Raw genomic sequence first — 50,473 nt, forward strand, 5'->3', positions numbered from 1 at the left:
AAATTCTTAGAAAAATGTGCAGGGTTTTATTATACCCACATCACAGTGCAACGTTTCGGCTCTGAATGAGCCTTTCTGTGTGCTTATCTCTATGCCGACTGCTGCCAAGTCTTAAGGCCCCTTCACATTTAGCGACGCTGCAGCGATACCGACAACGATCCGAATCGCTGCAGCGTCGCTGTTTGGTCGCTGGAGAGCTGTCACACAGACCGCTCTCCAGCGACCAACGATGCCGGTAACCAGGGTAAACATCGGGTAACTAAGCGCAGGGCCGCGCTTAGTAACCCGATGTTTACCCTGGTTACCATGCTAAAAGTAAAAAAAAACAAACAGTACATACTTACCTACAGCCGTCTGTCCTCCAGCGCTGCGCTCTGCTTCTCTGCTCTCCTCCTGTACTGTCTGGGAGCCGGAAAGCAGAGCGGTGACGTCACCGCTCTGCTTTCCGGCTCACAGCCAGTACAGGAGGAGTGCAGAGCGCAGCGCTGGAGGACAGACGGCTGTAGGTAAGTATGTACTGTTTGTTTTTTTTTACTTTTAGCATGGTAACCAGGGTAAACATCGGGTTACTAAGCGCGGCCCTGCGCTTAGTTACCCGATGTTTACCCTGGTTACCAGTGAAGACATCGCTGGATCGGTGTCACACACGCCGATCCAGCGATGTCTCCAGGGAGTCCAGCGACCAAATAAAGTTCTGGACTTTATTCAGCGACCAACGATCTCCCAGCAGGGGCCTGATCGTTGGTCGCTGTCACACATAACGATTTCATTAACGATATCGTTGCTACGTCACAAATAGCAACGATATCGTTAACAATATCGTTATGTGTGAAGGTACCTTTACTTTTGGGATTCCAGACTTTTCATTCCTGTGTTCTGAATTTTGGCCCTCCCATCAACTTTGTTAAAGGAACTCTGTCAGCACAGAATGACTGTTCAAACCAAGGCACTTGCTGCACCCTTGGCATGGATAATCATTTCAAGGGGTTTTCCCACAAATAAAATACATTTAATTAGTGATAAGCGAGTGTTCTCGTTACTCGGGTTTTCCGAGCATTCTCGGGTGTTCTCCCAGTATCTTAGGCGTGCTCGTGTTTTATGATTTGTAGCTATTAGACAACCTGAACACTTGTAGGGATTGCATGTTTGTTAGGGAATCCCCATATGTATTCAGGCTGTCTGGCAGCCACAAATCATGCAGCTGCGGGGACTCAAAATAATATACGAGCATACCCAAGACACCCGAGCATGCTCGGAAAACTCGATTAATGAGCACACTCGCTCATCACTAATTTTAATCAATAGATCTAGTAATAAAAATAAGTTCCACAATTGGAACTTGTGTGCTTTGTCTTGCAGGTAGAATCCGATGAAAATGTTGAGACAGGTGAAAAATAATTAAACCTAGCTAATTGATAGCATCTTAACAACTGATCATAGCAGGATTTAGTATATAAAGCTGACAAGAAACAAATGCGTCAAGCAATGAATAAGAGCCCCAAGGCTGGAAACGCGTCTGCTTATTGATCCCTGGAAGGGCTGGTGACACTTATGCTGTATGCTAATATGCTGTTTTTAAATAAATACTTCAATAAACAATTAATTTTAAGGAACAAAAGAGCTGGAATATATCTTGATAGACCACAATTGGATGGGTTTACAAAAAAAAAATCACAGAAGAAAATCCAGCTCACCACCTTCGATTCCACACTTCTGGAGCACGGATAGTACCTGGGCAGGGTGCAACATCCAATGGAGAAAGCAGAAAAATCCATCTCACTGATGAAATCCAAAAATGTGCATTTTATCATCCAAGGTACATGAAGCAAAGATTAAAATTGTGTGTTCCCTAAAAAGAGAACGCAGGCATCTTTTGCCGCGTTTCGAGTGACCTGCGCTCTTTGTCTTTGTTTTTCTTTTCTCCCCTACATCCCTTCAGCTCCCACCTGATTGTCCATCACGCGCTGTACTTCTTTCATGATATACTTCCATCTAGATCTGTTTTCTTCTCTTCAGCCTCATTTTTTTTATTCCCAGGTTTCATCCTGCATTTCTATACCTCTGTATTCCATTATCGATCCCATGAAGCATGGGCAGTAAGATGTCACTCCTATCTCTGCCTGCTGTGGGGACATTATGATGCCGTTCTGTCTATAATCTCCTAAATATACTAATATAAGAACAGTCAGGAGGGTGACCTGTGATCCTTCATCATCATCGTGTGACAGGCGCTGGGAGGTCTTCATCGGTAAGGGCTCGCTCCCACTTGCAATTAAATCGGAGCAATGCAATCCAATAAGAAAAAGGATTGCATTCGTACCAATTTAATCCTATGCTTGTGTTCTCAGTGTCGTTTTTTTTTTCCTGCTCCGATCTGATCGCGATCAGAAATAAAATGGCAGCATGCTGGGTGAGTGTGAAACATTGCACTGCACTCTGATATCACCCGAGTGCAGTGCAATTCCCGCCGGCAGCAGAGGAGATGGGGAAATGACTTTCTCAGTCTCCTCCGCAGCTGTGCTGCGATCCTCTCGTACGAGAGCATCGGGGCTCAGAGACTCGGCTCCTGCTCGCAGCAGAGCATGAGCCGAGGGTCATTAGCATCTTACATCCGATGTGGGAGCCCGGCCTCACTGGAGATTGTTTTTCTGTGGAGACCTCGGTGGTACAGTCTGCAGTTTTATTGTACATGTAAGTTGGTGTTCAGATGAGCATATAAAAAAAATTGTCTGATTTTCATCTAGAAGAAAATGATAATTTTCTTTCGTATGGCATCAGTTTTTTTTACAGCTGCTTTTTGCAGTTATTAACATTTACAAGACCAAACAGTAAAAAAAAAAGCCGGTTTGTATGCGGTTCATTTTATATTTTTTGTGCACACCCATAGACTGGAAATATTTCCACCCAACATATTGAAGAAATTAGTTCATGCTGCAACTTTTTTAAAATTATTATTTGTTTTGTTTTTTCCATGTGCAGATTCAACCGGTGGGAGAAAAAAAGCTCGTAGTGTCCATTAACTAACATTAGTCTGACTGCTGGCTGTTCTTTCATGGACAGCACTCAGTCCAAAAATATTATTGTGTGAACATGGCCTCATTGGTAGCGGAGATAACTCGCCCCATCCGAGACAATAAAGGCCTGTAATTCACAGGGGGACGCGCCATACGATGACATGCTCCGACTGACGAGGATAAAAGGATGCTCGGCACTCCCGCTTTGTGGGTGTACAAGGTTCAAACCCCAAATCAATAAACTGAGAACTCGGCGCTCCTTGATGCATATTTCTTACTTCATCCACAGTAAATCATCTGACCGCTCCGTCTATGTAGAATCAGACCATCATCAGAAACTGAAAGAATGCAAACAATAGGGTGTAAGAAATTAATCCAGGGGGTCAGAAAATCGGAAATACACAATGTACAGTGTTAGCCCACGTCCACACAGTATTTGGTGAGTTTTACCTCAGTATTTGTAAGCCAAAACCAGGAGTGGAACAATGGGAGGAAAAGTATAATAGAAACATATGCACCACTTCTGTATTTATCACCCACTCCTGGTTTCGGCTTATAAATACTGAGGTCAAATACTGAACGTGTGAACATGGCCTGTCTGTGTAAGCCTACAGAGCATCTGAACGAAGTTCCATAGACTTGTATTGTAAAAGTGACTTCCGGCTCACACATACTGCGTAGAATGAGCCAATTGGTCACAGTTGCGGTGACGTCACTGAGAAGAGGAGATGAACGACACTGGACAGCGGAGAGAGTAGTGGTAGGCGAGTAAATTAATACTTTCACGCTACATTACATGCATATACACACATTTAATGGATAAAAAACTACTTGCTTTAAGGAGGAAAAATCTGCTCCATCCACTGCCCACAGACTGGTGAATTTTGTGTTCCACCTCAACAAGTGGTCTGATACTAATTATCATCTGTGTTACCCCTTTATATACAGGTGCTTCTCACAAAATTAGAATATCAAAAAGTTAATTTATTTCAGTTCTTCAATACAAAAAGTGAAACTCATATATAGTCATTACAAACAGAGTGATCGATTTCAAGTGTTTATTTCTGTTAATGTTGATGATTATGGCTAACAGCCAATGAAAACCCAAAAGTCATTATCTTAGTAAATTAAAATACTTTATAGCACCAGCTTGAAAAATTATTTTAAAATCCGAAATGTTGGCCTACTGAAATGTATGTTCAGTAAAAGCACTCAATACCTGATCGGGGCTCCTTTTGCATCAATTACTGCTTCAATGCAGCATGGTATGGAGGCGATCAGCCTGTGACACTGCTGAGGTGTTGTGGAAGCCCAGGTTGCTTTGATAGCAGCCTTTAGCTCGTCTGCATTGTTGGGTCTGGTATCTCTCGTCTACCTCTTGACAATACCCCATAGATTCTCTCCAAAAAGCTTGTTGGCAGAGAGAAGCATGAAGTGCTTTGAAATTTCCTGGTAGATGGCTGTGCTGACTTTGATCTTGCTAAAACACAGAGGACCTACACCAGCAGATGACATGGCTCCCCAAACCATCACTGATTGTGGAAAATTCACACTAGACCTCAAGCAACTTGGATTGTGGCCTCTCCACTCTTCCTCCAGACTCCGGGACCTTGATTTCCAAATGAAATGCAAAATTTACTTTCATCTAAAAACAACACCTTGTACCACTGAGCAACAGTCCAGTCTTTTTCTCCTTGGCCCAGGTAAGACGCTTCAGGCGTTGTCTATTGGTCAATAGTGGCTTGACACAAGGAATGCAACACTTGTAGCCCATGTCCTGGATACATCTATGTGTTGGCTCTTGAAGCAATGACTCCAGCAGCAGTCCACTCCTTGTGAATCTCCCCCAAAGTTTTGAATGGCCTTTTCTTAACAATCATTTCAAGGCTACGGTTATTCCAGTTGCTTGTACACCTTTTTCTACCACACTTTTTCCTTCCACTCAACTTTCCATTAATATGCATGGATACAGCACTCTGTGAACAGCCAGCTTCTTTAGCAATGACCTTTTGTGGTTTACCCTCCTTGTGGAGTGTGTCAATGACTGCCTTCTGGAAATCTGTCGTCAGCAGTCTGTAGGAGAAGGAGGTCTTGGGAGGACCAAAGATCACGTGAGGGAAGATATCTGGACATTAGATCAGAGATATATGGAGAAGACAGGTTATGGATGGCTTTGTACGTCAGTACTAGTAATTTGAACTGGATACGCTGAGGGAATGGGAGCCGGTGAAGAGATTTGCGGAGGAGTAGTGAGGAGAGAGATGAATTAGTCTGGCAGCAGAGTTAAGGATGGACTGGAGAGGTGCAAGAGTGTTAGCAGGGAGGCCACAAAAAAGGATGTTGCAGTAGTCGAGGCGGGAGATGATGAATGCATGCACAAGCATTTTAGTAGATTAAGGGTTGAGGAAAGGACGGATTCTGGAAATATTTTGGAGCTGGAGGTGGAAGGAGCTTGGATGTGCAGTTTGAAGGACTGGGCAGAGTCAAGGGTTACTCCAAGGCAGCGGACTTCCGGTACAGGGAAAAGCGTGATGCCATTTATTGTGATAGATCAGGTAAGGAAGATCTGTGAAATGGATGAAAGATGATGACCGCTTGAAGTTTTTTGTGGTAATTGTGGATGAGGTTCTTTATTTTCTCAGATGCTAAAGCTGCCCACTCTTCTTGGCAAAAAACCTCCAGTTCCTGTAAATTCCTGGGCTGTCTAGCATGAACTGCGCACTTGACATCTCCCCAGAGTGGCTCAAAGATATTGAGGTCAGGAAACTGAGATGGCCACTCCAGAGCCTTCACTTTGTCCTGCTGTAGCCAATGACAGGTCGACTTGACTTTATGTTTTGGATCATTGTCATGTTGGATCGTCCAAGTACATCAGCTTCCGAGCTGATGAGTGCAAATTTGCCTTCAGTATTTGCTGATAACGTGCTGCATTCATCCTTACTTTGACCAAGTTTCCTGTGCCTTTGTAGCTCACACATCCCCAAAACATCAGCGATCCACCTCCTTGCTTTACAGTAGGAATGGTGTTCCTTTCATCATAGGCCTTGTTGATGTTTATGGTTGTGGCCAAAAAGTTCAATTTTGGTCTCATCACTCCAAATTACCTTGTTCCAGAAGCTTTGCGGCTTTTCTCTGTGGTGTTTTGCATATTGTAAGTAAGATACTTTGTGGCATTTGCATAGTCATGGCTTTGTTCTGGCGACTCGACCATGCAACCCGTTTTTCTTCAAATGCCTCTTTATTTTGCATCTTGAAATAGCCACACCGCTAGTTTTCAGAGAGTCCAGTATTTCAGCTGATGTTATTTGTGGGTTTTTGTTTGCATCCCGAACAATTTTCCTGGCAGTTGTGGACGACATTTTTGTCTGGATCCCAGAAACTCACTCGGCTTTTATGCACACACACTGATTACAAGCAAACAGGTCACAGGAGAGGATGTTACCTTTAGAAGCCATTCAAACCCATTTGTGTCAAATTCTGTGCATGTTATCAGGCCAAAATCACCAGGGTATGTAAACTTTTGATCAGGGTCATTTGGATGTTTTGGGTTGTCATTATGATTAAGAGAAGACTCAACAGTTTGACAATAAATGGCTTCACCCAACCACTAACCATGAGTGGTGAAAACGTTTTGGTGTTATCATTCACATTCACATTCACATAGAAAAAAGACGACTGAGGGGCGATCTAATAACCATGTATAAGTATATAAGGGGACAATACAAATATCTCGCTGAGGATCTGTTTATACCAAGGAAGGTGACGGGCACAAGGGGGCATTCTTTGCGTCTGGAGGAGAGAAGGTTTTTCCACCAACATAGAAGAGGATTCTTTACTGTTAGGGCAGTGAGAATCTGGAATTGCTTGCCTGAGGAGGTGGTGATGGCGAACTCAGTCGAGGGGTTCAAGAGAGGCCTGGATGTCTTCCTGGAGCAGAACAATATTGTATCATACAATTATTAGGTTCTGTAGAAGGACGTAGATCTGGGGATTTATTATGATGGAATATAGGCTGAACTGGATGGACAAATGTCTTTTTTCGGCCTTACTAACTATGTATGTTACTATGTATGTATTCTCTGAAAAAAAGGCCAAGAAAGCAAAAATTCTGTAAGGTATGTAAACTTTTGAGCACAACTGTAGATCACTCTGTTTGTAATAGTTCTATATCAGGGGTTGGCAATTACTTTTCCCGAGGGGCCACGTGAGAGACCGTGACTGTTGCGGAGGGCCGAACCAATAGGCTGAAATTACCGTAATTAAGCTCAATATTAATTTCAACATATAATTATTAATATGATAATTATAATTAATGTTAATTATCACTCAATATTGAGCGGAATTAAGTATGCCAACATTACCGTATATTGAACCTGAATCAAGCCTCTTCTATAACTTCATTAACCCTTCACGTGCTTTTCAGGAATTAATGAAAAGTGACATGACAGGCATGAAAACGTCTATTTTTACAACCAAAATGATTATAACTTCTGAACAGGTTGCTATAGCTGGAAGACTCTAAGGCCACTATATGGTCGTGAACTGCCATGACAAACATCAAGACAACACAATCAATATCTTGGGGTGCCGATGGGGTTAAAGTGGAAGCCCCCACACTGTTAACCATCTAGATGCTGTATTCACTATTGTCAGCAGCATTTAATCGGTTAAACGACCATAGTCAGTACCCACACTGATCGTGGCTGATGCAGCAAGTTGTCAGCTATAGTGGACAGCCGACAGCTGCTGGATTGTTACCTCTATGGGGATGCTAGACTCTTGTATCTCAGGTCAGTAAAAAAGACGTATTGCTGGTCAATAAAAGGGGTTAAAAGGATCCGGGTGGCTCTTGAGCTATGTGTATTTTACAGTTCCAGCAGTGGATGGCATTTATAGAAATTTCATGCCTGCTGTGCTTTTTTTTTTACACTGCCAGATCTGACCTGTGGTGCGTTTTTTAAGTCCGCTATATGTCAGTTTCTCCTGCAGGTACACTGAGTTTTATGTGCAAATTCTCTCCAAAGAATTGTAGTAGAAACGGAAAATCTGTAGATAAAAATGCATTTTACTGTGATTCCACTACAGAAACACATGTAATCCACACATGATTTGTCAAAGCCAAAATACCAGGAAGTGTAAAAAACAAAGCAGCTTTACTTATAATGTGAAAAACCGCAGCGTCAAATACGCAATAAAAACACAGTGAAAAAAATGCAAGTCACCAGCTTCTCCGCCATTACCAAAGATAAACTTCATCATCTCCCACTCTCAAACCACCTCATGTCGCCCCCTATCTGTTGGTGTCCCCCAAAGTTCAGTTCTAGGACCCCTGCACTTCTCCATCTAAACCTTCAGCCTGGGATAGCTCATAGAGTCCCAAAGCTTTCAGTATCATCTATATGCTGATGACACACAGATCTATCACCCCTTACTAACCAAAATCCCACAATGTCTGTCCGCAACTTCATCCTTCTCTGCTCAGTTTTTAAAACTTAGCATGGACAAAACCAAATTCATCATCTTTCCCCAATCTCACTCGACCTCCCCTAACAGACCAATCCATCAGTCATTCTCCCCAAGCTCGGTGAATCGGGGTAACTCTGGACTCTGCTCTCTCCTTGAAACCACATATGCAAACCCTTTACACTTCCTACTTATTCCAACTCAAAAATATTTCCCAGATCTGAACATTCCTTAACCAAGAATCTGCAAAAAAAAAAAAACCTAGTCCATGCCCTCATGGTCTTCCTGTCATGACTCTGGATGGGCTGGTTCTGGCTCCGGTTAGATGGTCTGCTTTTCTCCCGGTTCCAGTTTTCAATTACTTTTCGTCCTGGATCAAAAAAAGGCCATGCCTTGTCCCGGAGCCTGAATCTGGTTTCTCCTCCCGAACCTCCATCCTCAATTCTTTATCCTGGGGTGGTGGTGGCTGATGTGTTGTCTGGGTCGGAATGGGAGATTCGGGAGGCCCAATCTCATGCCCCCACCCCCTCTAAACCGGTTGAAAAGCTGTTTGTCCCAATTCAATTTTGTCTCAGGGTTCTCCAGGAGTTTCATGACTCGGCGTTGGGTGGACATCCTGGGATCTCGGCTACTCGTGGGGCCATCGCAATGGTTTTCTGGTAGTCCCCGCTTTCGTCTGATGTGAAGAAGTTTGTGTCTGCATGTGAAGTTTGTGCCTGCGCTAAGAGCTCTCATAATCGGCCGGCCGAAGAATTGGTGCCTTTGCCAGTTCCTGATAGACCCTGGACACATTTGTCCATGGATTTTATCTCCAATCTTCCCTCTTCTAAGGGTAATATTGTCATATGGGTAGTGGTGGATAGGTTTTCTAAACAAGCACACTTTATACCCTTCGTGGCTTTACCTTCTGCAGAAACCCTATCTAGGTTGTTTGTACAACATGTGGATTGTTTGCAAGGTGTGCCCTTGAGTGTGGTGTCTGATCGTGGAGTGCAGTTTGTGTCCAGGTTTTGGAGGGCATTTTGCAAAAAATTTGGTATTGTGTTGTCTTTTTCGTCCGTATACCATCCAGAGACCAACGGTCAGACGGAACGGACCAACCAGTCGTTGGAGCAAATTTTGCGTTGTCTTTCCACTTCCAGACAGGAGGATTGTTGTGATGCCTTGTCCTTAGCGGAGATCGCTTTTAATAACTCTGTGAATCATTCCACAGGCATCTCCCCTTTCTTCTGCAATTATAGGGAGTTCTCTCGTTTGGACTCCGGGTGCCCTGTGGCTGATATTGCTGTACAGCGGTTGAGGGATTTATGGCGAGAGGTCCAAAGGAACATTGAGGAGGCTCAGAGGAAGTTTAAGGTTTTTGCAGACAGGAGACGGGTTGTGGGACCTTCTCTCTGGGTTGGGGATAAAATGTGGTTGTCCACCTGGTACATTAAGCTTAGGGTTCCTTTGGCGAAATTGGGACCTAAGTTTAGTGGCCCTATGAAATCATGGAAGTGGTCAACCCTGTGGATTTCCGTTTGCGCCTCCCATCATCCTTTAAGATCTCTGTGTTCCATAAGTCCCTGCTGAAACCATTGGGGTCTGTGGATGAGGGGTTATTGGGTCCTGCACCACCCATGTTGGTCGATGGTCAGGAGTACAAGGTGGAGCGCATCGTGGTTTCTCGGATGGTCTGTCATACTTTCCAGTATCTGGTGCACTGGAAAGGGTATGGTCCTGAGGATCGTTCTTGGGTTCCTGCCGGATCGGTTCATGCCAACCATCTGGTTGTCTTTTCATGCTCCGTTTCCTGAGAAACCTGGGGGTCCGGTGGCCCCACATTGAGAGGGGGGTACTGTCATGACTGTGGATGGGCTGGTTCTGGCTCCGTCCTAGTCAGGTCTGGGTTAAATTATTTTGCCTCTCTTTGGTTTTGGGGCGGCAATTTAATGCTGGTGGTTCCTGGGTTCTAAGTCGGTTATACTTCTGTCTACCCGGTTTGAGATAGCTGACCCAGGTTATTCATCTGTAATCATTGTGCCTCTGTGCGTGTGTGCCTTGCTGTGTATGACCCGGTTTGCTCCCTGACTACTTCCCCTCTCTTCTGCTTGGTACGTCTGTCTGTCCTTGCTTTCTGACCCCTTGGCTTGTCTCTAATTTGCTGTTTTGCCCCTTGGTACCTCACTCCTGTCTGGCTCCCGACCCTGATCTTGTCCTTTGACTACGCCTCTGTCTTAATACTCTGTGTGTAGACCCTCCATCTTCCCTGCAGTGATCACGTGACCTGCCTAGCTCAGGTACTGTGTGCACTGCGTTCCGTCATTCCTCCCTGCGCTCCCTCTAGCACCCCCTTAGGCTGCCTCTCTACAACACCTGGAGTGTCATTACAATCCCGCCTCCTGCACTGTGGACTCCCTTCTAACACTCTCGTAACCCTCCGATCTATCCTAAACTCTGCAGCCTGACTAATCCGCCTGTCTCCTCACTTTGCCCCTGCTTCTCCTCTCCACCAATCCCTTCACTGACTCCCATTGCCCAAAGACTCCAGTTCAAAACCCTAACCATGGCATAGAAAGCCATCCACAGCCTGTGTCCTCCATCCTCCGATCCTCACAAGATCTCCTTTTCTATTCCCCTCTTCCCACAATCGCATATGTTTTCTCCCATGCATCCCCCCTCCTCTGGAATTCTCTACTCCAAGATATCAGACTCCCAACTACCGTGGAACCTGAAGACCTACCTCTTCCAATAAGCCTACAACATACCATAACCCAAGTTCCGCTGCACGACCAGCTCTGCCCTCATCTACTGTATCCTCGCTCATCCCTTGTAGACTGTGAGCCCTCGCGGGCAGGGTCCTCTCTCCTCCTGTATCGGCCAGTCACTTGTTTTGTTCATGTTTATTGTACTTGTTTTTGTTATGCGTACCCCTACTCACATGTAAAGCAGTATGGAATAAATGGCGCTATAATAATAAATAATAATAATATCTAAAAGCAGCAGAAATGCTGCAGTAAATCTGCAAAGTCAAAAGCTCCATGAGAACTGAAGTCTTCCACTTTAGGTTTTGAAAACGTCTGGTGGGAAAAAAGAAAGTGCATGTTTCTATGCAGCGTCTCCTAATGGAAAATGCTCCAAACTAGGCCCTGTCCAATTAAAAGGCAGCCTAAAAAGAGGTTTCAGAAAAAACAATGCAAAAATGCTTCAAAAATTGTTCGAAAGCGCTTCAGTAAATTAAGAACTTTTCCCCAAAATTATAATAATAATCTTTATTTATTTTTTTATATAGCGCTAACATATTCTGCAGCGCTTTACTGTTTGCACACATTATCATCACTGTCCCCGATGGGGCTCACAATCTAAATTCCCTATCAGTATGTCTTTGGAATGTGGGAGGAAACCGGAGTACCCAGAAGAAACCCCGGAAACACGGGGAGAACATAACAAGCTCTTTACAGATGTTGTCCTGGGTGGGATTGGAACCCAGGATTCCAGCGCTGCAAAGCTACAGTGCTAACCACTGCGCCACCGTGCTGCCCCTAAAAATTGGATTCATGGACTTTTTTTTTGGATAACATAAAGCAATAAATTGTGTACAAAATGCTCAAAAAGACGCCCAGACGTTTTCTAGATATTTTTTTGCCTTCCTATTGACTTCTATTGTAAAGTATGTAGCGACTTCACAGCAGTAAAACTCTGAAAAACGCTCCGCTCTCTTCTTTTATCCGACTGGCAGAATGAAAACCTGAAGCATTAACAAGCCGGAACACGTCTTTAGGAATGGACCCAAAACCGCCTGAAAAATAGGTCACATGAACGAACCCTACAGGTGCCGGCGGCTACAGATCAGTAGCGTTACGGTGACACAAAACTCGTAGTTTATATTTCAAGTGGTAAGAAAAACATTGTAAGAAATAAAAATGTAGCTCGGGTCACGAAATTTCTGATACCTGCAAGGCCTCGTTCACACGGTCAGTATTTGTAGCCAAAACCAGGAGTGGGTGATAAATACAGAAGTGGTGCATATGTTTCTATTATACTTTTCTTCTGATTGTTCCACTCCTGGTTTTGGCTACAAATACTGAGGTAAAATCCTGACCAAATACTGCGAGTGTGCATGAGGCCTTAGCAGTTCTCCAAGAGATGCTGGCATTGACGGACAGGCAGCAGCAGCACATATCTGACTGAGGACACCAGAGGATCGGCCACCTACATTGCTCCTCTGGAGATTACTTTCCTCTGTGTGATAATGAGATTTATGAAATCTTTACTACTGTAAACCACTGATTACGTTCTGACTAGGAAACAGCCGGAAAGTCCCCCGTGTATCCGCACGCCCGCACACTACACGCTGTGCCTGGAAAGATGGAAACACTGTGTAGAGTCACGGCATCTTGTTCTAGAACGCAGACGTTTGTAACCATAGAAACCGCCTCAGCACCACACACGGGCACGCACGTGGCCCAGTAACCGGACGTGAGATCTAGTGGCAGTTACCAGAGACGCTTACGTCACCGCTAGAGGCAGCACTCACAGAACAGGATTCCTCGTTTGTACAGCGGCGTCCTCTGTGTTCTCTATGCAGAGTATCACACAGGTATCACCACAAAGATGGCGCCGTCCGTGCGACCTCTAGTGTTTGGCTGTGTGGCACGTCAGGGCGGCGCTGCAGCCGCGGCCGGAAGTAGAGGGTGGGCGGGGCTAATGTTAAATGCCGGTGTTGTTAGGAAGGTGGAGGTGACCCAGGGATAATGGAGGCTCCCGGGGCTGGAGGCATAGAGGTCCGCTCCCGGGCTAAGCAGTACGAGAAGCTGGAGTTCTTAGGGGAGGGACAGGTGAGTGATGGCGGCCCCGGACCCTGCTTTTCTGGTATCTGTAGTTCTCCACCTGTGCTGATAGAATGGTCAGGTAATGGTTACATCTTTATGGAGCTGGTTGTCATAGTTACAGTCTTGGAAGGTGAATTATTTTTTTTACACTTTTATTCTTTCCGTATTTCACAATCCATGACCTGTTCTTTCCTCGTCCGCGGCCGTATGAGGCTTGTGCTGTGGGAGACGACACGTAAGTCTGACTGCCGGGATAAAATGAGGTGGAAGAAAGAGCACACCCGCCATTGTCTGTGGGATGTTGTTTCTGCAGCGTCCCCGTGCCGCCCTCGCCCGTCCCCGTGCCGCCCTCGCCCGTGCCGCCCTCGCCCGTCCCCGTGCCGCCCTCGCCCGTCCCCGTGACCCCGCGTCGGTACGATTGTGCTGGTACCAAACTTCGTGTCGTTTTTTATTATTATGTTTGTGTCTAAAACAAATTTAGAACTTTGTAAATGTAAAAACATTTGTCGCGCCCAATAAACGTCATGTTTTCCATCAGGGGGGCTGTTCGAGGGCTTGTTTTTCCCGTGATGAGCTGCAGGTTATTGGTCCCATGTTCAGTGTTTTGAGCATTGTTTTGGGTGGAGGAGTAACCAGAAAAGAGTTTATTTTACTCCTTTATACAGCGCCATTAATTCCACGGCACTCTACACACATTATCATCGCTGTCCCCATTGGGGCTCACAATCTAGATTCCCTATCAGTATGTCTTTGGAATGTGGGGGGAAACCGGAGAACCCGGAGGAAACCACGCAAACACAGAGAGAACATACAAACTCCTTGATGATGTTGTCCTTGGTGGGATTTGAACCCAGGACTCCAGCGCTGCAAAGCAACAGTGTTAACCACTGCGCCGCCGTGCTGCCCCTAAGTGCTAATGTATGTATTTTAAAAAAACAAAAGTTTTCTAGTCCTCCTTTGGGACTATAACCTGATCGCTTGTTCTATATACTGCAGTGCTACATTATTGCTGTGTATAGCAACAGTGATAATCTCCTATGTAGGCACACTAAGATTGTGGCACTGAGGTTTTACAGCAGACCCCGGCTGCCATGGCAACACATCAGTACCTATTAATCACATTGGGGCTGGTGAGCGCGATCGGTCTTACACGCCATTTTAATGTCTCTTTCAGAGATTTGTAGTTGTTATAGTGCAGCGATAGGAGCGAGCTCCAGTCGCTGCTGTTAGAGGCAGGTGCTGGCTGTATAACACAGCTGGTTTTTGCCTTTTGAGAAGTTGGCTCAGCTTGTGAAACTGCCCCATAGCAGATATACAAGTCATGGAGCAAGAAGGAGTTGTCCATTACTGAACGATCTCGGCCTACCTCACTTCAGGACCCCATAGAAATGATACAATCTCGGCTCCTGCAGCGGCGCTGTCATTCTTGGTGGGTCATGTGACATTGTTGTCTTATGTGGTCACTGATCTTATTCTGATTTTTTTTTTTTTTCTCCCAGCTGCTGCGGTGTCCGTCATATCTGTATGTGGCGTGTAACATGTGTTCCCCAGATTAAGAATATTTTCTTTGCTTCTTTCTAGTTTGCCACAGTCTACAAAGCGAGGGATAAGAACACGGATAAAATAGTGGCCATTAAGAAGGTGCGTTACACTCTGACGGTTTTAAGACTTTTCTACCCATTTTTTTTTTTCTTTTTCTTTAAATTGATCCATTGTTTTTAAAATCCGAATTTGGGTGTAGTGTTGCTCTGCCTTTCAGATGGCTTGGTTAAAGTGACTGATTCTCTGCAGCTGCTTTGGTTTTTGGTCAGTATTTCTCATCAGTATTTGTAGCCAAGACCAGGAGTGGGTGATAAATGCAGAAGTGGTGCATATGTTTCTATTATACTTTTCCTCTAATTGTTCCACTCCTGGTTTTGGCTACAAATACTGAGGTAAAATACTGACCAAATACTGCTAGTGTGACGGCAGCCTAACTGTGCAAGCTGATGATAAACTTAGCTTGTGAATCCCAGCCCCGCAGTGTGTTATGCATTATGCACAGTGCGGGGCTGGGTGGCCGCACAGGCGCAGTCTGCGATACTACATCTGAGGTCAGACGGGCAGCGCTCACTGCGCCTGCCCCAGGCAGAATAAAACAGCGCAGGCGCCGGATTTGATTTGAAAACAGTGCGCAGGGGGCGGCACCCGGCGCCGAAGAAGCCTTGAGTGACGGCAGTGTGGTGTGTGCAGCAGGGGGTTAAGACCTGCCTCCAGGACTAAAGACAAATATTTTTGCGAAATTATAAAACGCTTTATTTCTGCTTTGACTGCACCAATAACTAAAAGAGCCACCTTGTCAGAATGCAGCATTACTGCTGCACAAGGTGGCTCTTTTAGTTTCTCATGGCTGGAGGGGGTGACAGTCCCTTTAATCGGGCTGTCTAAATAGGCTGGCAATCGACTGACTAACGAGCAATGTTTTGGGGACGGTGTTTTTGTTTTGTTTTTTTAAAGCCAGGGAAAAAAATCATCACTCTCGGCAGCACACCTTCCAGGATGTGCTGTATAGAACAATGATATTCTAATATTCTATGTGCACTGAACAATCATTCTGCGCACATGGCTGTGCGGTTGGCCTGTATAAACAAGATATTAAGGAGAACCTGTCAGCAGGATTTTGCTTACTAAAGTACACAAATGGCCGTGTTAAGGTTTTTTGTTGTTTTTTGTGTAATGAGTGATTGCATGAAGCTATGATTACAATAAAACTTAAAAAAATAAAAGGAAGAAATATCAGCACTGCTAACACTCCCTGCAGGTAAGCATTCAGACAAATATTAATTAATTGCGGATTGCCAGATATACCATATTTTTCGGACTATAAGGTGCACCTACGTTTTAGAGGAGGTAAATGGGGGGGGGGGGTTTAAAAGCAAAAAAATGTGGTAAAATATTTAATAAATATGCCTACTGACTCTGTTATGGGAAAGATCTGCTGTTGGAGGGCCACACGTTGGACAGCAGTTTTGCACAACCCTGTGTGGCTCTGCCACTGTTACCAAACTACAGCTCCCGTCATTGTCCAACCAAGATGGGAGTTGTAGTTTGCAACAGCTACAGAGCCACATTGAAAGGTTTCCTTGCAGTGGAATATAAAAAAGGAGGCATATACAAATCGTGATGGCAGAACCTATCAATCTCCTTTTTAAAAAAAAAAAAAAAAAAAAAGAAATCACGCTAGCAGCGCCTTTACCGCGGGGAGCACTTGCGCACGTTCATGTCCTGGTGTTCTCCAGCAAAATGAGGGCGGCGCATGCTCAGATTAACTTCCGCCAGTCTCCAGCAAAATGGCGGCTGCGCTTGCGCAGATTGGGGTCTCTGCTCCATGACAAGCGAAGATCTCGATCTGTACATGTGGCACCAGTTTGTTAGCCACCCCGCTCCTTTGACGCCGCCCATTTTCCCCCCTCCCACAGCGAGCCGCGTAAGCTTCATTCAGACTATAAGATGCACCCCCATATTCCTCCCAAATTTGAGGAAGGGGCTCTCTGTGTCTTATAGTCTGAAAAACACGGTAGTGGTGCTCAGCGATAAAGCAGTACAAAACTGTGAGCAAAAAAAGCCTGAAAAGCTAATTGATAGCAGCACTCCCCACTGTGCGTCAAAAAGCAGCATTTATTGTGGTCGTCGCATGAGGAGAGGAGACATTCAGAGGTGAGTGACAGCAGTTTCGTGTAAACTACGCTTCTTCCGGATTTGCATTTTTCACATACTGTTGGTGAGTGCCGCTCTCAATTAACTTCTCATGCTTTTTTCCTTGCAAGAAATATTCAACCACTCATTACACAAAAAGGATTTCCTCACCGCATGTATCATTTTTAATCAGTGTAACGGCGCCAAAATGGCCATGTCTGTACTTTGCTTAGCAAAATCCTGTGGACTGGTTCCCTTTAAAGGAACAAATGCTATTAGGCCTCCTTCACGCGTCCTAGTTATTCCTGTACTGGGGAGATCCATGGTCAGTATCCGCGTGCCATCCGTATGTATGTGACATGTGTGTATCCGTCTGCTGTCCTTGTCGCATCCTTGTGACACGTACTGGCGCCTTGGGAAAGCAGTACAGTTAGCTCTTCCTGGGTGCTGAAGCGTTCTCTCACCATTGTCGCCTGGTCTCCCTGAGATTGGTGAAGTGAGCGTGGGAACAGCTGGCAGTAACATTACTGCTCGTCATTGAAGCTGCGCCCCAAGCTCAGCTCAGTGTCCCTGTATACTCACCAGTAAAGGCTAAGCAAACAGCTGTGAGCTGTTATTAATATCCTTTGTACCTTTTGGAATATTGTCATGTTTCCGACATTATTAACATCAGCCCCCAGCCGGCTTTCCCTCTGCTGGTTATGGGTGAAAAATAGTAGTTTTATATTAATTCTATTGTCTTTTTTGTTTTATTATAATATAGATTAAGCTGGGTCACAGAGCAGAAGCCAATGATGGTGAGTTCTTTTTATGCTCTCTATATTGCCAACATAATGTATAGCGTTGTACATTTCAGGGCAGTAGCAGGCATACACGTGTGGGCCTCATTTACCCTCGTCTTCTGTAACACGTCCGCCCCTGCGATTGTACTGGGATCCAGCACCAGGTGACTCTGGGGTTCAGTACTGCTGCATATGACGGAATGTTACACCCAGAATACAGGCTCGTAGACTTGCGTATTAGTGAATAATGCCTTTTAGTTTTTAACTACTATGTTTTACTACTAGAAACTAAAAGGTAATTATCACTTAATTGCGGGACACAGGTAACCATGGGTGTATGTTGCGGTCGCTAGAAGGCTGACACTATGCAAAAAAATGTTAACTCCTCAACAGCGTACAACCACCGACTGGCACAAAGCTCGCTAGTTTTAGCTTGGTGTCAGTAGGAGGCAGACCTGGTTCTGACTCCAGATCCGTCCTTTCTCCTTAGGTCACCTTGAGTGTTAACGTTTCCCTTTATTTTTCAGATTCTTCTTTTTAAGGTAACACGGTGTAATTTCTCACCCTGTTTTCCCAAAATGTAAGCGACCGAGAGAACAGTGTGGTGCCGTCCACATCCTACCCTCCCAGGTCTGAGGCAAGACCTTACCCCAAGCATGTCTTAGGGTGGTTCGTGGTGGCTGGTCCTTGCCTGTTCCCCAGCCCAGCAGTCCCCTCAAAGCGGGCCAGGGGGAAGACTGTCACTTCTCAGTGACTTTTCCCACCTTAGAGTCGACACAAGTCTTCTGCACCGTGTGTGACCACGACTGTGTGGGAAGGAGGATACCACCCCCTCAAATGGGAGCTTCTGATCCTCGGGATGGTGTAGGAATCGGGACCTTGACAGACAGGTACTTTCTCTCCCTTTCCATAGTCCCCCTTTATGGCGGCAGGAGGCATCAGTATAGATCCAGCTCCTCTCCTTCCGGTGCAACAAATTTATATTTAAAAAATGTTGACCCAGGCTTTCTGGTCCTCCATTCCTTTTTACGTCCCTCTTGTGTGCCAGACAGTCAGCGCTCCAGGGCTCTCGTTTGTTTTTCCTCCTATGAGAGCTTCTGTTTTGTCTCGGTGGGCTTGGTCATGCCCCACCCTCGTGCGCGCCGGACAATTAGGAGCGCCAGGACTCTCAAGCGCACTTCCCTCCTACAGGAGCATTTATCTCTCAGCGCAGGCTTTCAGCGCACCTTCCCTGGGCCCAGCCTTCTTCCTTCTTTGCTTCTTCAGCTCCCCATGGTGCTACATCACCGACTGTAGCTCGACAGCATTGTCTTTTTTCGGTAGGACCTGCCTCTTTCCACATGCAGTTCCTTGCATTCAGGACCATGTAAGCTCTGTCCAGGCTTTATATAGAATATATATTTATATATTACTTTTTTGTTGTCTTTCTTCTGAGGCTTAGCTGTCCTCAGCAGACCTGGGGTGCTTCTGTCACTCCCCCACTTTTATCCACTACGCTTGTGTCTTCTGTAAAAGAAGAAGAGCAAGGAAAAAAAAAAAAGAATAAGGGTCCTACTGATCAGACCTTGGGTTTCTGCCCAGATTGTTGTCCTTCCAGCATACAAGCCTCAGGAGCTGCCTGTGACGAAAGCACAAATCCCTACCCTGGAGTGGGCTGTAGCTGTTTCTCAACCAATCTAACCAAGGTATCCAAGTCCTTGGTACAGGTCCTTGAATGTGTACGTAACCTGTCAGCCACCACCAGTGCTCTGATCGCTCCTCAGGATGAATTGCAGGCACCCACCCATTTCTCTCAGCATGGTAGATCAAGGATATGGTCTAAGAAACAGGCACACTCCAGTTTCTCCGCTGGTTCCACTTCTCCCTCCATAACCTCCAGGATGCCCTTGGTTTCCCCCTCCTCTTCCACTGAGGTTGCCCTGAGGTCTGACCTTAATTCTCAGTCAGAATCTGATACTGACACAGACCGAACTTCCAAACTCCAGGATATTGTCGACCGCCTCAAATCTGTCCTCGATCAGACTCTTAATAATCATTTGGAGGAGTGTCATACCTCGGATCACTCATTCAAAAGGCAAAACGCCCTTCCCGGGTGTTTTCCAATCACAAGGAATTTGAGGAAATCTTTACAAAGCAGTAGGAGCATCTGGAAAAGCACTTCCAGGTAGAAAGTTGGATATCTTATATCCCTTTGCCCTTAATCTTCTCAGATAATGGGCATAATCCCTGGTCTTGGACCCTCCTGTCTCATGCCTCTCTGCTAAAACTGTTCTGTCTCTACCTGATGGCTCCTCTCTCAAGGAATCAACTGATAGACAGATCAAGACCCTAAACAAGTCTGCATTTGCCGCTGCTGGCGCCTCTTTGTCCCACCTTTGCCTCAACTTAGGTAGCCAAGTAGCTTTCCGCCTGGGAAAAACTTCTTCATAAGGGCATCTTATCAATGGTCTCGCCGGACGACCTGGCTGATCTTGTGGACCAGACTGCCCACATAGAAATATTCTAGAGATATTGTAGCCTTATGCAGAATTCTCTGGCTCAGGCCTGGAATGCATACCAGACAGCCATAAAGTCCCTTACCAATCTTCCTTTCCAAGGATCTCAACCTTTCCAAGGATCTCAACCTTTCCAAGGATCTCAACCTTTCCAAGGATCTCAACCTTTCCAAGGATCTCAACCTTTCCAAGGATCTCAACCTTTCCAAGGATCTCTAAACTCGGATACTTGGCTTCCCCAGCTTAAGTACCCTACTAAGGGTACTTGGCTTACCCAGCTTAAGCCTAAATGTTCATTCACCAGGAGACGTTCTCTTCAGTTTCGCCCCTTTCGTCACTTCTCATCCTCTGGGACTTTCTCCCAGCGAGATTGGCTCCTGGCCCAGCGGGAAAGGAGGAAGTTGCCTTCAAACCCGCCCCATCTTGGTGCTCTAAGGGTTGCCCTTCTAAAGGTACCTTCACACATAACGATTTTGTTAACGATATCGTTGCAACGTCACGCTTTTTGTGACGTAGCAACGATCCCGCTAACGATCTCATTATGTGTGACAGCGACCAACGATCAGGCCCCTGCTGGGAGGTCGTTGGGGAGTGATCAGGACCTTTTTTTGGTCGCTGATCACACGCTGTCATCGCTGGATCTGCGTGTGTGACGCCGATCCAGCGATGTGTTCACTTGTAACCATGATAAATATTGGGTTACTAAGTGCAGGGCCGCGCTTAGTAACCCGAAATTTATCCTGGTTACCATTGTAAAAGTAAAAAAACAAAAAACAAACAGTGACATCACCGCTGTGCTCTGCTTTACGGCCGGCGCTGACAGTTAGTGCGGGAAGCTGACGGCGGGGGGGGACGTGGCAGACATCGGAATGTGAGTATGTACTTTTTGTTTTTTGTTTTTTTACTTTTACAATGGTAACCAGGATAAATTTCGGGTTACTAAGCGTGGCCCTGCACTTAGTAACCCGATGTTTACCCTGGTTACCCGGGGACTTCGGCATCGTTGAAGACAGGTTCAACTATGCCAAAGTCGTTCCCCTGATTGTTGGTCGTTGGAGAGAGCTGTCTGTGTGACAGCTCCCCAGCGACCACACAACGACTTACCAACGATCACGGCCAGGTCGTATCGTTGGTCGTGATCGTTGGTAAGTCGTTTAGTGTAACGGTACCTTAAGCCTTCTAGTTCCTGATCCAATAGATTATCTTCTGCATGACTGGAAACCCCCACCCCCAACTGGGAATCCTCTCGTGGTAGGCTGCCATCTTCTGCTTTTCTGGGACGTGGTTCTCTATAGACGTCAACGCCTAGGTCAGGGAGAGCTTTACCACAAGTTACAAGATATAATTATCTTCTCTGCCATGCAGACATTTTTTCATGCCCCGCCCTCCAAGGGTCACAGCTAAAGTCTCTGGTTTCTTTCAAGCCATCGACTCTCTCTCCTCCGGGCAGTGGTCATCGTATCCATTCGCCCTGAGGAACTCTTCTTGGGTTTCTATTTCAACCTCTTCGTGGTCACAAAGATGGATGGCTCACGCCGCCCAATCCTGGATCTTAAGCTACTAAACCGGCGGGTGTGTCTCCATTTCCGAACGGAATCACTCCTCTCGGTAGTTGCCTCTATGGAGCCCGTGGAGTTTCTCTGCTCAGTGGACATTCTGCATGCTTACCTCGACATTCTAAATTGCTTGGTGCATCAAAGGTTTCTCCTGTACGCAGTCCAAAGAGAACACTTATTAGTTCACAGCTCTTTCCTTCAGTCTGGTCTCTGCTTCCAGAGTGTTCACTAAGGCCATGATTGCGGTCATGGCCATTCTTTATTCCAAGGGGATTGTAGTCATTCCCTACCTGGACAACCTCCTGAACAAGGACCCGTCCTTCCGAGAATGTTCCAAAAGTCTTCAGATCACTGTAGACACTCTTACCCATTTAGGTTGTTAGTGAATAGGGTGAAATTGTCTTTGATCCCGGCCCGGCACCTAGTTTTCCTAGGCATGCTGTTCAATACCGATCGTGCAAGATTCCTTTTTCCTGAGGGAAAAAAATCTGTTTTCGCCTGGGAGTTAATTCGCTTAAGTCACCCTTAGTTCCCTAGTTGCGCCTTCCAGGTGGCCCTCCTTTCAGCTTGGGACAAAAGAATCTCTTCCCTGAATCTCCCCATAATTCTGCGCCTCTGACTGAAGCCAGTCGGCATAGGAGATGGTTCCTTCCTCTCCGCTGGAAAGTCGTAACGACGGATTGCTAGTCTCCTCAGTTGGGGAGCGGTCTTCCTTCATCACACAGTCCAGAATTGCTGAAATCTCTCCTCGATTGAGTAATCTCATCCCCCCTCTGTGTTCGGTCAAATCTGTCAAAGGTGAGGCACTCCCGACGTCAATCTGATGGCGTCTCTGATGAATCCCAATGTCCCTCGTTTCGTAGCCAGGTCTCGCAATATGGAGAATATGGACTTATTGTACGTCCTAGCCACACACCGGTTACATCTTTGAGATCTGTGGAACGGCTGACTGGCTCCCAGGGTCTCGATCTGTTCTAGTACCTTAGGGTGTGGAGATGCCTAAAATGGCTAGTAGGAGCCGGGTAGCAATGCTGTGTTTGGTGTCAATGTGTAGCATGGGTCCTGCCGGATCTGAAAAAAATGCCTCCCTAGTGCTGGGTGTTAGTTGTTATGACTCCTCTTACGTTTTGGAGTTTTTAGCTGCTAGATGAGAGGGTAGAGAATTTAGGTCCAACCCACGGGGCAGGAGGGGAGTGATCCCCAAGGAGTTAAATACTCGTGTACAGCATGGCCTATTGCTTTACTCTGGGGAGGTTGTGACGACGTATCGTGTGGGTAGAAGTTAGGGAACAGAGGGCACCACCAGCCTCCCATGTGGCAGCCCCTTACCCACAAGCCAGGCCGTTTATCTGACTGGTAACTGACAATATTTTGCATACTTCTGTACTACAGCTATTGTATTTGCATATCTGACCATTGTATATATAAAACCATTGTGTTATATAGTGTTTTGTCTATTGTGCCCTTAAAGGGAACCTGTGTGTGTATATGTATATATATATATATATATATATATATATATCTCAATGCTGTTAACAGACTGGGCTTATAGCTAACTAGGTACTGGTGGCAGTGCTACCGGCTCATCAGTTGCTGTTTCACTGGTGCTATTCAAGAGAGCCTCTCGGCCTGTCATGGTTGTGAGTGAGTGTGGTGCCACGTCAGTGACTGCGAGGACCACATCTTCTCACTCCCTGTGCCTTTGTGGGCAGGAGGTGTCTGGATAAAACTGTGTCAAGCTGTCCTTGCATGTCCCCAGAGGGTGCGGAACATCACATTTGGACAAGTAAGGGGAGCATACCACGTGATCCCGTGGGCATAATAGTGATATCAGGCGGGGTGGTGAGGTGCAGGTTTATCACATGTGGCAGTGGTGGGATTCTGCTTGATCTCTCTGGTGCCATCCTTCACACTGACCATGATTAGAGCAAGGAAACGTGTCCTCACACCCTTATCACTGGACCTGGAAGGCCTTCTTTCATTGGTGTGAGGATTGTTGCACAGCACTTATGTTCCTTTCCCTTCCTTCCATACTGGCATTCTTACAATCATGGCTGGAGTTCGGTTTGTCCCTTAATCTTAAGAGTCAGGTATCCACGCTCTCCATTCTGTTTCAGCGGAATGTGGGGTCGTGTTCCCTATTTAAGACCTTCATTCAGGGCATTGCCCGCATAGCGCCACCATATTGTCCCCCTATGGACCCATGGGAAATTTAACCTAATTTTGAGGGTTTTTCAGGGACCCCCTTCGAGCCCATTTAGGACATCGCGTCTTCTCTACTATCCTGGAAGGTGGCTTTTTTGGTTGCAATTACATCTATCAGACATGTCTCTGAATTAGCAGCTCTCTTGCCGCTCTCCTTTCCTTGTCTTACACCAGGACAAGGTGGTCTTGCAACCAGTTCCTTTATTCCTTACTAAGATAGTCTCTCCGTTCCACATCAATGAGGATATTGTCCTTTCTCCTGCATGTCCACTGTCCATCCCCTTGGGAAGGCTTGTACACAAGCTGTCTGAAAGATGGCATCCATCAGGCGTTCGGATGCTTTGTTTCTTTCCTGAGGGTCGTTGTAAGGGACATCCTGCCTCCAAGTCTTAGTGCCCCTGGATCCTTTCGGTTATACTGCAGGCTTATTGTGTTGTTGTTATTATTATTATTATTATTATTATTTATTGTTCTAGCGCCATTTATTCCATGGCGCTTTTACATGTGAGGAGGGGTATACATAATAAAAACAAGTACAATAATCTTAAACAATACAAGTCACAACTGGTACAGGAGGAGAGAGGACCCTGCCCGCGAGGGCTCACAATCTACAAGGGATGGGTGAGAATAGGGAGGTGAGGATAGAGCTGGTCGTGCAGCGGTTTGGTCGATTGGTGGTTACTGCAGGTTATAGGCTTGCTGGAAGAGGTGGGTCTTCAGGCTCTTTTTGAAGGTTTCGATGGTAGGCGAGAGTCTGTGTTGTGGTAGAGGGTTCCAGAGTAGGGGTGATGCACTACAGAAATCTTGTATACGATTGTGGGAAGAGGAGATAAGAGGGGAGTGGAGAAGGAGATCTTGTGAGGATCGGAGGTTGCGTGTAGGTAAGTACCGGGAGACGAGGTCACAGATGTATGGAGGAGACAGGTTGTGGATGGCTTTGTATGTCATGGTTAGGGTTTTGTAGTGGAGTCTCTGGGCAATGGGGAGCCAGTGAAGGGATTGACAGAGGGGAGAAGCCGGGGAATAGCGGGGGGACAGGTGGATTAAAAGCAGCTGAAGAGAAAAGCAGGATGCACTCACCAATCTTCAAGATAGCAATTTTATTAAGTCTTCACAAGTAAAACTTCATGGCCGGGGGAAGAGGGAAGGGGCTCGTGCGAGCAGGAGGAGACGACAGCCGTTTCGCGCGATCCTTGCGCTTCAACGGGTCTGCATGAGTGAGGGCCAGGTTTTTGTTTTTTTTTTAATACCGGCTTCTTTGAAGATTATGGACTTGTTTAGGGCAGTGCCGTCCATATGCTATTTTTTTTCTTCCTTATTCAGGACAGGTGGATTAGTCGGGCAGCAGAGTTTAGAATAGATTAAAGGGGTGCGAGAGTGTTAGGGTATGTGCACACGATGCAGATTTAGTGCAGAACTGCAGCAGATTTTTCTGCAGCAGAAACGCTGCAGAACTGCACTGTGATCACAGTACAATGTAAATCAATGTGAAAAAAAAAAAGCTGTGCACATGGTGCAGAAAAATCTGCGCAGAAACGCTGCAGATTTCAAAGAAGTGCCTGTCACTTCTTTTGTGCAGTTCTGCAGCGTTTCTGCACCCCTCCATAATGGAAATATGCAGGTGCGTTTTTGATGCGTTTTTTACGCGTTTTTTGTGCAGATTTGTGCTCAAAAAACGCATCAAAAATGGATTAAAAATGCACCTGCAGATTCTGCCAGGAGATGCAGATTTTGTGCAGAACTGCAGCAGATTTTTCTGCACCAAATCTGCATCGTGTGCACACAGCCTAGGTACCGTCACATTAAGCGACGCTGCAGCGATATAGACAACGATGCCGATCGCTGCAGCGTCGCTGGAGAGCTGTCACACAGACAGCTCTCCAGCGACCAACAATGCCGACGTCCCCAGGTAACCAGGGTAAACATCGGGCTACTAAGCGCAGGGCCGCGCTTAGTAACCCGATGTTTACCCTGGTTACCATTGTAAATGTAAAAAAAAACACACTACATACTTACATTCCGGTGTCTGGTCACGTCCCTCGCCTTCAGCTTCCCGCACTGACTGAGCGGCGCGCCGGCCGTAAAGCAGAGCGGTGACGTCACTGCTGTGCTCTGCTTTACGGCCGGCCGGCGCTCGGTCAGGGCGGGAAGCTGAAGGCGAGGGACGTGACCAGACACCGGAATGTAAGTATGTAGTGTGTTGTGTTTTTTTGTTTTTTTTTTTTTTTACATTTACAATGGTAACCAGGGTAAACATCGGGTTACTAAGCGCGGCCCTGCGCTTAGTAACCCGATATTTACCCTGGTTACCAGTGAAGACATCGCTGAATCGGCATCACACGCCAATTCAGCGGGAGATCAGCGACCAATATAAAGTTCTGATCATTCCCCAGCGACCAACGATCTCCCAGCAGGGGTCTGATCGTTGGTCGCTGTCACGCATAATGATTTTGGTAACGATATCGTTGCTACGTCACAAAAAGCAACGATATCGTTATGTGTGACGGTACCTTTAGAGGGGAGGCCACAGAGCAGGAGGTTGCAGTAGTCAAGGCGAGAGATGATGAGGGCATGGACTAGGGTTTTTGCAGATTCTTGGTTGAGGAATGTACAGATTCGTGAAATATTTTTGAGGTGAAGTCGGCAGGAAGTGGAAAGGGCTTGGATATGCGGTTTGAAGGAGAGATCAGCATCAAGGATTACCCCGAGGCAGCGAGCTTGTGGGACTGGGGAGAGTGGGCAGCCATTTACTGTAAGGGATAGAGTTAAGTATAAACTACCTACTCCGTGTGATGGGGCCTCCTGGGCTGTCTGTCACTAGGCCTCTACGACCCAGATTTGCAAGGCCGCTACCTGGTCATCTCTTCGTACTTTTGTCAGATTCTACAGGGTACATACCTACACCTCAGCTGATGCCGGCCTAGGTAGGAAGGTTTTGCAAGCGGCGGTTGCCCATCATCTGACCTGATTTGAGTGTTAGTTTGTTCCCTCCCTTGGGACTGCTTTAGGGGGACACAGGACGCACTCTTGTTTTTTTTTTCTGACCTATATTGGGCCTGTGGGCCTCAGTTTGGCCTGTATATAGTAATTTGTTGCTTTTTTTTAATGACAAGCTTTGTGCTAGTCTGTGGGTGTACCATGCTGAGTAGGAGGGATCTTCTTTTTTTTTTTTTCTTTTTTTTTTTTGCCTAGTGTTGACCTCCAAGCAACTACAGCATACACCCATTTTTTTATTTATTTTTTTTACCTGTGTTCCTCAATGAAGGCTCAAAGAGAGATTTTACATTTAGTACCAAAATCCTTCTTTTTACTCCTTAGTGAATAATGAGTTAAAGAGTGTCTGTCAGCCCAAGATATAATCTAAGCATGTAGCCTTGAAGCGGATACAGCCCACTAGAAGTCCCACCTTTTTTAGTTTCCTATTTGTCACCTTAGTTCTGCATAATTAGTCTAATAAAATATATGCTAATTGGGGTGATTGGTGCACTTGTGATGTGGCCAATGGGCTCTGTTCAGGTTATGCCCAGTGGTTTGGCGTGTCCTCCTCCTCCCTCCCTGGTGATTAGCAGCGCTTCTTTGTCTGCAGAGACAGGTCAGACAATCCAGGCTGTCAATCACCAGTGAGGGAGGCGGCACGGACAATCCCAACAGGCAGAACAGTGCACAGAGCGCCAGGATTAGCAGCTTTGTTTAGACATCAGTTAGATAGAACTGAGGCAGCGATTAGAAGATAAAGGTACGATATTTATAGTTGCTGTGTCCCCTAAAAGGCCAAGTACGAACACTTTTGGTTTACACACTCCCTTTAACCTCTTAGGTAAACTGATCAAATTTGATGACGATTCAAAGCTCGCCCCAGGAATGCAAGTGCACAAACCACTGGAATAACTGCACCAAGGGAGGGGACTATAGGTGGTTTTTATTAAGGGCAAACATTCAGATTGAGAAGGGGTGGACAACCCCTTTAAAGCCTATATTTCGTCCTGCAAAAACAAGCACTCATACAGCTATGTTGATGAAATTATTAAAAACCTATAGCTCTTCAAAGAATGGAGTGCCCAAAAGCGCAAAAAAAAGGTGTTCGCAAAACTATGCAATCATTTTTCTAAAAAATATGGACGTAACTACCGTATATTTTTCTGGTTGTAATGTAATACTTTGGCCCCTAGATGGCCTCCTACGACACGATGTGACTACTACATAGGCAGCCTACAAGAAGTTCACCCTGAAAACTGTTGTAAAATTAGTTGGAAATCTAGAAAAAAAAAAACTTGCATCGACTCCATGTGCAAGAAGACTGTGGAGGATATTATTAGTTACTGTGTGTTGTACTGATCTGTATTGTTTCATTCTGATGCTCTCGTGGTTTGTGTAGGTTTCCTCCAACACTACAAAGACCTACTGATAGGAAATGTAACATAGTAACATAGTAACATAGTTAGTGAGGCCGAAAAAAGACATTTGTCCATCCAGTTCAGCCTATATTCCATCATAATAAATCCCCAGATCTACGTCCTTCTACAGAACCTAATAATTGTATGATACAATATTGTTCTGCTCCAGGAAGACATCCAGGCCTCTCTTGAACCCCTCGACTGAGTTCGCCATCACCACCTCCTCAGGCAAGCAATTCCAGATTCTCACTGCCCTAACAGTAAAGAATCCTCTTCTATGTTGGTGGAAAAACCTTCTCTCCTCCAGACGCAAAGAATGCCCCCTTGTGCCCGTCACCTTCCTTGGTATAAACAGATCCTCAGCGAGATATTTGTATTGTCCCCTTATATACTTATACATGGTTATTAGATCGCCCCTCAGTCGTCTTTTTTCTAGACTAAATAATCCTAATTTCGCTAATCTATCTGGGTATTGTAGTTCTCCCATCCCCTTTATTAATTTTGTTGCTCTCCTTTGTACTCTCTCTAGTTCCATTATATCCTTCATGAGCACCGGTGCCCAAAACTGGACACAGTACTCCATGTGCGGTCTAACTAGGGATTTGTACAGAGGCAGTATAATGCTCTCATCATGTGTATCCAGACCTCTTTTAATGCACCCCATGATCCTGTTTGCCTTGGCAGCTGCTGCCTGGCACTGGCTGCTCCAGGTAAGTTTATCATTAACTAGGATCCCCAAGTCCTTCTCCCTGTCAGATTTACCCAGTGGTTTCCCATTCAGTGTGTAATGGTGATATTGATTCCTTCTTCCCATGTGTATAACCTTACATTTATCATTGTTAAACCTCATCTGCCACCTTTCAGCCCAAGTTTCCAACTTATTCAGATCCATCTGTAGCAGAATACTATCTTCTCTTGTATTAACTGCTTTACATAGTTTTGTATCATCTGCAAATATCGATATTTTACTGTGTAAACCTTCTACCAGATCATTAATGAATATGTTGAAGAGAACAGGTCCCAATACCGACCCCTGCGGAACCCCACTGGTCACAGCGACCCAGTTAGAGACTATACCATTTATAACCACCCTCTGCTTTCTATCACTAAGCCAGTTACTAACCCATTTACACACATTTTCCCCCAGACCAAGCATTCTCATTTTGTGTACCAACCTCTTGTGCGGCACGGTATCAAACGCTTTGGAAAAATCGAGATATACCACGTCCAATGACTCACCGTGGTCCAGTCTATAGCTTACCTCTTCATAAAAACTGATTAGATTACTTTGACAGGAGCGATTTCTCATGTACAGTGGGTAAGGAAAGTATTCAGACCTCTTTAAATGTTTCACTCGGTCTTTCATTGCAGCCATTTTGTAAATTAAAAAAGTTAATTTTTTTTCTCATTAATGTGCACTCGGCACCCCATCTTGACTGAAAAAAAAAAAAAAAAAAAATGTAGACATTTTTGCAAATGTATTTAAAGAAAAACCTGAAATATCACATGGTCATAACTTAGTATTCCGACCCTTTGCTCAGACACTCGTATTTAAGTCACATGCTGTCTATTTCCTTGTGATCCTCCCTGTGATGGTTCTACTCCTTCATTGGAGTCCTGATAGGATAGGACTTGATTTGGAAAGGCACACACCTGTCTATATAAGACCTCACAGCTCACAGTGCATGTCAGACCAAATGAGAATCATGAGCTCAAAGGAACTGGCCAAGGAGCTCAGAGACAGAATTGTGGCAAGGCACAGATCTGGCCAAGGTTACAAAAGAATTTCTGCAGTACTCAAGGTTCTAAGAGCACAGTGGCCTCCATAATCCCTAAATGGAAGAAGTTTGTTACCACCAGAAGTCTTCCCAGACCTGGCCGTCCAGCCAAACTGAGCAATCGTGGGAGAAGAGCCTTGGTGAGAGAGGTAAAGAAGGTCCCCAAGATCACTGTGGGAGATGGGAGAAAGTTCCACAAAGTCAACTATCACTGCAGCCTCCACCAGTCAAGCCTTTATGGCACAGTGGCCCGAAGGAAGCCTCTCCTCAGTGCAAGACATATGAAAGCCTGAACAGAGTTTGCTAAAAAACACATGAAGGACTCTGACTATGAGAAATAAGATTCTCTGGTCTGATGAGAGGAAGATAGACCTTTTTGGTTATAATTCTAAGCAGTATGTGTGGGGAAACCAAAGCACTGCTCCTCACCTGCCCAATACAATCCCAACAGTGAAACATGGTGGCAGCATCATGCTATGGGGGTGTTTTTCAGCTGCAGGGACAGGATGACTGGTTGTCATTGAAGGAAACATGAATGCGGCCAAGTACAGAGGTATCCTGGATGAAAACCTCTTCCAGAGTGCTCTGGACCTCAGACTTGGACCAAGGTCCACCTTCCATGAAGACAATGACCCTAAGCACACAGCTAAAATAGCAAAGGAGTGGCTTCAGAACAACTCTGTGACCATTCTTGACTGGCCCTGCCAGAGCCCTGACCTAAACCCAATAGAGAATCTCTGCAGAGACCTGAAAATGGCTGTTCGCCAACCAACCTGTCATAACTGGTGAGGATCTGCAAGGAAGAATGGCAGAGGATCCCCAAATCCAGGTGTGAAAAACTTGCTGCATCATTCCCAAGAAGACTCATGGCTGTACTAGCTCAAAGGGGGCTTCTACTCAATACTGAGCAAAGGGTCTGAATACTTATCAACATGTAATTTTTCAGATTTTCTTTTTTAATTTGCAAAAATTTCTACATTTGTTTTTTTTTTTTTTTTTCAGTCAAGATGGGGTGCAGAGTGTAGATTAATGTGAAAAAATGAACTTTTTTTGAATTTACCAAATGGCTGCAATGAAAAACTTAAAGGGGTCTGAATACTTTCCGCACCCACTGTAGATTGAGCCCCAGTGGGGACAGCGATATCGGTACAGCTCTGTCTAATATGTTGGTGCTCTATAAGCAAAGCATAATTCCTATATTGGTTAATACTGTTATTGGTGTTACACAATTCTACAATGGGGCTTTTTTTTAGGCCTAAACCATTTCCTGAGCAGCTCAAGAAATATGACAAATTCCATACTGTCAATATCTAGTTTTATTAGAGATGTTTTATTTGCATATTTCTTAAAATTAAAAATCCCCCTTCATTTGCCTGATCTGGTGACATTCCCACCCTTCATCTGCCGATGTTGTCCTCCGCTCGCTCTCCTGCTGTGGGAGCTTCATAATGAAGGTTTATGTGGCTACTGAGCAGCAGTCTGGGAATGTGCCGGTCGCTGACCCCACCGCGGTGACTCCTCGCTCACCACAGGCGTGTGTCACCTTCCTTTCTCTGGCCGGGTTACAGGAGCTGCTTAGTTGTGGCTTATAGATGGTTAGGTCTTGTGTTACTGTTTGTACAATGGTTTCCATAGGACGCAGCAAAGTTATTCAGTACATGACTGGTGAACCGATCAGAATCACATGTCGGGTTATTGGCTTTTTGAGTTTTTAAAGATAAATTATCAAATTATCATAAATTTGAGATACATTTCTGCCAATATGTTGTAGAGATATTGAGAGTTGAGTTCTCAACTTTTTAAAGGGAATATGTCACCAGGTGTTTGCTACCTTATCTGAGAGCAGCATAATGTACAGAGACCCTGATTCCAGCAATATCCCTTACTCAGCTGCTTAGTGTATAAATTTATTTTTTTTTTTTTTATAAAATCAGTGTTTTTATCAGCAGGAGATTATCACTAAACGACAAGTAAACCTGCTACCAAGTAGTCCAACCAAAGACCCACCACTGATTGTCAGCTTTCTGTGTACACTGTGCATAGGCAGAAAGCCTATTAGTGGTGTGGGCGGGGTTATACAGAGCTCAGCATTCAGAGAACTACCAGATGTGCAGCAGAGAACTGATTTTATCAAAACTGCAGCAACAAGCAAAGTAAGTGATACATTGCTGGAATCTGGGTCTCTGCCCCCACCTTATGCTTATCTCAGATGGGGGAGCAAAAACCTGGTGACAGATTGCCTTTAAAGTGGGGATCCGGGGATTGAGGTGAATTGGGGAAAATCTATTTTGGGTACGTTCACTCACCAGTAATCTGTACAAGACCATCATCATGCAGTATCAGATATCGTCAAACTTATTTTCTAACACATGATCTTATTGTTTGCAGGTATAAACAGAACTGCATTAAGAGAAATCAAACTTCTGCAAGAGTTAAGTCACCCGAATATTATAGGTGTAAGTATGGTGTTCTCCACCAGAACGTGTCCTAATTCCTCCTATACCGATACTTCTCTGCTCCACAGTTAAGAGCTGAGCTGTTGGGCTGGGTTCACATTGCGTTAATGGCAATCTGCTGACGGCATCCGTTACATAGCAGCACTAGCATTATGTAACGGATGCGTTAGCACACCCATTGACTGCCATTAATGTAACGACATGCATTAGTGATGTGCTGCCATTCTGTGACAGACCCTCGGACGCGGTCTGCAGCGTTTTGGGGTCCGTCACCGCTAGCACAGATGGAGCATCTGCGCTAGTGCGATCTCATAACGCGATCTTTAAAAGGCACTTGTGTTGCGCAGTCCGTTTAACGCATGCGCTGAATGGACTGCACTAACGCAATGTGAACCTGGCCTTACTCGTCAGAGGTAAATAAAAAAACACAGACACAGAAGCAGACAAGGATTCCTGTTTTGTTTTTGTTTAAGACTCCAAATGGGGTTAAGGTACCAAAAGTAGCAACACTTGCCCCACTGGCGCTTCAGTCCCCTCCGGTCTGTACTTCTGCTTCAAACAAAATTACGATGTTAGCCTGATGTTGCCAATCAGTACAGTACTGGCGGTGGGGGCTCTTCCCTTATTTTATTGCTCCTCTTTTCCAGCATTGATGCGTTATGGTCTCCTGACTGTCTTTGTTCAGATGCTAGGAGTTGGGCCTCTTCCACAATTCTGTATAGAACACGCGGGATGGCACTGTTTCTATCAGTTGGGTGCCGTCTGCATTGTCCCGTCGGCTGGGTGCCGTCCCGTCCCGTCGGCTGGGTGCCGTCCCGTCCCGTCGGCTGGGTGCCGTCCCGTCCCGTCGGCTGGGTGCCGTCCCGTCCCGTCGGCTGGGTGCCGTCCCGTCCCGTCGGCTGGGTGCCGTCCCGTCGGCTGGGTGCCGTCCCGTCCCGTCGGCTGGGTGCCGTCCCGTCCCGTCGGCTGGGTGCCGTCCCGTCCCGTCGGCTGGGTGCCGTCCCGTCCCGTCGGCTGGGTGCCGTCCCGTCCCGTCGGCTGGGTGCCGTCCCGTCCCGTCGGCTGGGTGCCGTCCCGTCCCGTCGGCTGGGTGCCGTCCCGTCCCGTCGGCTGGGTGCCGTCCCGTCCCGTCGGCTGGGTGCCGTCCCGTCCCGTCGGCTGGGTGCCGTCCCGTCCCGTCGGCTGGGTGCCGTCCCGTCCCGTCGGCTGGGTGCCGTCCCGTCCCGTCGGCTGGGTGCCGTCCCGTCCCGTCGGCTGGGTGCCGTCCCGTCCCGTCGGCTGGGTGCCGTCCCGTCCCGTCGGCTGGGTGCCGTCCCGTCCCGTCGGCTGGGTGCCGTCCCGTCCCGTCGGCTGGGTGCCGTCCCGTCCCGTCGGCTGGGTGCCGTCCCGTCCCGTCGGCTGGGTGCCGTCCCGTCCCGTCGGCTGGGTGCCGTCCCGTCCCGTCGGCTGGGTGCCGTCCCGTCCCGTCGGCTGGGTGCCGTCCCGTCCCGTCGGCTGGGTGCCGTCCCGTCCCGTCGGCTGGGTGCCGTCCCGTCCCGTCGGCTGGGTGCCGTCCCGTCCCGTCGGCTGGGTGCCGTCCCGTCCCGTCGGCTGGGTGCCGTCCCGTCCCGTCGGCTGGGTGCCGTCCCGTCCCGTCGGCTGGGTGCCGTCCCGTCCCGTCGGCTGGGTGCCGTCCCGTCCCGTCGGCTGGGTGCCGTCCCGTCCCGTCGGCTGGGTGCCGTCCCGTCCCGTCGGCTGGGTGCCGTCCCGTCCCGTCGGCTGGGTGCCGTCCCGTCCCGTCGGCTGGGTGCCGTCCCGTCCCGTCGGCTGGGTGCCGTCCCGTCCCGTCGGCTGGGTGCCGTCCCGTCCCGTCGGCTGGGTGCCGTCCCGTCCCGTCGGCTGGGTGCCGTCCCGTCCCGTCGGCTGGGTGCCGTCCCGTCCCGTCGGCTGGGTGCCGTCCCGTCCCGTCGGCTGGGTGCCGTCCCGTCCCGTCGGCTGGGTGCCGTCCCGTCCCGTCGGCTGGGTGCCGTCCCGTCCCGTCGGCTGGGTGCCGTCCCGTCCCGTCGGCTGGGTGCCGTCCCGTCCCGTCGGCTGGGTGCCGTCCCGTCCCGTCGGCTGGGTGCCGTCCCGTCCCGTCGGCTGGGTGCCGTCCCGTCCCGTCGGCTGGGTGCCGTCCCGTCCCGTCGGCTGGGTGCCGTCCCGTCCCGTCGGCTGGGTGCCGTCCCGTCCCGTCGGCTGGGTGCCGTCCCGTCCCGTCGGCTGGGTGCCGTCCCGTCCCGTCGGCTGGGTGCCGTCCCGTCCCGTCGGCTGGGTGCCGTCCCGTCCCGTCGGCTGGGTGCCGTCCCGTCCCGTCGGCTGGGTGCCGTCCCGTCCCGTCGGCTGGGTGCCGTCCCGTCCCGTCGGCTGGGTGCCGTCCCGTCGGCTGGGTGCCGTCCCGTCGGCTGGGTGCCGTCCCGTCCCGTCGGCTGGGTGCCGTCCCGTCCCGTCGGCTGGGTGCCGTCCCGTCCCGTCGGCTGGGTGCCGTCCCGTCCCGTCGGCTGGGTGCCGTCCCGTCCCGTCGGCTGGGTGCCGTCCCGTCCCGTCGGCTGGGTGCCGTCCCGTCCCGTCGGCTGGGTGCCGTCCCGTCCCGTCGGCTGGGTGCCGTCCCGTCCCGTCGGCTGGGTGCCGTCCCGTCCCGTCGGCTGGGTGCCGTCCCGTCCCGTCGGCTGGGTGCCGTCCCGTCCCGTCGGCTGGGTGCCGTCCCGTCCCGTCGGCTGGGTGCCGTCCCGTCCCGTCGGCTGGGTGCCGTCCCGTCCCGTCGGCTGGGTGCCGTCCCGTCCCGTCGGCTGGGTGCCGTCCCGTCCCGTCGGCTGGGTGCCGTCCCGTCCCGTCGGCTGGGTCCCGTCCCGTCCCGTCGGCTGGGTCCCGTCCCGTCGGCTGGGTCCCGTCCCGTCGGCTGGGTCCCGTCCCGTCGGCTGGGTCCCGTCCCGTCGGCTGGGTCCCGTCCCGTCGGCTGGGTCCCGTCCCGTCGGCTGGGTCCCGTCCCGTCGGCTGGGTGCCGTCCCGTCGGCTGGGTGCCGTCCCGTCCCGTCCCGTCGGCTGGGTGCCGTCCCGTCCCGTCGGCTGGGTGCCGTCCCGTCGGCTGGGTGCCGTCCCGTCCCGTCCCGTCGGCTGGGTGCCGTCCCGTCCCGTCCCGTCGGCTGGGTGCCGTCCCGTGTTTTTCTGATATAAAGCATGGATGAAATTACAATTCTCCTCCTATACTTTGCAGTGTTAATCACATACAGCACACGGCTGTACACGGATGCCATCTGTGTGCTGTACGTGTTTTTCATGGACCCATAGACTTGTCATTTGTGTGCCCAGAAAAAAAAAAAAACACGGACATGTCTCCATGTGGTTCACATGATCTGTGTGAAAACATGGACATGAGAAGATAGGTTATAATGGGGGTACATGTGGTATTCGTGGGGGAAAAAAGGGTGCTACACGTACATGTGACAGGGAGCCTTACGATGCTATAACTAGTTTACCTAAAGAAAGGCCAGTGTGGGGGACCACCAGCGCATTAGTGTGGGGGACCACCAGCGCATTAGTGTGGGGGACCACCAGCGCATTAGTGTGGGGGACCACCAGCGCATTAGTGTGGGGGACCACCAGCGCATTAGTGTGGGGGACCACCAGCGCATTAGTGTGGGGGACCACCAGCGCATTAGTGTGGGGGACCACCAGTGCATTGGTGCTGGAGCTGTTGGTGGGTTTAGACGTAGCACCGTTTTATTTTATTGTGTTTGCTGCTACCTTGTGTTCAAGGAGATGGGTAACCTGACAAAATGTATCTGCGTCGCCAGTTCAGCTGCAAACTCTGCGGAGTTGATGTTCATTGACTAGATGTCTCCCACCCTTTGCGGAGTCTCTATGTTGCTGTCCATCTGCGCACGCGCTCCGTGTAAACCAGACAGGATGCCTGCTATATACAGTATGGAAGGTTGTATCTATTATGTTATATGTGGAGATTGTAAGCAATCCTTGATGAAATCTGTCATTGCAGCTTTTGGACGCCTTCGGCCATAAGTCAAACATAAGTCTAGTGTTTGACTTCATGGAAACAGACCTAGAGGTAAGACGATGGCTGATGTCAGTGATATTAGGCTGTTTGTGATTAATTAACCATCGTGTTTGGTCTATTCTAATTGTTTGTTTTTAGGTCTAAGCAGTTTTAGGATGGGATATCTTTTTATAAGATTGGTCATCTAGCCATAATATGTTGAACAAAAAAAAATCTTGTGAGCCAGGGTTTGAGGCCTTGTCAGTCACACACAAATGGAGTGTTCCAAGAACCGCCTGTAAAGATGAGCAGTTCGGTTCCTGCTGCCGAGGTCCAGTGTCCGGTCTGTCTTCTGAGCCAAGAATCCTCAGCAGCTTCCTAGGCACCATTATGTCAAAGGGCCTAGCAAGCACCAGATGTGGGCACAGAGGTGAAGACCACCCATCACAGAGAACCAGACTGGACGTCAGACCATGGCAGCACGAATCCGATCGATGATCTCTAATAGTCGGTTTTCTCTGGTCTCCCTTTGAAGGGTATTCTGATGTAAGAAAGTTATCTCCATTATGTGATAATTGTTAGATTTGTGAGTCCCACTGCTGGATCTCCACCAATTGCATCCTCCTTCTCCCATGGCCAGGAGGCCTTGTGGCAGTCGTGCTCCCTGCTGCTCGATTTAAAGTCTTTAGTGCTTGACTATCTTTGTGAACGTTATAGACATGGCTGTGGAGTCGTGCCCATTTTTTGGTGGAGTCTGTGTCATGGAACTTGAGGAGTTGGAGGTTTGGCTTACGGACTCCACAGCCCTGGTCATCTACTATATAATTGTCTGAGGGTCACTTCCATCTGTCCTTCTGTCTGTCACGGTTATTCATTCGCTGATTGGTCTCGCCAGCTGCCTTTCGTGGCTGCCGCAACCAATCAGCGACGGGCACAGTCCGGAAGAAAATGGCCGCTCCTTACTCCCCGCAGTCAGTGGCTGGCGCCCGCTCCATGCTCCCCGCAGTGTCCCCGGCGCCCGCTCCATACTCACCGCTCCATACTCCCCGCAGTCAGTGTCCCCGGCGTCTGCTCCATACTCCCCGCAGTCAGCGCCCGCTCCATACTCCCCTCCGGTCACTGCTAACACAGGGTTAATGCCGGCGGTAACGGACCGCGTTATGCCGCGGGTAACGCACTACGTTACCGCCGCTATTAACCCTGTGTGTCCCCAACCTTTTACTATTGATGCTGCCTATGCGGCACCAATAGTAAAAAAAAAAAAAAAAGTAATGTTAAAAATAATAAAAAAAAACAAACAAAAAACCTGCTATACTCACCCTCCGTTGTCCGCTGAGCTGCTCGCGCCTGCCGCCATCTTCCTTTCCCAGCGATGCATTGCAAAATTACCCAGAAGACCTAGCGGTCTCGCGAGACCGCTAAGTCATCTGAGTAATTTCGTAATGCATCCTGGGAACGCAAGATGGCGGCAGCCGCGCGCCCATCGGCACAGCGCCGTTGAATCCCAGGAGGCGGGGAGACAGGACGTTGAGGAGCAGCGACAAGAATGGTGAGTATGTTAGGACTACAAGGGGCCCTCGGAAGGTGAGTATATGTTTATTTTTTTAACCTGTGACATACGTGGCTGGGCAATATACTGCGTGGCTGGGCAATATACTGCGTGGCTGGGCAATATACTGCGTGGCTGGGCAATATACTGCGTGGCTGGGCAATATACTGCGTGGCTGGGCAATATACTGCGTGGCTGGGCAATATACTGCGTGGCTGGGCAATATACTACGTGGCTGGGCAATATACTACGTGGCTGGGCAATATACTACGTGGACATGCATATTCTAGAATACCCGATGCGTTAGAATCGGGCCACCATCTAGTAGACTTAAAAGGAGCCTGAAGAATGATGCTGCTCCCAATGGTAGGACCAACAACAGGCCAACATCTGGTGGGATGTAATAACTTTCTCAGGCTGGAATTTCCTTTTAAGCTCTATTCACCCCAGTATTGGTCATTGTGGAAAACATCCACCATTGTGTAATTACCAAATGTAATAATACATGAATATTAAGTACTGAGGTGATCTTATTATTTCTTCAGGCAATTATAAGGGATACGAGCTTGGTCCTAACACCGGCACATATTAAGTCTTACATGCTGATGACCCTGCAAGGACTGGAGTACTTGCATCACCTGTGGATCCTGCATAGGGTGAGCGATTCTGTATGTTTGTTACCTGTAAGATGAAGCGGTGAGAGCCTGCATGTGAAGGGCCACCAAAGGCAAAGCTTTCCCCTTAGGCTGGAGCCACATATGTACTTCTCAAAAGCTTTTGGTGCAAATTCTTTACCTAAAGCCAGGAGTGGACTACTAATTTTATCATGTTTACGTGTGACGCAGTCCCCATGTCATATTTCTGACATCCAGCTTGTCTTTTGCAGGATTTAAAGCCAAACAATTTGCTGCTCGATGAGAACGGGGTCCTTAAACTGGCCGATTTTGGTCTGGCGAAATCATTTGGGAGTCCAAACAGAATTTACACTCACCAAGTGGTAACCAGGTATGTGACGTGGTTGTATTATGTGAGTAAGGGGCTTTGTGCGCACACAGTTTTTGGAGCAGGAACGGAGCAGAAAGTCTGCAAGCTTTAAAATTCTTCAAAAGCTCCAACAAATCTTAGCAAATAGTCCGTACATTTAGGCAGAGGTGACAACAGCGGAGGCGCTACATAGGTGTCGTCTCCAGATAAATCTTCATTCTTCGTGCTTTCCAAAAGAAAGGGGCGTGGGGTGCGCCCCCTGAAGACTGATAGCTCAGACCATGACTGTCTTCCAGGCTCCCGGCAAAAGGCCGTCTTTGCCTCTGCAGCATGGTGGTCGGATCCAGTAATACTGCTTCAGAGCACTGATGGTGGCTGCTCGTACCACGCGCTCTGCCTAGGTAACCAGCCACACCGACACTGCAACGTTGTCGCTAACCTGAGCAATGATCTGTAAAATTTAATATCCTCTCCTTATGCAAGGATTTTTGGTAATGGGTAAATTGCAAACTTGCATTCTGCAATTTTCCCCAGTCATGAATTTGAGACATTGCCTTTTTAAGAAGGGGAAAAAAAAAAACGACCTCTGGATCCTGGATAGTTAAATTTATTACACTAATTTATTTCACCAGGTTATATCTAAACTTTTTTTTTTTTTTTTGCCTTTTAGGTGGTATCGGTCGCCTGAGTTACTCTTTGGAGCCAAGATGTATGGTGTCGGCGTGGACATGTGGGCAGTGGGTTGTATTCTAGCAGAACTCCTGCTAAGGGTAAGTTATAGAATTTGAGTTGATGCTAATGAGGGAAAAAAATAACGAATGAAAGCTCTTTTATAACGTGTCACTATTTCTAATTTAGGTCCCATTTCTACCTGGGGATTCGGATCTCGATCAACTTACAAAAATATTTGAGACTTTGGGCACCCCAACAGAGGAGCAGTGGCCTGTGAGTATCCTGCCTGCCCCGATGTGCTCCAAGTTACAGAGGGCAATGTGAAGGTTAAAGATGGCCAACCAAGGCAGAACTCGTATGATTAGTATTGATGAGTGAACATGCTGGGATAAGGTGGTATCTGAGCATGCTCGTGTGCTAAGCAAGTGTATTCAGCGTGCTTGGAAAAAATGTTCAAGTCTTCACACCTGTATGTCTTGTGGCTGTTTGACAGCTGCGACACATGGAGGGATTGTGTAACAAACAGGCAATCTCTGCATGTGTTGTGGCTGTTGAACAGCCGTGAGACATGCAGCCGCGGGGACTGGAACATATTGTTCAAGCGCACTGAAGACACTCTGTTAGCACCCGAGCATGCTCAGATAACACCTTATCCAAGCACGTTCGCTAATCACTAATGATCATTGGGCCTCAAGACTCAATGTGCCGCCTTAGGCTGGGGCAATGTTGCGCGTTTGGCTGCAACACCTGCCTAAAAACCAAAGTTTGCTACATCGCAACTTAATAGTGAATGGGGCTGCATTGTTGCCCCCAAGGGTACTTTGACAAGAAAGTTGGTAAAAATCTGACATGGTAGGATGACTTGCAACTTGCTTGTTGCAGTACCCTCACTTTTATGGCGTTGCAATGTAACATCAACACCTAGTGAACTTTGGTCGTTAGACAGGTGTTGCGGATAAAGTCACCGTGTAATGTCTCATCCTATTGGCGCCCTCTACAATATGAGCAATATGTTAGTCTCCCTAATTTTGAAGCTAGATGACTACAGGATCTGATGAAAATGAATCAAACCCCTCCTGAAGCATTCCTTATAGATCCGTAATGCAGTGCAATACAATAAATAGCTGCGCTCCTTAAAAGGTTGGTCCGATACCACTTATTTATGTGATGGGTGATGACATGCTGGTCCCTAGGGGTTGTGACTGCTTCAAGCCCTACCAGTCACAAGAGCGCAGCTCCGAGCCCCAACTGAATGGAGCGAAGGACCAATGTGCTCCACTCATTGTCTGTGTTGCTTCTGGAGAAAGTGGAGGGAAGTGCTTGGCCGCCTCTGGCAGTCCCATAGAGCATGAATGGAGCGGCATTTGTTATTGTGGGTTCTCTTCTTCTTTTTTTTTTTTTTATTAATTTTTTTTAACCCCTATCTGACCTCGGACGGGATAGTACGTCCGAGGTCAGATCCCCTGCTTTGATGCAGGGCTCCGCGGTGAGCCCGCATCAAAGCCGGACATGTCAGCTGTTTTGAACAGCTGACATGTGCCCGTAATAGGCGCGGGCAGAATAGCGATCTGCCCGCACCTATTAACTAGTTAAATGCCGCTGTCAATCGCAGACAGCGGCATTTAACTACCATTTCCGGCCGGAAATGACGTCATCGCCGACCCCCGTCACATGATCGGGGGTCGGCGATGCTTCAGAATGGTAACCATAGAGGTCCTTGAGACCTCTATGGTTACTGATCCTCGGCAGCTGTGAGCGCCACCTTGTGGTCGGGGCTCACAGCACACCTGCAATTCTGCTACATAGCAGCGATCTGATGATCGCTGCTATGTAGCAGAGCCGATCGCGTTGTGCCTGCTTCTAGCCTCCCATGGAGGCTATTGAAGCATGGCAAAAGTAAAAAAAAAATATAAAAGTTTAAATCACCCCCCTTTCGCCCCAATCAAAATAAATGAATAAAAAAAAAATCAAATCTACACATGTTTGGTATTGCCGCGCTCAGAATTGCCTGATCTATCAATTAAAAAAAAGCATTAACCTGATCACTAAACGGTGTAGCGAGAAAAAAATGCGAAACACCAGAATTACGTTTTTTTGGTCGCCGCGACATTGCATTAAAATCAAAAAAACGTATCAGCACCAAAATGCTATCATTAAAAACGTCATCTCGGCACGCAAAAAATAAGCCCTCAACCGACACCAGATCACGAAAAATAGAGACGCTACGGGTATCGGAAAATGGCGCAATTTTTTTTTTTTTTTAGCAAAGTTTGGAATTTTTTTTCACCACTTAGATAAAAAATAACCTAGTCATGTTAGCTGTCTATGAACTCGTACTGACCTGGAGAATCATAATGTCAGGAAAGTTTTAGCATTTAGTGAACCTAGCAAAAAAGCCAAACAAAAAACCAGTGTGGGATTGCACTTTTTTTGCAATTTCACCGCACTTGGAATTTTTTTCCCGTTTTCTAGTACACGACATGCTAAAACCAATGATGTCGTTCAAAAGTACAACTCGTCCCGCAAAAAATAAGCCCTCACATGGCCAAATTGACGGAAAAATAAAAAAGTTATGGCTCTGGGAAGGAGGGGAGCGAAAAACGAAAAATCCCAAGGTCATGAAGGGGTTAAACATTGTCTTTGTTTTGCAGGGCATGTCCAGTTTACCAGATTACGTGACATTTAAAAGCTTTCCTGGGATGTCTCTCCATCTTATATTCAGCGCAGCAGGAGACGATCTCCTCGAGCTTCTACAGGGTTTATTCACTTTCAATCCTTGTGCAAGATTCACAGCTTCACAAGTATGTTTCCTTTTTGTTTAGATATCGCAGAAAACAAACGTTGGCGTTCGTTGTGTGAATAGTTGTATATTCTTAGATTAGCCATTAATAACTTGTTCACTCCACACAATGCAGCTGGCACATAATGTGGGTCAGGAAACAATGAGAAGGATTTGTATGGTCGAATATTGGCGAATTCAGATCCAACTGCCTGATGTTTATGACCACCGACGGGATATTTGGGAGGCTCCTCAGTGGATGACTAATTACACCGAAATCTGCATGTTCCACTGACAGTCATCTAATGTGTTTTGGGTCCTTGACTGGGTCCCCCGAATCGCTACATCTCCACAAGGAAAAAGTAGAAGCTATGTCAACTTTCACCAGCAATTTCTATAAGATATGAGATGGACGTATAGTGATCTGCCACAAGAAAGGGGCTCCTCAGTAGTTCCTTCAGTTTATTGTATTGGTGTTATTTCTGTTAGCTCTGCTGACATATCTTGAGTACTATTCGTTTTGGTAACCTCTTCTTTTTCATTGGTTTAGGCATTGCGGAAAAAGTATTTCTGTAACAGACCGGCACCAACACCTGGGCACCTATTACCAAGACCCAACTGTTCTGTGGAAGCACTGAAAGAACAGCAAAATCTTACGTTGGGCATCAAAAGGAAATGCGTGGAAGGCCCCGAACAAAGTAGGTGACTGACTGGGAGTGAGCGAGAGTAGAGCAGGTACCACTGAAAACATACAGACCTACAGCGCGGCACATGGGTGCAAAGCGGGATGTGCCAAATAGAGAGCATGATCACACATGATCGTAAAATTGTCATATCGTCGCTACACATGTAAAAAGAATAACATTTTACCAGGTACTGTATATTCTACGCATAAACACTCAAAATTCCAAAAAAAGGGTCGGCCTAATCTTATATGAAAAACACCCTTGTATAGTGGGTCTGTCTTATGCAGACCATCAATAATAGCAGGGGAAAAAATATTATCTAAGTGCAGTGCTGAGCAAAAGTTTTAGGCAGATGTGAAAATAATGGTGCAAAGTAAGAATGCTTTAGAAAATAGAAGCGATAATAATTTGTATCTGTAACAAAGGGGAATTCTAAATCAAACCAATATTTCTCTGATCGCCCATGACGGCACCACGGAGAGAGGGGATCCGCCCACCAAGGACAGGAAACCTACGGATTAAAAGGCGGTACCACTCTCCTGCATCAGTTGGTTTCCTGTCCTTGATGGGAGACCTACGGACTTACCAGTCGTCGTTGGAATTCCGGGGCCAACCAGTCCGATTCAGGCAGCTGGGGTCCCTCTGCCTCGGCTAGGGTGGTGACCCGAAGCGCCACCGCTGGGAGCCAGTGGGCCGACAGGGTGTGCGGGGGAGGTGACAAGGAGTTTGCGGTCACCTCCCCAGGTAAGATGCAGCAGCGGCAACATCCAGGGGGGTCCCTCTGTGGTTGTAGGAGGTGCGGCGTGGCCCTCCCCTAGCACGCGTCAGCCTGCACACTGCACGCCATCGGGTATGCAGAGCCACGCAGTAGGGTCTGCATAAGACCGGGGGTGCCGGTCAGCAGCGCCATATCTGCACTCCGGGCGGCCATCTTGTGAGTAGGGCGCATGCCCGGAGTTGCGCTGGTCTCGCGAGACGCTGGGCGCCGTCGGCTGAGCGCTACTGCGCAGGCGTCGCCGATAGGTCACTTGGGCGTTCCAAAGGCGCCGCAGAAGCGTCTGCGCAGGCGTCGCCAAAAGATAGGTTGCTTGGGTGTTCCAAAGGCGGCGCAGAAGCGTCTGCGCAGGCGTCGCCAAAAGATAGGTCGCTTGGGCGTTCCAAAGGCAGAAGCGTCTGCGCAGGCGCCGGTGGGAACTAAATCAGGCGATATTCACCCAGATCACAGAAAGATGGGGCGTTCCCAAAATAGATCTCTTTGCGAGTCATCTAAACAAAAAAGTAACCTCCTTTTGCTCCCTATCTCCCCTGGGGAACCCAGTAGCTGTGGACGCCTTCCTGATATCTTGGGGTCACCATCTGGTCTATGCCTTTCCTCCTCTTATTCTGATTCCAGCAGTGCTGAGGAAGATTCGGGAGGACGGGGCGCTGGTCATCTTAATTGCCCCGTTCTGGCCGAAGAGGCCTTGGTTCTCATGGATGAGGAAGTTATCAATATCAGACCCTTGGGTATTACCAGACCTCCAAGATCTGTTGTCACAGGGCCCAGTCTGTCATCCGCAGGTCAAGAACTTGCACTTGACAGCTTGGCTCTTGAAAGGAAATTACTAGAAAGCAGGGGGTTCTCTCCGGGCTTGATCTCAACTCTGTTACAAAGTAGGAAGCCTGTTACAACAAGACAGTATGGCAAGATATGGAAAAAGTTTCTGTCATCATCAGGTGCAAAAATAGCGAAAGAAATTCCCCTTAATTCCATATTAGAGTTCCTACAAAACGGGTTGGAGATGGGTTTAGCCACTAACACCCTAAAAGTTCACGTGGCAGCTTTGGGAGCCCTATTCAATTTTGATTTAGCCTCAAATAGGTGGGTCGCTAGATTCATCAGGGCGGCAGGAAGATCAAGGCCTCTTCCAGTAAAAGTTGTTCCTCAATGGGACTTAAACTTGGTCCTTAAAGCCCTGACTAATTCTCCATTTGAGCCATTACACGAATCTACAATAAAAAATCTATCCCTCAAAACAGCTCTATTAGTCGCCCTCACTTCGGCCCGCAGGGTTAGCGATTTACAGGCTCTCTCAGCTAACCCTCCCTACACACAATTCCTAGAGGATAGGGTCATTTTAAAAACAGACCCAGCATATCTCCCAAAAGTGGCTTCAAAATTTCACAGGTCTCAAGAGATATCTCTCCCCTCCTTCTGCCCCAATCCTAAAAATAAGGAGGAACAAACATTACATACACTAGATGTAAGAAGATGTCTCTTACACTACCTAGAAGTCACTAGAGAGAGTAGGGAGGATTCCTCTCTGTTTGTGTGTTTCCAGGGTCCCCGGAAGGGGAAAAAAGCATCTAAAGCCACCATAGCAAGATGGATCACAGACGCCATCAGTCTATCATACTCAGCAAGTGGGATGTCCGTTCCCGGGGAGGTTAAGGCTCACTCAACAAGAGCAGTAGCGACTTCCTGGGCGGAGAAGGCCGGAGCTTCCATAGACCAGATATGTAGAGCTGCTACCTGGTCCTCACCATCCACATTCTATAGGCACTATAGATTGGACCTAATCTCCTCTTCAGACCTTACTTTCGGTAAAAGGGTTCTGGAGGCGGTGGTCCCTCCCTGAATGCACTATCTATGCAATTCTCTCCGTGGTGCCGTCATGGGCGATCAGAGAAAAATATAGTTCTTACCGATAACGGTATTTCTCTGAGCCCATGACGGCACCCGTACATTCCCTCCCTTCACTTGTGGGTGCGCACATCAAAATAGTGCCATAGTCTACTCATAGTGTTAATAGTCACGCGGTATCTAGTTATGATAAACAGTTAAAATTTAACAAATGTTTAGTAGTCTCCCATCGTTCTCTATGTAAAACAACTGATTCAGGAGAGTGGTACCGCCTTTTTATCCGTAGGTTTCCTGTCCTTGGTGGGCAGATCCCCTCTCTCCGTGGTGCCGTCATGGGCTCAGAGAAATACCGTTATCGGTAAGAACTATATTTTTTGTGTGGCCATAAAGAGAGAGAGGGGAAAAAAATATATATACTGGATATGGATGTATGCTAAACTGTGTCCGCAGCACAAGCCTAATTCCATGACTTGAAAATCCTAACTAAGGAAGCCTTGGGCCCTGATTCTACAAAGCTTTTACAGCAGAAAACTCTTTTGCAAAGTTGCAAACTTTTTGTGCAACTTGAAGTTCTGCAAAAATATTGCGACTTTTGTTGTTTTCACACCAGTTTTGGCCAGCTCTGCTAAACTGGGCAAAGCTGGGACACAGGGCATTTAGTGACACTCTGGGCTGTATTGTTCGCCACAGATCTCACTCCAGCCCCTGACCAGCGTGAGATTTGTGGCAAGGCGCACTGCACTTTTAACGCGCCTTTGACTGCAGCATTGTCCTTCATCAAGACTGTCGTGACCAAGGCATCTGTGCCAAGATGCATAAATTGTGACACTTAAGCGATAGGAATCAAACAAAAAGATGGCGGCGGTGGAGAAAAATGTTCGTGTATCTCTGTGCTGGTGCAGCTTCCTCAGGGGTTCCTCGTGTATTTCAAAGTAGTAATGTTGATATTTTTTTTTTTTTTTTTTCTCTTGAAATGCCAATAAAGTTGTTTCTAATCACAGTAGATGGATGTGCACAGTTGTCATGTGACATTTCTGACTCTGATACATAGTTTATTTTTCTGGCGAAATGATGAATATTTGAATATTCTTAATCTTGTAAACTTGTTTTCGTTCCTTACCTGTCCTGTAAATGTCATCTTTTACTAATGCATCCAATGTTCCAGAAAACATCTTTATCCAGCACTCAACTTTGTGGGTTTTTTTTTATTTTGAAAGTACAGTATAGTTTAGATTTTACTGTTGGGTGACTGTTCAGTCCAGAATATTTCATAATCCAGCATCCTGTGCCATCAGGGTGCATGCAGATATATGGAATTTACCACTAAATTTGCTATCACATAAGGTTAGTGCATGCTAGGAACAGCAGTCAAAAACTCTGTGCAAGAACTGCATGCAATCGGCAGTACAAACCGGTTTTGTCCTTTTTTTTTTTTTTTTTTTTTTTTTTTTTTACTGTATGACCCAAATTTAACAGGCCAATATATCAATTTGGGATCAGTCCTGCTACTCTTACGTCAGCCACAAAACGCACTGTCAAGGCGTAGGCAAAGCTGAATTCGTTCAACCGTATGTTGGCGCCATCTGGATTTTCCTGTTTTTTGGGAGTTTTTTTACGTCATTCACTCTACTCTGTGCTCACATCATTTGATCCTTTTAATGGAGATATACATCAATATGCCAATAACTGAGTGTACATTGGCAGATGTCACCCATTGGCAAAAAGTAAACCGCATGGTTGCTGTGTAATAAATATATATTTATACTCATTTTATCTCTTTTCCGTACCTAATCTTTCATAATTTACTAATCTGATATTTTTGTGATACACATTTAAAGTGTCGTCTTCCATACTAATCTGCGTTTGACCATTATTCATTTTATTTTTTTCTCTTGTTTTTTTTCAGAGGACATTGTGAAAAAATTGAGCTTCTGAAGGCGCGCTATTACTGTGAATAATTGCTGCTATAAGAAACCACTTCAGTCTCTGGACATCGACACATACTGGACGGGAAGATCGACTCTGTAATATACTGTATAATAGTTTTTCCTACTGTTCATAGTAACAATGTAATTCTTTTTTTTTTTTTAAACCTTCGCCAACCTGTATAAACATCTCTCACCAAAAGATTCATAAATATAATTATATTTATAGATTATTATTTTCGTTTTACAAGGTATGAATCTGGTTAGAGATGCAGTTTACTGGAATGATCACTAAATCTGCTGTAGTAAAACTTCCCTCTGATGTACACAAAGCTAATCTTCTCCATTTCTTGGCTATTCCTGTAGGCTCAGATGGCAATCTGAAGTGTGACCTGTACAAATAGTGTCACCTCTCTGGAGATCAGGGCTTCCGTCCTCAGTCCGGTGACCACTGTCTACAAAGGCAGAATCCGCGGTGCCGCCCATCGCCCGTGTTACCGTAACACTAAATGATCTCTGGTGTTCCCTTGTGTACACTCTTTATTTCACAGAAGCGGGAAATCATCTTTTTTAGTAACTGACAAGATCATTACTTTGTATCAGTGATACTGGCGTAATATACTTATTACTGTGTGACTACACTTTGGTTTATTAATCGGTCATGAAATATTGCAGCAACGGTATAGCTGTTGTGGTATTTGTGTGCAGACTGTCCTCTGGTCTGAGGGTCTACCTACACGGACAGACCGCCGCTCACGGAAATTTTTTTCACCAATCTGCGGCCATTTACATGCCTGTCAATACCGGCAGACCGACGTAAACCATGTGCACTGAGCGATCTATACAAGATCATGCGCTAAGCGTATAGGCTGCCATAGGTTTCAGCTTTGTGAGTCCTGTTTATCCAGAACAATGCACCACCAAAATTTTTTTTTTTTTTTTTAATCTTTGTCGATAGCCCGTTTTACACGGCAAGATGAGCATGTGTTACAATGCGCCACAATTCTGCTCCTTGATGTCTCCTCATATAAATGGCGTTACTTATGACCTATGAAAAGAGATTGCCACAGAGTAGTGATTATGTCCCCACTGATCACTGCACCTCTTATGTGCGGTGCTGCTTCAGTCTATGGGACGATCAGATGGCTGAGAACAGCACGTGGCTCTTCCCATCAGACACATACTGTACATTGAATGGAGCAGTGCTTGGCCATCACTCCAAACATCACTGTGGTCCATAAATGTCCATCCTGGGGAATGGCTCTGTAAGCTTGGTTTGACAAATCACGAAATGCAGACAACTAACCGCAGGTCTCCTCCTCAGACTTCTACAAAGCTGCGTTCTGGTCTGGAGACGTGCGGGTGGTCTCTACTCTGGAGGATTCATGTCAGAAATGTGAAATTGGCCTTTGGATTTTCTAGTGGCGCTTTCTGCGCCATATCCACTCAGTCAGTTTTACTGCAGTTTTCAGGTTGTCTGTGACCACATCTTGAGCAGCACACTACAGCTCCAGTTTTACCTGTTTCTTTGAGGCTGCGGTCCCACAGGATGACTTCTCCACCAGCACATAGGTTTAACATTGAGACGTTCTGTTGCTGCCAAGTTGTGCATTTATTTGCCGCTCCCATGTGAGATGGATTTTGTCTGCAAAATCCATCCAGCCAGTGTCCACGTCTCTGACCAACCAGTGTGAATATTTTTTCTTCTTGATGCCTATATTGTACCATCTGGTGCTTGCTAGGATATAACCGCAGCAGAAATGATATGTGACTGTACCATTACGCCCCCCACCTCCGTGCCAGCTCATTAATGCCCCCTCTTTTGCATCAGCTCTTGTTGTCCACCCTCAATAAATACGTTTTCTTTTGTGGCCAGAACAATATACACATTCAGTGGAAATGCAAATGGCTGCCCCGCCATTGTGAGGTCAGGGATTTGTGTGAATGAGCACTTCTCAGAGCTGGGCCCCGGTGAAATGTGACTCCCTAGTTCTGGGCTTCCTCCTCTTTATCTAGAGTTGAAATGGCTTCAATTGTTCCCTAATTGGCCGCTTTGAGGAGAGCCAGACAGCAGGGATCGGCTACCAAGAAAAGGCCTTTCCAGACCACATTAGTCCATGACATGTCGCCTCTGTCTGCTATTTGGGGAATTCTTGTTTTCATACTCGATCCCTTTCATAAGCAAACGTCTCCCTCGTGTATTTGGTGGATGCCAAGTACCACTTGACCAGGGTGACATGTTAGTGCATCATTAAATTTAACCATTTCTTATACTGACACGCCTGTGTGCATTCTTTTTAGCTTTATTAATACTGTACATGCCAGTTATACCTCAACCATCAAAAAGTTAATTTATTTCAGTTCTTCAATACAAAAAGTGAACCTCATATTATATAGTCATTACAAACATAGATCTATTTCAACTGTTTATTTCTGTTAATGTTGATGATTATGGCTTACAGCCAATGAAAACCCCAAACTCATTATCTCAGTAAATTAGAATACCTTATAACACAAGCTTGAAAAATAATTTTAATATCCGAAATGTTGGCCTACTGAAATGTATGTTCAGTAAATGCACTCAATACTTGGTCGGGGCTCCTTTTGTATCAATTACTGC

At 47.0% G+C, this 50,473-nt stretch overlaps 1 protein-coding gene across 2 annotated transcripts; it reads left to right on the forward strand.

The window, feature by feature from the left end:
- Positions 1–13,142: 13,142 nt before the first annotated feature.
- CDK7 (cyclin dependent kinase 7) lies at positions 13,143–50,124 on the forward strand. Of its 2 annotated transcripts, XM_069749758.1 has the most exons (12): positions 13,143–13,294; positions 14,870–14,929; positions 17,727–17,760; positions 32,562–32,629; positions 36,639–36,707; positions 38,730–38,840; positions 39,071–39,189; positions 39,839–39,938; positions 40,027–40,113; positions 42,492–42,641; positions 43,170–43,317; positions 47,835–50,124. In XM_069749758.1, the coding sequence occupies exons 1-12, from the start codon at positions 13,211–13,213 to the stop codon at positions 47,861–47,863; spliced, it is 1,059 nt and encodes a 352-aa protein (XP_069605859.1). In that variant the 5' UTR covers positions 13,143–13,210; the 3' UTR covers positions 47,864–50,124. The 2 variants fall into 2 exon arrangements, with proteins under 2 accessions (XP_069605859.1, XP_069605864.1); XM_069749763.1 differs by lacking the exons at positions 13,143–13,294; positions 14,870–14,929; positions 17,727–17,760 and adding an exon at positions 27,639–27,737.
- Positions 50,125–50,473: the final 349 nt, after the last annotated feature.

This window comes from Ranitomeya imitator, chromosome 1 (genome assembly GCF_032444005.1).
Source record: "Ranitomeya imitator isolate aRanImi1 chromosome 1, aRanImi1.pri, whole genome shotgun sequence".
Lineage (NCBI taxonomy): Eukaryota > Metazoa > Chordata > Amphibia > Anura > Dendrobatidae > Ranitomeya > Ranitomeya imitator.

Excerpts from the sequence above, each read along its gene's own strand:
- CDK7 (XM_069749758.1), top strand. The coding sequence starts at position 13,211 with ATGGAGGCTCCCGGGGCTGGAGGCATAGAGGTCCGCTCCCGGGCTAAG. Across the intron at positions 14,930-17,726 it reads AAATAGTGGCCATTAAGAAG|ATTAAGCTGGGTCACAGAGC; the intron begins GTGCGTTACACT and ends ATTATAATATAG. Across the intron at positions 40,114-42,491 it reads CAACAGAGGAGCAGTGGCCT|GGCATGTCCAGTTTACCAGA; the intron begins GTGAGTATCCTG and ends TTTGTTTTGCAG.